General features: G+C 41.4%; 2 protein-coding genes across 6 annotated transcripts; one reads left to right on the top strand and one right to left on the bottom strand.

Moving 5' to 3' along the window:
• Window positions 1-22,016: 22,016 nt before the first annotated feature.
• On the bottom strand, window positions 22,017-36,853 carry GPR37 (G protein-coupled receptor 37). Its single transcript, XM_056341751.1, has 2 exons — window positions 36,164-36,853; window positions 22,017-25,107 (listed from the first exon to the last, which is right to left on the bottom strand). Exons 1-2 carry the CDS (start codon window positions 36,851-36,853, stop codon window positions 24,289-24,291), a joined length of 1,509 nt encoding a protein of 502 aa, XP_056197726.1. The 3' UTR covers window positions 22,017-24,288.
• Window positions 36,852-71,583, top strand: LOC130150621 (uncharacterized). Of its 5 annotated transcripts, none has more exons than XR_008822301.1 (3): window positions 36,852-38,331; window positions 38,483-38,544; window positions 61,240-62,227. XR_008822301.1 is itself a non-coding variant. In XM_056341752.1 (3 exons), the coding sequence occupies exons 1-3, from the start codon at window positions 38,279-38,281 to the stop codon at window positions 61,458-61,460; spliced, it is 336 nt and encodes a 111-aa protein (XP_056197727.1). In that variant the 5' UTR covers window positions 37,953-38,278; the 3' UTR covers window positions 61,461-62,290. The 5 variants fall into 5 exon arrangements, 1 of the variants encoding a protein (XP_056197727.1); XR_008822300.1 differs by lacking the exon at window positions 61,240-62,227 and adding an exon at window positions 41,480-45,903; XM_056341752.1 differs by having other exon boundaries at window positions 37,953-38,331; window positions 61,240-62,290.
• Window positions 71,584-72,089: the final 506 nt, after the last annotated feature.

Below are 72,089 nucleotides of genomic sequence, written 5' to 3'. Positions count from 1 at the left end.
TCATAATTTAAAACAATTCTGGCCTGGAATGCATAAACTGTGTTTATCCCTGAATCTAACTAGCATCATCACTGCAATGAAAAAAGAAAAGGAGAAAAAAGTCAGAAGCCTGAGCTGTTTCTGGAGACAAAACTTCTTTTATTATTAGTGTTGAACAATTACATAAAAAACACTGTAATATTAAAGTGCTACATAAAGTTTTTGCATCATCGGTGTGAGGTAATCAATATAACTCATAAAATAAGCCTAAATATGGGGCTATTCAATATGCTGGCATTAAATCTTAGCAGTATTAGCTAATTTCTTTGTATAGCTCTATTTACATTCATATGTAATAACATTAATTTGTTAACAAGCAGCACAATTTCTGTGACTCAGATGCTTTTGTGGTTTCTGGCTTTTAGCATCTCACATTGTGGGAGGTCAGCATTTACAGTTTTTCCCCAAACATATGTTACTTTCGATAGATTCTACCTCTGTGCAACATGGGCTTCAAACCATATAATAAAAATAGGGCTCAAGGCCATCTGGGGCTTCCACCTCATTTCTCTTACACTCACCTCAGTGAGTCATGCAACTCTCTTATGCTTGATTGAGTACTTCACTGAAATCCAGGGGGACGACTTGCTTCTCGTGAGGCACACCAAGCTCTCTTTACACCAGCTCACTCAGTTAAGGACTATCATACAGCTTCAGACTGCAAAGAGATATATTATGGGCCTGGGACATACGCCAGAGTGGACATATCCAGGCTGGCTGGTTTGAAGCTAACTCAGGTTTGCGCTCATGAGAAATACAGTTTGAATTGAAGAAGTCCCTGGCTTGTCATGACATAAAGGGTCTCAAACCTGGAGTAACAAGGATGCTACCTGTGAATTGGATCCTGAGGATAGAATTCTCTTTCCACAGGCTCTTAGGGGCTTTCCTGGCTCCCTGGGCTCTGCTGGAGTCCTTCAGTGTTAACGTCTGTACTTTGTGGAGGCTTCCAGATGACGTTTGTTAGCCTATGGTCATACGTGTGTTAGAACTGGATCGACCACACATGGCAACTCACCTTTGGTTTGGATTACGCATGGGAAATGTCATCTCCATGTAGGATTTGTGATGGCTATGCATTTTTATGCTGGTTTTATGCCAACTAGAAAAGAAGAGAAAAAGCCTGCTCTGGCATAAAGTTAGAGAGATGCAGACAGATAATACTTGATCTGGCAGGCAGCCTGGCAATATGAAGTTAGCTTATTAAAATTTTAAAATAAACTTGAGTCAGCAGAGTAAGTATATACCACATCAGTGTCTTTCATCCTATGCTTGCCATGTTTTTGACTCCGCAGCAGGGTAGGTATGTCATTATGGTGGATTTAAAGGACAGTAAGCACCATATGCATAGAGTTCAGAAGTAAGCCAGAGGCTGTAAGTTTTCCAAAACTGATTTCCCCAAGTCTTTCATTAATATATGTCTTTCTAGGAAGCAGAATCCTAAGGTGTCTTCCCAGAGATTTTCATGGACACACACTGGAATTGCTGAACTCAGTATGATTGCTTTGTCCTTCTAGTTACATCAAATCAGTTTCCATTGTTTTCTTTTTCATTACTCTAGTACAATGAGTGAACATTATTTTAAAACTCCTAATCTCCTCTAAAATCAATTTTCTTCCTGCAAGGACAAAACTTGTTACTGATACTAATGTTTCACACCAAATGAGACACATATAATTTTTTATTTACTGTCTTTATCCTCAAACATTTTTAATCACTCTCTTGAATTCTAATGCTGATAATTCTTAATGCAGAATATTTGCACACTCAGATAAGGAGACAAAGATGTGCACACTTTCACATGATTTAATCATAATGTGACTGTCGACTTTGTTGCCTGTTTACTTGGCTTTTAAAGATTTAAAGTCTATTCCAAGGTGCAGAGCTTTGCCAAAAGCAATTGTAACTTTCACAACAGGGAGAATCTGTAATTGTGTTCAGAAACTTTTCTAGCTCCTTAATATTACAGTCTCTTTCTGTATGCAATCTCTCTGTGGCAAAAACCACAATGCAATCTCTGTCCCACGTCCTTTAGCTGACAATACTGGATGAAGATGTTTTCAATTCAATGTGTCTCATAAGGTAGGTGCTAGGCACCTGACCTGAATTTTTCAGGTAATTAGTGTCTAAAGTCACTTGCTAGGAGAGAGTAATCTAATAGAAGCAAGGTGGGTCCATTTATAAAACAGGCAAGAAAAGGGAGTGTACAAATTAATTACTAGTCTTTTGAACTCTTGTGAATAGCTATTTTCACTGTGCTGCTAAAACTTTTGTGGTTATCTTCCTTTTCCACATGTAAGCTCTTTATGAGAGAGTGGAGGGGGGAAGGAAAAAAAAAAACAAAACCAAACCAAAACCTACCGAACCCTGAAGTGTTTGTTTTCCAGTAAATCAAATCTCTCTGACTTTGCTGATACCACAAAATGTCAACATGTTCTAAAAATGGTTTGCTATCAATATATTGTATGGCGTATATACAAACCCATTAGAGTCTGGTTGGATTCTGGAATGAATAAGAAAGGAGTTTCTCTTCAGACTTTAGCCAGGGCCTCATTATTTCCCTGTTCTTACACAGCTACATTATATTCATAGTAACTTAGAAAAACAGGGCTGAAAGAGATCTCAAATTATCAGCTGTCCAGTGGCTGGCCCAAGGCAGACTTTGTTACACCTAGGTCAGCCCTGGACGGGTGTTTTGTATAAGCTGTGGTGAAGACCTCCAGTGACGAAGACTCGTAAGCCTCCCCAAGCTATCTGTTAAGGTTGCTAGAATGAATCCATGTGAATTACAAACTAACCCAGATGTTGTGAAATTGGCTCTGGACTGGAATCTCCAGAGTGTCTCACTGTGGAAGAACAACCAGCTGTGTCAAGGCTCTGAGGAACCTTCTTTCCTATGCTCCTGGATTACAGATGTGCAAGGCTGAGAGACATTCACATCCCCAGTAGTGAAAGCAGTCTCAGTCTCCCCATCTTTTACAAATACAGCCTCTCTTGTTTTTACCATAACCAGCATAATGCCTCTCCTCCTCTGCCTAATGATCTTCCCTTTAGATTCATCACAAATAGCTGGGGTGAGAAAATACAATTACATCCCATAATCCTGTGTCAGGCTGCCAGGCATTGCTTTGGACATGGAAAACAGAATGAGTCATAAGAAAAGGAAATGCCACAGAGGATCCAACAGATATTTATTCATTTTTATCTGCATTTTTCTAAAAAACTTGGAAAGCTGGAGACAAAGATGCTCCTTATTCAGCTACAGCCCTGTATGTCATGAGCTGTGACCACAAAGCTGCACATGTATCACCAACCTAGAGCTCTGGTTCCTTCCAAACCTCTATTGACATGGCTGCCTCCAGATCAGCTCAACTAGCAAGCCTCTTTCAACAAAATATGAATAAAATAAAGACACCTAAGGTAAGCACACCTTGTCAATGAGGGTAACTGGCATGGAACAGCCTGTGTCCATACTATTAACTATCTTCATTTTCAGAGCAGAAATGTGTGCAAGGCATCTGGGAATGATCAGTGAACAGTATTGCCTAATCATCCCAGGGAGATGTTTGGAGGGTAATTGTGACCAGGACTGTTCTGAAAATGTAGCAGTGTAGCATATGGGTACTAACGCCTAAAGCGCTCCTGAAGAAGGCACACCTTACTCCCATAAGTATGGAGATGTTTACTTTGCTTCATCTGAGCCCACATTTCAGCTGGTATAGGCACAGAAAAAAATTGGTAGGTAGGTAGGTAGGTAGATAGATCGATCCATCATAAGAGCATATTTTCTTTCCCAGAACTGGAGCTGAGTCGTAACAAACCTAATTTAGAAATTCTTGTTGTTTTCCTGAGTTAGAGCTGACTCTCCAGGCTGACATACGGGTGAAAGGCAGTATTTCTGATTCACATCACATCGACCTGCAGGCCCAAGTCTTGCAATGTAGGGATAAATTTCCCCCAGATTGTTGGACAGTTAAGATTTGGAGTTGTGGCTTGGGATCCTCTATTGGCCCAATTTATTAGGGAAGTGAGGTAATTCAGCTTTAACATTTTCCTCTCAGGAGTCCTCTGCAGTTCATCAGAACACCACACAGCCCCAGTAATGAAGTTTACATCTCAGCTTTTCCCCCTCTCTGAAGTGCAGCACTCTTCCAGCTGGACAGCCGGTGCCTACCGATATATGTCCACGTTGCTTATTCCCAGTGCTCCCGTGGGAGCTAACTGTAAAGTTGATTCTTTTTAAGTTGAGCTCTGGTTGAGGTGAGGTAGAGAACAGCTAATGACTGGAGTCAGGTACACCATCCCTTTCCCCTGCCTTTCTTCATTCAGCCATTTTAATCACCTATAACAGGGAAAAGGAATCCTCCTCATATATTGTACACATATGAAATGTTAAATAGTGAAGCTTACTGTCAGGCAGGCCTGTGTGTGCACAGTCCCATCAGCCCTTTTTTACTGATTGTAATATTTGAGATCTGCTACTCACAGGGTTAATTAAAAAAAAAAAAAAAGGAAGATAGTATTGAAATTATTAAAGCCTTTGGCTGAGCTTTTCAAAGGAACGTACTCTGAAGCAGGAGAAACCCAGGAGCTGTATTGACTTTAAATAATTCTAGTAGTCCAATTAGGAAAGCTGTAAGCTTTTTGTTTCTTAGCTGCCTAAAGACATGGCAGAGTCTGGGAGGCTTTTTAAAAATCCCTAGAATTCTGATTAAAGGCTTTTATATTTACTCCTAAGGCAAGACCTATGTAATTTAGTTGTTTCCAGTTATCTTTGGTAGCCAGAGATGGTACGAAAGCAATTGGGATTGTTCAGTCAGTCCAACAGGCTCCCTGGTATAGAAAGACCATATGAAACTATCAGCAACAGCTGGACAGGAGAAACAAGTGCTCCGGAAAGGCCCTGAGGAACCATCCCCCTCTGGAGTGCTCTCTTATCCTCAGGGCAGGATTAATGCCATTTCTCAGGAAAACGAAACTGTATAAGGATGACAATGTTACAGCACGCATCACACCAGAGATATTTTTCCCTAAACAGTCATGCAATTAAAAAAAATTTACAGCTTGCACTGATTAGGAATTCTGTAGATTGCCATGGTTTTCCCTGTCTAAAAAGAATTTACATATATGTTTTCTGGGAGAAAGGCTGTGGCTAAATGCTTCAAGAACATGATAAATCTTCGTGTCTTATTGGAGGCATGAGTATTATAAAAATGCTATTATGTATCAGTTATCTTGATTACTATTGCTACTGTTTTATTGTGTGACTGCATATCACCACACATAATTGGATATTGTGGTTATAACGTATCAATAAGTAGCAATGATATGGAAAATAATAACATTAACATTGATATTAATAATATACCCTAAGTGTGAAATAACAACTAGATTATCATCAATAAGATAATACTTTATGTGCTAGAATTTCATCCTCATGAGTGGTGAATCAGAGTCACATCAGAGCGGTGAATCAGTCACAAGATTTCTAATGCTCACAAACTTCAAGCCACTTTTCGAGAAATACCATTTTAAGTGAACAAAGCTCAAATCAAAATAATCTGACATGGCACATTATAAGAGATAATATGCAGATGTCAGCCTACAAGTTACTGTTAGGATAGAAAACAGTCTGTGTGATCAGTGATAGGACTGATTTTTTTCTTCAGATCTCTTTTCAGAGTCAGAATTTTTTCAACAAAGATCTGTTCTTCAAGATTTCTCTTGGAGTTTATGTGTAAAGTTTGTTTCCATTTATGATGAAATCACCTATGCAAAGAAATTTTATATTTTCCGTTATTTCCCAGTTCAAAGGTTTTCTTAGGGAAATGACATAGATTTGTAGTCCATTAATATTTTTTTAAAAAAAATTAATTCAAAACATTGCGTACTGATATATTTTTGGTTTCTGCATCTAGCAAAGTTTTTGTTTGAAAATAACAGGCAATTTAGTTAAGTGAATCAAACCAGCAGTCTTCAGTATTCAGAATTTTGAGAGTACAGGATAATCTAGGTACATAAAATTTCTGATATGCAAAAATGTGTTCCTACACCATTTTTTCGTGCCACAGCTGAGTGCTAGCATTTGTGACCTATGGGCCTGGGCGGGCTGCGTTCCAATCTGGAATTCTGTGGCTTTGCTGTAAAAACTGTGTCCAGTAGAGCACATGCATTTCTGGCAGCTCTCATGGGACAGATGAACTCTTCCACCAGCATATTCATTCTTAACACAATAACTGCTAAATATCAATGGATTTAACTATCCAAACTGCTACAGTTTTGCTTCTGGTGTACACTCTTAAGGACTGTGTTCATTCTGGTAAAAATTATGGCCTTGATCTTGCCTTATGAAAGTGAGTGGCAGTTTTGCTGCTGATTTTGCATGGAACAGATTCAGGCAACCAACAATCAGAGAAACAAACATACATGCCACTGAGATGTTTTGATTTTCTACCACAGGTATATTTTTTAGCTAGCTTTACCTAGGAAAAACCACTTAAACATATTTAACTTTAGCTATGTATTTGAGTCTCATTGATTTTTAATGATATTCAATCACGTGCTTAAACAATTCAGGAACGATAGTCTGTAATAGGAATTATAATTGCAAAAATGAGCCGAACAAGTAAAAATGAATAAACAGCTACGCTTGTATGAGGTAAAAGTAAATAGTTCTCTAATTCACATTTATGTCCTTCCAGCATTATGAACACATTGGTTATCTGAGTGTGGTTTGGTTTCTACCTTATTAAAAAAAGAAAACCACAACAAAATGAAACAAAAAAACCCCCTTTGCTGAGGCAAGAAATTTAAGAAAGTGATTTTCATTAGCTATAGCTCTCCTACACAACTGGATCAGCATCTGATATATTTAGACACTACATGTTTTTCCTCATATAAAGGGTCTAATACAAGAAAACAGCCTGTTATTTTGTTGCATGATGAAGCTTTAGGTTCATTAAAATATGAGTTCTTTAGGATGTTGAATTTAATATATGCTTTAGTAAATAATGGCAATGGAGGAAGTAAAGTGGTTACAGTTCTGAAAATGTGCATGTGCTACTAAGTCATATCTGCTATCCAAACTACCGGCTCTTAATATATATTAAAAAAAATATATCAGCATAATTATTGTTGTTCATTTCAGTTTTAATGAGGAAACAAACATAATAAATTAGAAGAAAGAAGGCTGACAGGTGTATTAATAAAAAGGCTTGTAGAGAAACAGATGCAATTTTTTTTTTCCAGCAGGGGATTAGAATAACAAAAATAACTTTAAATTAAGAAATACATGGTCAAAATCAAATTCTTAGCCAATATTCAAGTATCTTAAAACATGTCCTTCATCTGTCTGAGATCATTAATAACTACAGTACAAAATATTTATGAGTTTTTATCATTCTTGGTAACTTTTAAATATACTATTTCAAAGGAAAACAACCTCTGTAGCACAGTAGCCAGCCAGTGTTGAAAAGCAAGTGAGAGCAGTTCTTCTGTCATGTAACCTGTGATTTTTCCTGTGCAACAACCAATTTATGATAGACCAAAGGGTCAGCATATAGCCAGGGCATAGGATATCCCAGCTCTTCAACGTAGTGGTACAGGTACTGCAGAAGACAACTATGTGACTACATTTCAAGACCACAGGTAAGATTTGGATTGAACGTGCAGGCTCTGCCATGTTGGAGGCAGGCTGTAAATAGAAAGGCAAAGTGCCACAGCTTTAGATCACAGGACAGGAGGCTGTTATCGCTCAGGTATGACCCTGGGTTATCCTGCAAATAAGGATTGAGCACTGACATCTATCAGTTCTCCCAAATTTTTACCTGCTCCTGTAATTAGACAAGCAGTTAAGAGGCATTTGATCTCTGCTTATTTCACAAAATAGTTCAGCATCGATATTCTAAGATAGATGAGTGCAGAAGATGTTCATCACCAAAGAATGTAAATACCTTAAATTATTGGAAGCACTATCAGAAAAGTTGTAGACATGCATTTAAATAGTTTCCTTCGGTCCTTCTTCTCATTAACAAGAATTTGATCCATTGGATCTCTGTAGCTTCCTTTGTTATGTTCAGTAAAAGAAAAAAAAAAAGACAAAGAAACTCTCTTTTTATGTAAAAAGTCAAAGTTTTCAGCAAGAGATTTCCACTTTATGTCTACATTTCCCTAATCTGCATGCATAGAAAAGATATGAGTACGTAGATATAACTTTTTGTAAGAGTCAGAATGATATGTATAATTTGAAGCGTCAACCAAAGTCTTTCTTTGCTGTTCAATGTATTCTGCTTCTCTTTATGGTGGCTAGTTTGGGAGTCTAGAATCTTTAAAAATCATCTAGAAAGATTTAATAAACTGTACAGAAAATCTAAAGAGCCATATTATAGAAAGAGTATAGTGAGTAAATGGTATATTTGGCTAAAAAGAACCCAAACATTCACAGTGTTTGCAGCTTCAAGAGACCCTTGGTGACCTCAGCAATTTCTATGGCAGACGTTAGCTATGACCTTTTAAAAAGGCGGCTTTCACTGGAAAGCTATCTTGGGAGATAACAGAATACTTCAGACTTCAAGGAAATCCTTTGTTTACCTTTTTTTAAGTAGCCTTTTAAATCTAAGCAACAAAACATGTGACCATGCTTGGATATATGTAGTTGTCCACATATTCGCTCCTCCCAGCAGCCAATGTTCCAACCTTTAACCCATCTAATAATTTCAATCAAATTTGACAGAGCAACAAAGCCATGAAAATAAGTTGTAAATGGGAGTGATCTTATTGATTGTGGCTGATAAAGGGGCTGTTGTGTAAGTTCATTTCATTAGACACTAGAAACACTAGTTAGGTGACTTAATAAATGCTCTGCCCACAGGAGAAGCTTCAGCTGGAGTTTGCAATCAGCCAGGGACAGTTGTGGTGTCCACTGCTGGTTTCTTTTTACCTCTGCAGTGGCTTGTCTCTCCCAGGGTCCTTGACTGTTCCTGGTAATCCTCTTTATCCGTTACCCAGTATCAACAGCTCTAGTCTTCCTCTCCCACCATTCAAGAAGTCCAGCAGTTTCAGTCATGCAGTTTGTCTGTTATCCTTAGAGAAACAAGGTGGTGAGTAGCAAGAACAGCAATTAAGTGCCATGTACACTGTGATGAAGCCATTCCATAGCCAAATAATGCATTCATGACTCTTATACACTTGTCAGTTGTTCAGACACCACACTAGGTGTTTTTTTGTATCAGGTCCTCTTGAACTAACCTGATGCTTTTGCAGGTTCATTCACTCAGGTGTTAGTCACTGCCAGCATTATGTCTTTGGTTCATGCATTAGGACACATAGCTCATATGTTTGGAGATTTCCGAATCTGTTTTCTGCACCTTCCCTTCTATGGCTACTTTAAATCAGGGGCCACATGGGCAAACCACAGCGATCCTGTTTAGACACAAGGATTGTTCCGTTACCTAATTCAGTCACCTTCTTTACATGCCACCACTTCAGATGCATCACAGAAACTTAGGATTCCTGTTTTCATCTTCACATAATCAACTTCAAGCATGTCTCGACCAGATTTTTGAATATTTTGCTCTAGCCTAACTAGATGTATAAAAATCAGGTAGTGTAAGAATTTTCCACGTCTGTGATGAGATATAATACCTGATCGTAGCGCTGTGTATGGTTTTAATACACACTAGCCTGGCACATGTGATGATAAATTTAGAGAGACATGTCATGACTAAATTTGTGTCCAGGCATGAAAACTTCATGAAAAGGTAACATCAAGAGAAAAAGCCAAAAGTTAGAAGGTTTATGTTGAAAACTAGGTGAAACTGTTAGATGAATTCTTACCTTCTGCCATGCCTTTAGTATGGCTTTCAAAAGGTTTCAGAGTATTTTCTGATGAGTATCAAGCACACATGATACACATCAAGCAACTATGAGTTGTTACCAACAGGGATTCTCCATTTCTCTTTCACTCTTACGAAATCAACATGAAGATGACTGAAGACTGATTACATGAAATCAGAGAATTGTGGAAACTGGCAACTTTGTTTCCACACTGCTATCTACAATTCTGTTGTGATCTTTGAGGTCATTAATCAATATGGATCTACTTTTCAGGGTCAGACAACTCAGATTTTTCTAATATTTTTAAGTGGCAGCCTCCTTTCTTGCAGTTCAATAGAGGGAAATGGTAAGACAAATACAGGTGACTGATACAGTGCAGAGCTACAGTAGAGAACTCTTGTATGGGAAGTGAAGCAGAAGAAATTAAACACAGAACTGAAGATTGCATTTGCTTGTGCCACTTTAGCAGTACATGCATAATAAATACAAAATAAATATAAAATATGCTATTATTATATAAATGTATTGTAACTCTATGTATAAACAATTCTTTTACAAGCACTTGAAGGCATTTGCAACCACTGACAATCAAAGACTTTCCAAGGAATTAAAATGAAACACATGGGAATGTATGCCATCCTGTGTCACACAATACAACACCTTGTGACACATTCCTGTTGAAAGTGATGCTTAAAAATGTTTATTAATATTTTTAAGAGCTGCAGTTCCTTTATTTTCATTGTCAAGACTAAGTCACTGTAGTGACCTGCAGAATCTTACTACTGCATATTTCACTAGGCAGCAACACATCATTCAAGCGTAAGAAAATTATAGTCTCTCCCCACCTTTCAGCAAAGAGGGAACAAACCAACACTGTGGTAATGCTTCATACCATAAAAACATCACTACAGCGGTAAAAAATACTAGACTGTACTTTTACGGTCATTTTTGTCTGCTTTTCCCTGTTCTAGTCATGTTATCAATCCAAAATAAAGAGTTAATTGTGCTGTGAATTACTGCTAAAGCCATGCAACCGAGAGAAGTTTCATATCCGTAATAAGATACAAGGGCATGGATGTATTCCTCCACCTTTGGAGGATGCGAAAGAACAGAAAGAATTCCTCATTGTGGCATTAATTTTTCAGCATACTTGTATGTGCCAATCATCTCTTGCAACAGAGGAATCCATCACATGGATGCAGATTTCTTCTCCATTTAAATGAAATGCCCAAACCACACCTACCGAGTGCTTTTTGTAAGGGAAGAGGGAACAGGACAGACAGTGGACAGTCTTTCTTGCTGCAGCTCTCTTGCTTGATTAATGCCATCTGATTAAAAAAATGAACCTCAAGTTTTTTATTTTCCAGATTAATATCCTTGCCATCAGGCTCCAAAATCATCCACTTTACGTTCGTCGAGTGTGCCTACAGGGTGTTTGTAAACTGAAGGAGCCACCTGTGTGGATGTGCCCACATTCTTATGTTCAAAGCTAGCACCTCAGGCAGAAGGGTGACTTCAGCCATGCTTTCTGTGGACCCAGAAGAAAACTAACCTGTATTAGGAGGGAACTAATACACTCCAGATCAGAGACCATGAATAGTGTGGTATAACCACAGCATGAATGACCAGGAAATTAGCAGTCATTCAGCAAAGCAGATATAGAAGTGAAATGATGGAATAGAGGCATTTAGTGGATTTTTATACCAAGTAACAGCTTCAACAAGTGTTGCTTCTCACTTGTTGAAGCTGTTACTTGGTATAAAAAGTTCTTTGTTTAAATCAGTCACCTAATGTTTAGGAGCAAGTCTCTTCCTCAAAACAGGACAAGCAGCAGATGCAAGCCCACATCTCAAAGATCAGTCATTAGATTAATTGATACTGTGGGGTAACATTTTGGTTTTCTCTGTGATGCATAGCCCAGGATTTGCACACTTACCTCTTGAGATGCCTTTAAATTATATGCCCCTTGCATGAAAAGGCACCTGCCTGATCAGGTATAAGCATTTTAAACAGAAAGACAGGAGCTGTAATATTCAGTGATGCAAAAGAACCTGTGTGGACTTTGCCCAAGGCAATATCTTTGACCTAGATTTGTTGCCTTTGGTTTTCAGAAAAATTATAAATTAGTATTCATCAGCTCTTGCGTGCTGAGTTGGTAGCTGAGGACAGTATCACCTATAAATAACTTCAAATAAATAAGCACAACCACATAGGAACAACTGTGGTCAAAATGGAAATGGGGTATGTTTGAACTGAAGAAGTAAACAAAATGAGGTATCTACCTAGTAGCTCTGCTGCAGAAATTTAATAGCTTGCAGTGACTGATGCCATGATAGACCTGAGCTGACAGTTTTCTGTCAGGGAGATATTAGTCTGTCTTAAATTATTCCAGACTAATCAGCACATTAATATTGTCTCGCTCATTTATCTACGTCTACAGGTTAACAGAAAAAAGAAAGAAAGGAGAAAATCGTTAAAAAGTAAAGACAAAATGTGCACCCAAGTAGTTCCATTTGACGGGGAGAATACCATCTCCGGTTCAGTTTTTTTCTTTAGAAAATAATTCTTATAATCAGTAATTTAAAAGGCAGCCTCCTTTGTATTTCATTGGCACCATACCTCTGTAGCTTTGAGGTCAAAGAGGTAAACAGCTGCGGCAAATGGATCCAAGCAGCCAGCCTGGTAGCTCGTCATGGGGAAGAAATGGATTGTGGCAAGGCATCTGTAGAATTTCCCTGAGGCCATCATGATACAGGAGCTTAAAAACGGCATATAGCTTTGCAGCCTCCAAGTGATCATTTAGATTAGGTTAACAGAAAGATCATTCTTTGTAACGAGAATGACAAACAGCAACCAAAAAATATTGGTGCTTCAGCAGAAACACACTTAAATTGCATTTGGTCACCCCCTACAGAGAGGAGAGAAAACCTTTTAGCACTCTTAAAAGTGAGAGACGAACACTGCTGTCTACAGCCAAGTGTTTCAGAGTTGGAGGCAAAGCGTGAAACATCCCTCACCCGCTCAGCCACTGCTCCCAGTTCCCAACCTGTACCATGCCTTTTGCTGTGGGGCTGAGCAGGCTGCCAGCCGTGCTGTTCCTTTGTGCTCAGGAAAGTGATGAGTCTATGATGCAAATGAAGGTTGACTGAAAACCACTGCACCGATCTTGCTCCTGACCACCTGCACCACTTTCTCCTCCTCTGAGACCTAGGATCTCCTTGATGGAAAATGTATTTGTTTTTACTATGGCTGCTCTTGGTGACTATGACGAGGCACCTGCTTCTTTGCAGAGATCTCCCATATAAATCAGCATAGCCTAAGGAGATTAGAGGAGTAAAAACCAAAGAGGATTGAGCACCTGTTTCCACCACCATCTAAAATATAGCAACTGCAGAATTACTCAGCCTGTTGAGTAAGAAGTGTTCTGATTCTTTCCCTGAAAATAAATATCCATAGGTTAGGGGGCTGGACTTGGTCTAAGCAGAGAACCCCAACGGTGATGCAGACTGAGTGGCACAATTTAATATTTTGCCCCTGCTGCGGTTTAGCATATTCACAATGAAGAAACACAGTATTTCTGATTTTGACGGAAGTGCTTTACAGCATGTGCGTGCAGCATTGCCATCGGCAGGAACCGCAAGCCTGTGCTGCCCAGAAAGGCTGTGCAGGGCAACACCCAGTACTGCCAGGGGCTGCAGCACGGGCTGTGTCAGGTACCGCAAGAAGGACTGGTCTCGATGTAGGGATGTAGTTGCAGTCACCTAAACGCTCTGCAAAGGGCTTTTGATGCTGTTACTTCAGTTACATGAAGGTTCTTTTGCATCAGAACAATCTTGGAGTAATACCCCTACAGACTACACCCATACAACTGAGATCAGCCTCTGATTCTAAGACCTATTATTAGCATAAATGATAGCTGAAATGTAGTAAATTTTATCTTAAAGAGAGCAGGCAATAGATTATGTAGTGTCCTAAAAAGAGTAAATGCCCGCGATCAATTTATACTAACTTGCTTATTGACAGCTGGAGCTTTTTTGCTACTTACCAGATGTTGCCTTTCAGCAAACAATCTCCTATAGCAGACTGAAGAAAAGTTACTTTTGATCTTCATCTCAAAAATAAACATTGGAAGTAGGAAAAAAAAATTATACACAGAAAATGGGTGAAGAAAAAAATCAGGACAAGTATTTCATTACTTGGTAGCTTTCAAGTTAGAAGGAATGCTTTGCCAAAATGGCAATGATGTGCTGTTCTGAGATCACACAAGAGGCACATGCTAAATGGAGCAATGTGCACAAGACTTTTTTAATGCATTTGTAAGAGGATCCACTATGTGGGAGGAGGCGGAAACACCAACAGGGTTTCAGCTGAGGAAGGAACCACTGGTAATTATCTTTCATTGTCACCAAACCCCATATGTAAATATCCAGTAATGAGCTTATGGATCCTCAGGTTAGAAAACTGTTCAGCTTCAGAAATCGTATGTGAAAGAGGTCCAATCTTGTATTCAGTTATTCCCCTGTAACCTGAGCCAACTCCATTTAAATAACTAGATTTATTTGAATATGTACTGTCAAAATTATGAAAGGTTTGTTGGGGTTATAGGGTTGCTGTTTTCTTAATGAGCATAATTAGCACTAGAAGCAAATGGAAGTGCCAAAGTCTCCATCTTGACTGAACAATTAATTTCTGGTATCCAAAACTAAACCAGGACTTCTGCGCTGGAGAAACTGGATTAAACTGTGAGGGCTTGATATGCAAGAGTTGGCCTAGTTAATTGCCTTTCTGTCCTTATATTTTTATGTCACTGAATATTTATCTCTTAAAGCAAGAGACATTCCTGTTTTCTGTATAATATACATCAAATTAGTTAGCATATATATTATAGCATATAAGTTCAAACCTTGTCTCAAATTCATCTTTCTTCATAATTTGAATAAAGTGGCTTTCTCTAGAGGCAAACATAAATCTTACCTCACACTATCTTTCCTGAGCTAGTGATTGTTAGGAATGTGTCAAGATGGAATTAGTTTTACCCATAAGGAATCTCATCTTTTAATACTTTTAGGTTGACACTAATATGTGGCTTAGGTGCCAGAATCAACAGAACAGTTTTTCTCCTCCAGCAGGGCCAAAGGCTTGACAGCCTGCCAGTGGCTTGGGGGTAGAGCAGGTCAGGTATGCTTTGATGGAACAGACCTTGATTTTTCAAATGCTACTCTGTTGAACACAGCCTATTTCATTTAAAATATCTCATATTTTAATTTTCACTGTGTTCAATATTAGTTTCAAGGGATGCCCATCTGTGTTTATGGCAGGTCCATCCCAAGGCAGACTTTTGCAGCTGGCTGCTGAACACGAGCAAAGGCGGCCACAGAAATGCTCATTTTATCAGCCCCCAGGTTCTGATAGCTTTTGGTTTACTGGCAGGCTGCTTTATTGTTTGGCTTTTATATTGAGTCATTTTCAGTTAAGAACCAAATCATACATGTACATGGTAACGTAGTGAGCTGGAAGGGCTTATTTGCTTCTTTAACTCACCTTTTACTCACTGAACTCAGGCTCTGATTAAACAGGGGTCACTGTGAAGTGTAAAGAGGGCAGCATAAACAATTAAAATTTTCCAGATGACAAGAAAAATAGAGATGGAGAAAAGAATGGAAGAAGATGAAAGAGGAAAATAAAACAAACAAAAAGGAAGAATAAGAAATTTTAAGACTCCTTAAGCAGTAACATTGTGATTGAGAGTGAAACAAATATTATTCTATAATTGTGGAGTGGTGCATTGAAAGCAGAAAGAGGTAGATTTTGTGTGTATTACCACCTGGCTGACTACCTTCTGGCAGATTCAGTGTAAAGCCACAATTTTGCCTTCCTTTATATGATCTGCAGTGTTCAAATCTCTATAGTTGCTTCTGACTGTAGTTGCTAGGTGTGGACATCTTTGCAAATCCTGATTTATGCTGCAGCGGTACTCCAGGAGGCGGAAGGTATCCAAAGCTAAGTCCTCAAGACTCAAAGAGTTTATTTCTTTCCTTTTATTTACCAAAAAAAGTTTAAAAACCCTCGAGCCCTGCAGGCAATGCATCCTTCAGGATCTGAACACGTACAAGTGCTGCCTTGTACAGGATGAAGACAGCCTGAAACAGGCACTGAGAAGGCACAAACTGCCCCTATTCATCTGAAACCAGGCTCTGCTGGAGTAAATGCTAACATTGTTAACCATTTCAACACCAAGTGGAGATATTATGAAAAGCAGGCTAACCTGCATGCTCTCTGTGCTCCATTTATCAGAATGCACTTACCACCTAGAACAGGCCTGCACGTTTGGGGAAAAAAAGTCAAGGATTCTGTCTGGGGTTTGGGGCTCCCTTACCAGAGGCACTGGCTCCATCCTCAGCAGCAGTGTGGAGGCCTATGCTAGAGCCAAGGATTCAGTGCCCTATCTGCTTTAACCCTGGGAAGCTAAGAAACAGGTATGTACAGAATGCTATCCCAAAAGACAGAAGTCAAGCTAATCTGCATCTGAATCTCTTCCTTTCTTCTATCTCCTTTCTTCCTCTTCTATTATCAAAAGCCAAAGGCAAGTCTTCCTCTGTATGAAACAATGATGTCTTAAGAAGGAATTAATAGTTTAAGAGATTGGCTACCCCTTTAAAGCTTTTTAAAAACAGTGCTATGCAGACCTCTCAAAACTAACCCCAGCATTTGACAGACTTGTCACCCAATTGTCATCAACAACCAGGCTGGACGCAGATGTACTGCATTGCCTATGTCCTTTGGACTTCCAGATCCAGCTCCAAGCAGTGCCATCTATCCATAGGCATACCTTATATCATAGGTAGGTCAATGACTAATGTTAACCCCCAGCTTAATCATACAAGCCTTAACCTAAGCTCATGACTGGCGTCCATTAAATGAAGCCTTACATGAGAGAGCGTTTACTCAAGGTCACAAAGGCATCTAACAGTCTGCAAGAGGACCCTTTATAGATGAAAACAGAGAATCAGCATATGAAATAAAGATACCTGAGCCAGCATTATCTCATGTAGGAACCTCCCGTGCTTTGGCAAGGGGGCAGTGCTGCTGTCTGTTGGCAGCACCTCATGGTTCGCATGTAGGTAAGCCAGTTTTAAGTCAGAAACTCACACTGTGGTGGTGCTGATACTCTGGCCACAGGTCTCATACAGATTGAGGAGATTTCTTTTTAGTTCTGCTAGCTCAGAGAAAAGACAGCCTGCAGCTTCCTTATTTGTAAATACTTTCCAGAGGGAGAAGGACTGTTCACCTGCAAGTTTTCCAGAGGATAGATTGTGCAAAATGAATGAGACTTTATTACAAGCTCAGTTTAAAAGAACTGATCATCAGAAAAAACAAAAGATTTTCTTTTGCTCAGTGGAGAGTTAGTAAATGGAATAAGACATTGAAAGGACCGGTAAGAACAGCCAGCAGAAATTGTTTCAAAATAGAGGAAGGAAAGAATTTAGAAGAAAAAAATGTGTAGTATAACTGCTGGCTACAGTTACAGATGCAGACACCTTCTTTCTTAAGCTTTTGTGTTCTCTGTAGAACACTTAAAACACTAAACAGGTTTTTCTTCTAGCACACATATATACATATTAAACCAAATTGGAAACACATCTTAGGGAAGAATTTAGTTCTCAGGTATAATAGCTAACAGGCTAAAATATATTTCTTCATTTAAATAGTTTTATTATTTTCAATAAGGATTATCACATGCATATCCAGCTGCTATTAGATTATTTTATTCCAGATTATATGTATTCTGGAGTCCCTTGTGACAGTTATGAAATGCAACTGCAAGCTATTGTTGAACTGTATCTCCTATCTCTTAAAAAAGACTAAGATGACAAGACCATAATTATTTAAAAAATCTAGTTCTCGCTTTACCATCCCAGCCTTTAAAATTTATTCAAATTTAATCTCTTCAAGATCAAGTTAGTCATGACCATGTTTCTAATGTGAGTATTCTGGCTTTCTCAAAGAACAAAGGGCTGAATTCACTGTGGATATAAATGAAGATGCTTGATGTAAGCTAAGGATGGAATTTCTCTAACTAGACAAAAGAATGAGTGTTTGTGGGTTTTTTGCATTTTTTTTCAGAAAAAGCAACAATTTTGTAATCACCAAAAATAAAGGACAAAAAAAACCCTGAAAAGCCAGGAACCAAAGTAAAAGGTTTCCCTTTAGCTATAAATGATCTATTATTTTAATTAATAATGCTGCCACTAGAACTTTTATTGGATATTCCAACCTGAGTTTTTTAACTCTGACAGGACAGGTTTCTAGTTGAAGAATAACCCCACCAACATTTCAGTCATAATAATAATGTCTTCTACTTTTCAGTAATAAGAAGCTGTGACGTAAAAGTAAAGCTACAGTGTGTAAGGTCAGAAATCTTCAACCTCATCCTTGAAAGAGGCTGGGACAGCTCCAGGCATACGGATTCTGGCACTCCAGGTGACATGCCATAGGGAATGGGTCACAAATAGGAGACACAGTATGGGCTCTCAGTGCTGCCACGGACATGTTGAAAATTCCAGGGAGGCTTTGTCCTAACTTTTATTGCCTGAAACCCAAACGCTGACCCTACTGAACTGTACCACGGGGAAAGCAAGTACCCTGGACTTCAGGGGTTAAATGCGTGCACGGTTAAATGCAGCTCTCCTCCCAGCTGTTTGACAAAATTTTAGCCTTCAACATGCCTCAGTGTTTCTATAGCAGAGATGCCTAGGTGTCCCGGAGCATCTCAGTCCCTGTCTTTTTCATTTTTTCTTACTCACTACAGAGCATACCCAGCTTCTAAAAAATTGCCATCAGCTAAGCATACATGTTAAATGACTCCACCAAATACAAAACATTAGTGAAAAAATACAGTTCCTGAAGCATGAGATGGTGCATGTATGATACCGTTAAATTTTAATGATTCACATCATCTGCCCACATTGACTTTGGCTGAGCTTTTCAGGGAAAAAGAAAGGTTTGAAAGAAGAAAAGGTGAAAAAAAGAAAAAAGAGGCATTATCACAGAAAATGCCTGGTATGACTCCTCCTTACCGCATTTCTCAGTGCTATTAGGAAAACGGACCTTACTTGCCACTTTTTGTATTTCCAGCCTGCAAAAGAAGAAGGATTATTCTTAGGATGAAGACATAAGAAGTTAGGACATGGAAGATCTACCTTCAAGGCTCCCATTTGCCTTTGTAATCTCCACAAATCATTAGGTCTAGGTTCTTAAGGAGCTGAGGTGAGCCAGCTTCCTGCAGGCGGTTCACTTCACATAGGTTCTCCCCTCCAGAATAAAGGTAATACACAACCTCATCCATATGTGATCTAATCTTCCCAAGGCAGAGGGATTGCAGCCTAGAGACTCAAATATGTGTATGTGGGCATCTGGCCCACATTCCCTGGTTAACTTTCATGAGTGCTGCCACACTGCCTGCAAAATATCCTTATCTGAAGAAAGACCCTCAGAAACCAACAGCTGGAGAAGAAAGAGCTGGGCAAGAGAGAAGTGCAGATGAGCAAGGCATCAGATTTCCTTCTACTTAAGCTCACCCACTGTGACTACTCTCCCCTTAGTCAACCGAAACAGACAATTTACTCAGGAAAGTGGGGAGTTTCCCATCCACAAGACACAAAACCCCACACCTTTCTACCACAGAAGAACCAATAAAGCCACGGGTAGCGCATGTATTCCAAAACAAGCTTGGGTTCAAATATCTAGGATAGTGCAGGCACTTGAAAACTGCTCATTTCTCACTGGAGCACTTTACCAACCAACTTGCCGGCTAACCTTGAGTCACGTTTTCTCCACTTCTCCGGCAGTAGCTGTTCCCCTTAGAAACATTCCCTGGACCAGAGAATTAACAGCAGAGATGTTTCTACAGCACAGTGGCTTAGGTCAGTGGTGTTGGTACTGAGGCTGAAGTCTCTCTACTTCAATATTTAATTACCAAAAAAAGTTGGAACAGTTCCAGCTGGAGAGGTAAAAACCTTTTCACCAGCACGTCTATTACCACAGCAGTTATGCCTTTCTGATGGGATGTTGAACCACCAAATTCAAGTCTCGGATATAAATTAAGCAGAGCAGGACTTTGAATCTAGCTCTTCCATCCTAGAAATAACAGAACCTAAACTTCTGATTCATCAGGATGTGCACAAGCATGTATACACTGATGCTACCCGGCCAAGCCTGTATCTACTGGCAGTCTGCAGCCACCTTAGATATGCTCTCCACACTCACACAAGACGGGGCCCAGCTAACCAGACAGACTAATTTGAGCAGGTATTGCCATCAGTCTTAATTCTGACACAGTAAGCAGGGGATGATTTAAGAGTTTGGGGAGTTTTGTTAATGTCACCTGGCCAAAAAAGCCCAGAAGCAACTCAGTGATGTATCTGAGAACATCAACAGCAGTTAGGCACTCACAGGGCAGCTTGCATGTATCTGTACTGTGCCTAAGCAATGGCTCACAGATCCTAGGAGAGGTTTTGATTACTCTTGTTTCATGATTTTTAGAGAGGCTGTTCAAAGTTTCAATAGCAACTCAACATTTCATGGAATCTAGTTTGCCTCCGAGTGCCATGAGCGCAATACGACAGCCTCACCACGCAGCCTAACATCACACAATATCTTATGAAGAGATGTAGTACAGTCCGTTTGGAAACCGCTACATTTTTAGGAGCCATTGCCAGAGCTGCTGCAGCAGCAGCTGTGGAAGTTTACATTTGGGTCCCAATGACAAAACAGGAGCAAAAAATGAGCAAATCTCTGAGGTCATTTAAAACCAGGAGTTATTTAAGTTGGATGCAGGAATTTATCTTGGATGGGGTAAAATAAAAGATTTCTTCTAATTCAGCAATATTTTTCAGTAATTTACCATTTGTACTTCGGTCTACACAAGGATCATATTTTTGATACAGGTCATGAAACATGATCTCATTGGAGATATTTGAACTCATACTAGAGTTTTGTGGGTTTTAATTTCTTAACAGGATCGGGGATGGGATGATAACTGTTAATGCATTAAAGGTGTACATACGTGAGAGGTATAAGGCTTTCCTACCTCACAATCTGATTCTCCGTTCCATTACTCTTCTTTTATGTTGATCACCATGCTCTGCATGTTTCTCTGTTTTATGTGAAAGAAATACATTTTTGCCATCATAATTTCCAAATCTTCGGTCATCAGTCCATTAAATGCCCCCTTGTTAACAAACAGATGACTTACAGAACCGGATCCGTAAGAGTCAGAAATCACTTCTAAAAATATTAAGAAAGTAAGGAAAGCAAACACCAGGAAAATTTCAAGAGTTCAGAGCATCAGTCCCAGAAGCAGGAAGAAAAGCAGTGCAGTACCCCATCTTTAACAAAAGGAATCGTTTATCATGAGACTTCCATGCATTAACAAGCCACGCCTGCATCAGAATGGCTGCGACCATGCAAACCTGCTAACATGGGATTAGTTTAACCAATTTAGAGAACAAATTAGAATAAAAGGGTGTCTTGCATGTCCAATTGCTATGGAAGTCCAAGGCAGGGGGGTGAAATAGCTGTGAAAAATGCTCTTTCAGCAGCAGAAAAGGCAAGGTTACATTGGGTACACAGAAGCCCCACTGAATACGAGGCTGGAGAACACTCCACCACACAAGCAGGAGAACGTATTTCCAAACACAGCATTATTGATCTTCAAATTCTACCTTCTCCAATGACTTCTTAAATCTCCTTCTTGCTGATTCACACCCCCACCCATCCCCTCCATAGGATTACAATATATACATTGTGGAAATGTTTCAATGGAGAAGTAAACTGCACCACTCTGGGACGCAGAGTGTATAACCTGGGAGCGAGCAGCAGTCCTTAGCAGAGCTTACACATGCCCACTGCAGCCTGGAGAGCTGGAAGCACCTAACACCAAAGGCAAGGGGGACTTTTCCTGCTCCGGTGCAGTCTTGCACCTAAATTAGCAAAATGCAATCATTTAATGTCCCCAAGTAATTTCTCTGTTTCCTTTTTTTTTTTTTTTAAAAAAAAAAAAGGTGCTTCCTCCCATTCTGCTGTTATTTCTCAGATCCTTGAGCCATTGTTCATGCTGTGACTGAAAGGGCAGCTGAGAGAAACAATTCAGCAAGGAACAAAAAAAGGAGTTTTTATTCCCATTCTTTATAAATATTGGCACCTAAAAGACATAGCACAAATCAAAATGCAGAGATGGGAATACGTATTTGAGGAGACACAGGCATCACAGTAAGGAGATTTTGTTTTCATCTTTTCTTTTCAATCCCTTTCGTAGTTTATTGAATGTAATCAAGCAACATGAAGTCAGTGAAGGGTTTATAAGGAAAGGACAGCTCCCCCGCCTTCAGAAGTGACAGACTATGCTACAAAAAGATTTTTAAAGCTTAGGTAATTTAGCAAGTTCTAAACAGAAACAAATATTTAAATTTAGGCCTGTGCTTAAAGCAGATTGCTTTGCTAGGGCTCAATGCCTAAATCAAAAGTCAGAAAAAGAACTCAAGTGCATATAGATTCAAATTCAGATTCTTTAATTTCAACTACCTCTCAGTTGAAATTGTTATAGGTTAAAATGGTGAAGAAAAAGAAATACTGCTTGCCCAACCAGATACAAAGATTAAACATATCAAGTCCAGAATCCACAAATAAAAAATTGACTCCTTTCCAGAAGTTACAGAAAGTTCTTTAACATATTTAGAGGCAGGTATTGGGAAGTAAGACTACATCAGTTACAATCACTGTTAATTTCCAAGGACAAATGCATGTGATTCTACTACTGCACATACTATCGCAATTGTATTATTTATTTAATTGGTATTAAAATATAAGCTAATTATAACAAATTCAGTTCCTTAGCATGTTTCTACACTTCAGCTTGCTGCCCAGTGTAAATACGAGCCAGCTTGCCTGCCAAGAACAGCCTGTCTGCTTCAGCCAAGAAGTAGGGCAAATAAGCTCTGCTGGTACAGATAGGCACTTTCCAGTCTCCAGCCTGGCTTGCTTACAACAACTTTAGGTTTCACTATATTGCACTTTGCTGGCAGTGTTGACGTACCCTCATTTTAATAACTCTGTGGACAGCAAGAAGCCATCAGTAAAACACACCATGGTTCTCAAAAACAGCTTCAGAGCTGTGAGCTGCTACTGAATAGCAGTCTCTGTGAGAGCAACATGATTTATTATCGGTACACAGAGCCCCCCTGATTAATATTCATGCTACATATCCCAGAATAAATAGGAGATGCCAGTCTGATCCAAAGCCCTCTGAAATTAATGGAAAGCTTTCCATTGACTGCAACAGGCTCTGGGTCAAGCCCCAAGCGTCCAAGTGTGTTTATACCCTTTATAAAAAGAAGGAATCCACTCTCCACATGTTTCAGTCCCTCACATTTATTGTCAGCAAACCTCTGGCAAAAGAATGCCTTCCTCTGCAATGGGACTCTCACTGAAGCCAGTTGGAGCTATATACACAGACACTGAGGACATAATCTTAATGTAAAACCAATAACAAGTTGGAAATAAACCTGATGTTGAAACCACAGAAGACAGAATCTAGTGAGAAAGCAAATCTTTCTTCATAAGTAGTACAAAATCACTCAGGTTTTGTGCACCTGCAGGTTAAGAAGGAAATTTTCAATGAGGCACATTGAACCTTTGTAATACACATTAAAAAACCCCACTTGTGTAAATCTAATACCATTATAACCATCTTCCCTAAACATTGTAATTATAGCTTCCAAGGGTAAGTACACAAATGGTAAATTAAATATGGCCATTTAAATTATTTTATGCCAAGATTTTTTTACTTATTGAAGGAATTTAGTATTATCTATAGGCATCCTTGTTAAATGCAGATTGACAATGAAGTTAAAGAATAAAACCTCATTTATTTTTATGCTACTTTATAAATTTTCTGAAGTCCAAGCCCTCTCGCAATAGTGTACAGAAATTGGATTAAAGCTACCTTCAAATACTTTCCACCACATCTTTTACATGAAACACCTTGCAAAATCGACAATGTCTATATAATCATTTTACAGCGATTATAAAAAAAATTCCTATGGAATTAAATAAAGTGGATTGATATGGATTTTCCTCCCCAAACAATAAAGTCCTAGCACCATGCAAAATATCATGATTTAAAACCTAGTGCTGGCTCTCCTTCTCTCTCGACCTTTCATTTTAATAAACAAACTATTTTCCAAAGCATGACTGTTAATAGACAGATTGGTTTCCAGAGTAGTTTTCAATAATAACTTTCAATAATTTTTTTTTTGCATTTTGCTTCAAGAAAAATATGAATTAAAAAAAAAAAACCAAAAAAAAACCAACAGAAGAAGAAAAAGGAAAAAGATACAGGAAATAAAGTCCTAAGGTCAACTAACAGTGAGTCCCAACGGAGGCAAAAGTGGACATTTCACGACGGATGGTACTGAAAGGGGAGAGCTCCAGTTCTGTGGTGTACTCATTGTCATTGTCATCACTTGTCACTGTTGAAGACTTCTGGATGCATTCATCACAGCAGCAACAGCAACACTCCATAAAGGCCCGGCTGAAAGGTTTACAGAGACAGAAAAGGAGAACTGGGGTAACACAGGACTTAAAAAACAAAAGGAATTGACTAATGAGATGGAGGAGGTCCATAGTCTGCCGAGAGACCCCTGTGGACATGTAGGCAGTCACAATGTTGCAAATGTTTTCAGGAATGATGCAAAACCCATATAAAATGGTCAAAGCCACCACTGTGCAGTTCATCTGACTTTCCAGCTGAATTTGTCGCTTGTTCCCCCTTGTGCAAGCCTTTTCCGCCCTCCTGATTTTCCTCGCGGTTACCAGGGAGCAGGTAATAGTGAAAAGAGTAGGCAAACAAAAATAGCAGCCAAAGTACCACCAGAGTCTTGCCCCGTCGTAAGTGAGAGCTAACACGTAGATGGTGTCAGGCAGCGCGGTGGAGATCTTCACCACGCAGCGCTCTCCCGGCGGGCTGCCACTGTACTCGGGGTCCTCCCGTGCCAGCTGGCGCAGCACCACCTCCGGCAGGGCCAGCAGCAGCGCGCCCACCCAGATGACAGCCAGCTTGGCAGTCGTCGAGGTGCAGTTTTCGATCATCTCATAATACATCTGCACGTTGGTGGCGGCACGAAATCGGTCGATGCAGAGGGCACAAAGTGTGAACGTGGTGACTCCCAGAGAGGCTACCTGGGAAGGAGAAAAGGGAATGTAAATGAACACAGGTGCCAGCATAGGGTTGGGGTAGGAAAAAGGAGGGGGGAGGGGAAAGGACAGCTACAAGGGTACGGTCCATTATTCAGCGGAGAGTGGGAAAACTTAATCTCCTTCAAAAGTCCCCTAGTCCCCTGTTGATGGCAGTTTTCTCAGAGAAGGAAGATGAAGGCCTGGACTCACTCAAGCTGAAGAGAGAATTAAGGGAATTAATTTATTGTATATTGGATGAAGGCTCTTACCATTGAGCTGTTCTTTGGAAGAGGCTTATACTCTTTCATAGTTAAGGACAGCTCAAGTTGTACTCTAAAACACCAGTCAAGTCTAGCCCCTTGACTGACAAAAGCAAAGCACAACCCAGTTTAGGGGCATTAGTCTAGAAGACAGTAAAGCACCCTCAAAAGAAACATCACCGACAGAACTTAGCTTCCAGTGTTTGCAGAGCTGTTATCCAGCATGTATCCCAAAAGAGTAGATCTTTCCCTGCCTACAAATACTTATTTCAGCTTGGCGCCATCCTCTCCTGGATGCCCATGCAAACCTCTGTGCAACACTGAGTGGAAAAAAATTTGAGGAACTGACCAACATGTAAAACTAACCCACTTCCTCCCCACCATTTTTCTAAGGGGTGTTTTTCAGAAAAATCAGTTCCACCACAAGGGTTGGAATTTAAGTCAAGAGAGGAGAGAGGGGAGAGTCTTCCTCCAGCAGAAGTATGAATTTATGCCCACATGACATGTTCATCAAACATGCAGGCAATCATAACATCAAAACCTTCCATATCTACAAAACCCAGGAACCCTGCAGGTTAGACATCTACTGAATGGAGTAGGGTCCAACAACTTTTTTTGTGGACTGAGGTTTTTAAGTGAAATTTTGATGGTGTGTACACACATAAAGTCATCCTGTACTGTGAGTTTAAAGAGACTGTATCTGAAATCTTCAGGCTTCCAGAGCCTGTGCAAAACCCATCTTCACTGTAACAGTTAGGCTTTAATAATCTATCTTCTACATTTCATTCAGAAAAAAAATCACTGGAAAATCTAGGCTTAATTTCATAAGAAACATCCTGTGGGAGAGTGTACTGAAGGCCAGGAGAAATGACAGAAGTTTCATTGTTTAAATGATTTAAAGATGGATTGGACAGAGTTCTCAATTATATACTGTAAGGAGCAAGTACAGAGCAATGCATGTTTTCTAGCTTTAATAACCATCATTCTATGCATGAACAGAAACCTCATACTGCCATGAAATATAATTTCCTATAATTTTATCCTGTTTATAACTAAATTTCCTAAAAATAAATTTGCAGAACACTATATACATTTTGGCCTAATCTTATTTCCATCAAATTCAACTTCGGTTCAAATACAAACCAGAACTCCCATTAACTTCAGCTGAAGAAAGATTAGGTGCCCTGTTTCATTCTAATGCATTTATTTTCAGGGGTTTGCATGCTTGTGTTATGCTGAAAATGTGTTGATGCAAAAGAAAAGAAACTGTTAAATAATATTCCTGATAAATGTAAAGGATGGTTACTTTTATCATGACTAAACCACATGTCCGTGCAATTAACGGGGAAATCAAGGGTAATATTAGGCAGTTCACTATAATTTTGCTTAGCCAAATTTGATGTGCAGTAATATATTTCAATGTCATATAGGTAGATTTAAAAAATAATTCTGATTTCCACCATAATTTTGAAATATTCCTGTTTACGCATCCCCTGTAAAAAGTTCTGCAAAGATAGACAATACAGTTATACACAACTATATCAACATATAATTCATTTTGGCCTCCAATATTTAATGGCCATATCAGATTACTAAAATTGAGTATCACTGAAAAATATTAGGCACTTGGGATTAGAACTGCCAGACATTGGCTTAGTTGGAGAATTCTTTGAAGCAGCTTCCTAAAAGATGGCATGAGTAAGATGCAATCTCTTACTAATCAACTTGCAGGAATATTTATTGATGACAATGGAGTACCATAAACATTTTTAATAGACAAACCTATTGATTTAGGAAGTTAAAAACTGTCTGAAAAGAATCAGAGAAAGCTTGGTAAATACAGCAAAAAATAAAAATTAAAGAAAAATTACAGTTAAATTTTAATGAATAGTTTTAAACTTAGCTAATGAAAGATAATTTTCATATACCACTGCTTAAAAGTCCGATTTTTAAACTCAAGACCAGTGACTTTGTTTCCAAAACATTTAAATGTGTGTGTGCAGTCTTCAAATTCCTTAGAGTGACAGCAAAACCTTTAGCCAGAACATGCAACATGAATAACAAAAGGGTGAGGACACAGGGAAATAATTGAGATTCAGGAATGAATAGAGATTAGAACATAAAATCAGCAGAACAGAAGAAAATCTGAGGGTTTGTATATTAACATTTTCCCTCAGCTCTTATTTGAGCCTCTCCCCCCGCCCCCAATGCACACGCTTTCATTGCTTTAGCATTTCGTTGCAAACGGGCTGTTATACAGTGGCTAAGGCATTAAAACTCTGCAGCTGTTAAGGCTGGACTAATGAAAGAAGACATCCCCACCGTGAACAAACATAACCTGCGGGGTCCCTGTCACATTAATTGACCAACAGCTTGGAGGTTTAAGACAGTGAAATAGAGCAAGAGGAAACAACTAAGAACAGTGGAAGTCGGCTTTGAAAACTCTCCCATGGATTTACTGCTGAAACAAGCTGAACAAAGCCAGTGTTCCCCTGGAACAGGCAACGGTTTCCTATTTTCTGTAGATTAACGGAGTTAGTGATGCCATGGAAAAGCTTGCAAAAAACAAACACACACTCCTAAGCAGCTGAACAGGGATTCACTCCAGCTGACTTGCTAAAAGGCAGTATAGCAATTTAAGGGTTACTTACCCCACACTGCAGACTATGAGTAATTGCCAGCAAAAATCAATGGGTGCTGCTCGCAACCTATGTGGGCAAGAACAGCGGCATGCATTCTGCATGTTCACACAATTTCAGTTTAGGGGTGTTTCTTCATACCACTCATACTAATAATTAGGGCTAAGCTGAAAATGTGAAAGAAGCCAGAAAAGTTTCCTTTTTAATCTGTTACACTGCCCTGAAATAACAACAGAATGTAGGCAATTAATTTGATGGGGAGTAGGTAAAGGACAAATTAACAAATCCTAAAGCGGTGTGAAGCTGCATGGAGTTTAACGGTGCTCTTCTTTAACAGCTGAGTTTCTGATACGCTGATATGCTGTTGCAGTCTTAATGCCAACAACCTGGCAGGAAATGAAGCAAGACAAGGGCAAGTCAGCCTGAGTAGTTTTTGATCATGGCTTAGTTGTCCAATTTATTTCCATATGGTCCCTATGAAGATTCTCCTTCAGTCTCTAGACATTCAGGATGACACCAGTTTACATCTTTCTCTTACTAGATGATACCAGAAAAGTCCCCAAGTGTCTAACCAAATGACCACCAATTTGCTTTGAGGAGGTGGTGCAGTAACCCCTGCTTTGGGGAGGTGCTCACACGCTTTGGGCACGGAGCCACTGCTGAAGGCAACACCAGCTACAGCACACAGGCAGAAAAGAAGACATTATTGTTACAAGGGAGTCTCTTAATACATTTGCTCCTTTAAAAGCATTGACAGGGATGTTAGTGGGCACTGTGATGCTCCTTCGAGACACTGCATAAACCTTTGGTCATGAGCTCACCAGCTGTTAGTCAACTGTGTCGAAATTCATTTGGGGAACTGAGGGCAGAGAGAACAACAGTAAACTCATGAAATGCTCAGCTTAATTGCATCAGTTCTCCTCACTGTCCCTCCAACATACCAATTCCCCTTTCATGAGCTTTAACAATTACCGAGATGTTCCCAGGCCTTCCCTGGCCTGTCCTACTTCTCCTCCTGGCTGCGGTCCCACAGCTCTTGGCCCTGGCCTCTAGGAGCAGAGCCGCTGGCTGACCAGGGAAGCAGTGTAGATGTAGTACAGTAAGCAATGCCAGTGGAAATAAGACTGTGAATTCTCTCTTACCAATATCTGTTTGACTAGACAAAGGTAATGAAAACAAAACCAGAAACGAGATCAGAAAAGGTGACTTGGGTGAAAAAGTCAACAAGGACCAAATTCTGTGAGCAAATATAAAAGAGAGATTGGGTCACTCGGTCCCATCAGGTGAAGACCAAGAAGTGATATTGCTGCTATCTACAAATAAATCTATCTTGAGATACAAAAGTTACGTAAGCTGAAGGACAGTGAATATAACAGAATGGGAATCAACCAGCCATGAGCAACTCAAGGCTGGAAATGAGAGTGACCATTCACCATCTCAGGCATCATGTTCTCGAGCACGCCTTCTGATGGAGAAAGGAGAGCAAACGATGTAGACTGATTCTACATGGAACCAGATAAAATAAAGGAGTTGTAAGAAGTGGCTGCTTCTACCAGCTGAAGCTGGATTTTCTAAGACAATATAAGAAACACTGTGTTACAAACATAAAATAAACTACATGGCACTCTTTGGTTACAAGGCAGGATGGGGATTTGAAGCATTTTCCTGTTGTAACAAGAAAGCTGAACTGCAGAAAAGGTTCACTACTACTAGCCAAGCCGTAACTGCCAGTGACACCTTGTAGACTCTTTATATCCATTTCTGGTATATCTTATAAACAACTAATTTTTTTCCCCACAAGCCATTTGAGTCTACCATCTCATTATGGCTAGTCTATATTCACATCAAACTTGATAGCTTTAGAGCACATTAATGCAACATATCATGGGTGGCTTTTGCAGCCTTGTCAATTTTAGCTAAGATAAACAAAGTTAGTACAGACTGCAATACTTTTTTTGTGCTACTCTACACTTGCATTACAGAGTCCAGTAATAAGACTGGACTACCATAAAATAAAAGGTCATCCCATTGCAAACAAGTATTTAATTCTTTATCTAGATTTCTGGTTTCTGTTCTTTCAATTAAAAAAAAAACCACAACCAAACAAAAAACCCAAACTAAAACCCAAGAATGACAGTAATTACTATAAATAAATAAACACAACACCTCTATATTTCTTATATTAAGTGCTATTACACATCAATGACTTTATGCTTTAAAATAGGTAAGGGTTAAAGTTAAAACTCCATTAAAACCCTACTGTGGTGCGGCAGATGTAATTCTGTAGCTAAGGAGTACTGGGGCCAGGGTACCCCTCTGACATCAGTAATTAGTTTAAGCATTCTGGACAAGAATCTACGTCACCTTAATTATCTAAAGGACAAGATGGTAGTTCTGGAAATGACTATGATGGAGATGTCCTACATACATGGAACAATGAGTACAATATGGTTGTTTCCTTTGTGGTACTATCAACACTCATAGCAGGAAGACATAGAGCACGTGCTTTGTACATTTCTTATCCATCTGCATATCCTAAGAGTAATAGTGTTCGGAATCAGAATCCACTTCCAAGAGCTGGTCTTGAATTCTGTTGGAAGAGAAAGCCAACCAGAACATCACGGCACTGGAAATACTCATTAGTACACCACATGCTTATCCAGAGGGCTGGAAAAATTGCAAAGCACAAAGGGAGTTAATTTTTGTTCATCTTCCTGTTTACAACCTGACAAGCTACCATATAAGTAAATTTAATTTACTTTTTTTTTTTTTTAATAAAGAAATGAGTGCCATTCTCTACCGAGGATTAAATTCTCATCATACTGCACAAGGGAATCCTGCACTAATTCTTAATATTAACAACATGCACCGGCTGCTAAAAAACTGCCTCTTCCTCCTCTACAGGAAAACTCCTGTCATACGGAGAAATGACATCCCAGTGCTCAGAGTACAGTCTACGGTGCTGGGACAGCAGATGCTGCCTTTTTCTCTCCACACATATGTAACTCAAATATTACTGACCCGATTTTAAACCTTGTCTGACAAAAATTCATTTCCATGATGAAACGCCACACGCAAAGTTTAAGCCAAAAGCAAATTTTTATGGACAACTTATAAGCCCCTAAGGGCAAGGTTTGCTGAGGAAAGAAAGATTGACAGAACAGCCAACACGGCAGCTACTATCATCACGCTGTTAATACCTAAAGGGCAGAGCTATATTAACACTTCTTTCTTTAAGTAATTATTTATTGTGTGATAAGCGCTGAAGATATTCTGCTCAGTAAAAGACACATGTAGCCACTGCCCCAGAAAACTCTCAGTGTGAAGCTTTGAAACTGCGAGCCTCTCTGAGGATCTCTGCCTATGACCCAGAGGTCTTACTGGAGATTCAGGAGTGCAGCTCTGAGTCGAGTCAAAGAAGAGACATGAAGAAGATGCCACACAACAAAAGACACAGAAAAGGCAGATAATACACAGCTTTTATAAACTCCCATAAAAAATGTATTTGCCTCCTTAAAGTGAAACCTAAAATAAGGCTCTCTTCTGACAGCTTTGCAACAGGCAGGGAATGGCCACTTTCTCTGCTTTGTGCCTCTCACTTGCCTCTACCAACTAAAAGACAGAAAGGGGGAAAAAAGCCTCACCTCGAATTGCCCTGGAGCACCAGCTCCTGTGAAAGATAGTAATTTGTATTCCAGGACAAATCAATCCTTATGTTTTCCACTAAGAATACTGATTGTGATCGCTATCCAAGCTGGAAGTTACCCACCAGAAACAGGAGTGATGCCACAAATTGATTGCCAAAAGCACAAGCAGGGACTGGGCATCAGATGTTGGAGGCTTTCACTGTCAGCCTGCTCCAGAGCCAAGCCAGCGTATGCACAACATGGTCCAGGTGAGGACACCGCAAATCTGGTCTTTCTCTTTGTTGTGGGGGTATGAGAAAGGCAGAGGGAGGGCTCATGTTTATTAGCACTAAGTGCACGGCCGAGTATCATCACTGACCTTGGCAACCTCTTGACCTGTGCCGGACTGCACAGGACAGTACAGCAGCCTCTGCAAACCCTCATTCTAGACTGTTTCCCGATTCTAAATCCTTACTTCACTATAAGTAGCTCGTCTCAATCTGCTGGCATAGAAAGTGATGTCTGCTTCCAACAAACCCCCTCAAACTCACCAAGCTTCTATCCTCCAAGAACAGAATGCGCACAACTCAAGAAAGCTTCCTTTTAAAGCCCAAAAGATAGCTTCTAGTCCTAGTTGGCACAATCCATTTGTCATCTGCAGCAAGCTGCTCTGGGCCTTTAACAACTTACTAACCTCTTCACTACTGCCTTCAAGCATTAAAATAAAAATAAAGATGCTACTTCACAGGACTGTTACATTTCACAGCTGTACAGCTGTGAAATATTTAGAAGCACAGTAAAACCACTGATTTTGTCTACATCCACACTTCTTTCTATTAAGACCTAGCATAAATCTGTAAGTCAGGGAACCTGAATGATATCGTTTTGTACTCCTTTTTTTGTTTTCCCCTCACCCTGCAGTCCTGTTGCTGAAAAGACTGTGTGTACTTACACAGAAAAAGGGTTCCACGATCAGCAGGGCTTGTGGAACAGGAATTGGCCAAAGCCATTATCTTTGTACTGCCATTTACCCTGTATCTCCTGATGATGAGCAATACTGAGAAAAGTATATTGAAGACAACATAAACAAAGTGTGCAGGTAAACACTTCAGACATGCATGCCTAAAGAAAAATTTTAGGCAAAATCAGGCAAAATTTTAGGAACTGTTGAGCAGTTGATTAAAAGTGCATCTCCACACATACTTATGGGCAGAGTATCTGTCCCGGTTGTTCCAATTCCCTTCTTGATTCCCTCTCAGTGCATTCAAAACCACTCCTCCAGGATAGCGCCATCATTAGGGTCAAGTAAAGTTCTTGGTGGAGATAATCTGCTTCTACTAACCATTCGTCTTTCTAGCTTTTTTCTCTAGCAGTTTTCCTCTCATCACCTAGAGACCTCGTGAGAAGCACCGAAGAATTAATTTACTCACTTTCTGCCTCAGTCATGTGCACAGCATTCCTTATGCAAGCATCGCCATGACATAGTTTTAAAAGGTAAGTAAGAACTGACCAAGTTGTGAGACAATATATGGCTGAAATGACTGCTTAATGTACTTGGTCACAGCAGATCTTTACTAGGTATGAGAAAACTGCCCTTTAAATTAAATGCTGACCTTCCACAGCTGGAAGCTCAACATTTACCTATACAAATGTGCTTCAAGATACCACAAAACATTTTCCCCTGACTGCGTGCATATGTGTTATCACTGGCAATAGATGCTATGTTGAAATTCTGCACAACATCCACTAAACAGCACAAATAAAGACCAATTGGCCAACAGAGGCTAAACTGAGAAAACTCAAGGTTCCTCACTGGGATCACTTGAAACCTTCAAACACAATACAGAGCACGCTTAGGCTATGTTAAAATGCTGTGATCACTGTATCACTTGCTCTGGATAATCAGACATCCCCTGTTCTCTAGTTCTGAAAGTACAAGCTGGTGTGACAGAGGGCTCAGCCCAATAAGGGTCTTTGATACTTGAAAGTGAGGTATTTCCCACCTCTGGGTGAGTCACCTAGCTCCCTAAACACTGATTAAGGAGAACTGGCGCACAAAAGAAATGTAAAGTATGGAACAGATAGGCACTTAACAAAATGCTGGGCTAACTTACAGAAAACACAGATAATACCTTAAAGTTTGTCCATTTTTGGGAAGATGCTTCATCCATAAACCTCTCCTGAAGATAGCTGTTTACAGAGTTCCTCTCAAGGAGCTTCATCCTTCTCCCACTGTGTGAGAAGGGAATGAGTCTGCCCAGGTGTAACCACAAGGGAGAAGATGGTGTTGTTCACCTGTCAGGTGAGTACACTGCTGTGAACAATCCTTGACGGAGCATGAAGCAGCAGCTGCTCACAGGGCAGATTTCATGACATGCTCCACATCTGCATTGCTCCTGGTAGTGTCCGCATCACTGTTAATGCCTGAGAGGTTAGAACACCACTTGGGAAGCAGTGAACCTTTGCTCTAACTGCCTTCTCCATCTCAGCAGGGTCAAATCCTGATTTGCAGGACAATGTCCTTCTTGCCGAGCTCAAGGCGAGCTGTGGAGAGCCACAATCCGCTAGTGGTGTTCAGTATCTGCCACTCATGGCTACAGTTTACTGAGGGAGAAATCCAGCCTTTTACTTACTGCTCCCAGGGTGATGAATATACTTGACATACGTAAGTATTATATTTAACAACTAGTGAATGAAAGATACACAATTCTGGGAGCAACACAGAACCCCAAGGTTGTATCTTTTTTGATCTGTACCTTAGAAAAAAGTTCATTAAATTTCCTCAGGGACACGGAGGATGTTTAACTTTCAGACCTCAGTAATAATTAAGCCTAAGATGGGCACCATACCACCGGTCCATCACAACTGGATCGGTACCAGTTCTTGAATAAGACTTCAACTCTAGACACCCACAGAACTTCAAAGAAAAAAAAAAAAGAGAAAAAAGAAAGGTGTTATTAAAGTATAAAGGGGGGACAGCAGCAGCTGAATGGTTTTTTGGGATTACATTTTTTAATTTCAGCTCAAGTACTTTCAGTTTGACAAACTCTTTAGTGCCCAAACCTGTGCAGCATAACCAACAAATTTTGAAGAACAGTGTGGCCATGCAAATCATTTCAATTACTGATCTTTAACATCAGTATTACGAAGAGGTATTTCTACTCTGTATGTGGATACACCAAAAAAAGGCTAGGAAGCGTAAAATGTCACTACAGGGAAGTCCTGAAAACACTTCAACTACACTACGTACTTTAATTGAAATGGTTACACTCTAACTGAAACAGAACTACTTATTTTATTGGTTAAAACAGTAGCCTCAGAACCTAATTCTGAAATTTTAAAAGCTCCTAGTACTATCAGTTTCTCATCAAATACATACTTACTCCTTCATGTCTTCCTAAATGCAAATCGATTAAGCGTGCTTTGAGTTTTTCAAATGCAGTGGTATACTACTGGCCTTGAATTCATCTAAGCGTAGCACAGCTCCACCCTTTGTCCGATACGACTGGTAATAAAGTGTATCACATATAAACGAAGTAACGACAATTTAGTGCCTACACATGTCACACACCTTTCTAAACATTTTCTTAACAGTATCAGTTGACAGTTAACTACATATGACTGTGTACCAATGTGCTGTTGAAGCTGATAGTCTACGTATTAATAACAAGCTGGGTTTTGTTTTGGGGGTGGTGTTGGTTTTTGTTGGGGTTTTTTTCCCCCCCAGTATCTCCTTCTTAGGATGCGAGAATCAACAGTTATTTCCGGAGCTTTCAGTTACAGAATGATGTTGAACATAAGGTTTTGGGAATACAGCAGAGCCAGCCAGAATTACAGGCTACCACCCTACCAACAAGCCTGAGCGTTCGGTTCCAGTAAATAAATAAAGCGGACAACCTGAACGCTGCCGGCAGGACTCTGGCCAGCTGGCTGACAGCTTCCTTGACAGAGCCTCTGAACCATTGCCAAGAAGCCGAGATTTAAATGGAGCTGGGGTCATTTTATTAATTATTATTTTTTTAACGATAAGCTAAATAAATGTGAGATTTGAACGCCCAGGTATAAATTATGAGCACCTACATCCCATTGATGGTTCTTTTCACAATCGCCTTCCTGCAACCTGTCCCCACTCACCCCCCTCCATCCGCTTTCCCGCCTCGCTTCACTTTAGGAAAACGACAAACAAAGCAAAAAACCCCGAAATCTAACTCTGAGGGGATCCTTCGCCCTTCAGGATCACAGGGAGGAAGGAAAGTTCGGCAGAACTCGCGCGAGCGTAAGGAAGAGCTAGAGGCGCCCTGCCCGAGGCTACAGCAATCCCGATGCCGCTGGACCCGGCGCGGCCACAACCTGTCCCTGTCCCTGCCGCTGCGGGGCCGCGCCGGGGCGCCTCGGCCTCGGGAGCGCCCGGGAACCCGCCGCACCGGGGCGGCCCCGCGCGTGGCTCCGGCCGGCGGCGGAGCAGCGGCGGGGAGAGGCGCCCGGCGCCGGGCGGGCGCGGCGGGGCCCGCGCATCCCTACACACCGCCATTACCTCGATGTACGGGACGATCTTGCAGGAGAAGTCTTCTAGGAGCCACTTCTTGGTGAGCTCCTGGAAGATGACCAGCGGCAGGCAGAAGAAGACGATGAGGAAGTCCCAGAAGGCCAGGTTGGCCAGCAGAGAGTTGGAGATGCTCCGCATGTAGTAGTTGTGGCAGACGATGCACATCACTGCCATGTTGCCCATGATGCCGATGCCGAAGATCACCACGGAGAGGCACATGACGGCGTAGGCGCCGTACGACTCCTCGGTCAGCGGGTAGAAGGGGTTGCGGAGGCGGGCGCGGCGCCCCGTGGCGTTGCCGCGGCCCCCGGCGCTGCCCTCGCCGCCGGCCGAGCCGTTCAGGGGCAGCCAGCGGGGGCCGCCCGCCGCGCCCCTCCCCGCCGCCGCGCCGGCCCCGCGCTCGCTGCTCCGCGCCCGCCGCCGGCCGGCCCCCGCCGCCCCGCGGGGGGCGCAGCCGCCGCCCGGCCCCGCCGCTCCGGCCCCGCGGGGGAGGGCTCCGCGCCCGGGGAGAGCCGCGGCCGCCCGCCCGCCCGCGTCGAGGGGCGTCGGGGCTGGCGGCGAGCTGGCGCGCTGCGGGGGCGCCGGCAGCCCGGCGGCGGCGGCGGGGGCCAGGGCGCAAGCGGCCCAGGCGCCCAGCACCTGGCAGAGCAGGGCGAGGGGAGCGCGGAGGGGCTGCATGGCCGGGTGGCGGCGGGGGTCGCCCGCTCCCTTTCAGAGGCGGCAGCCGCCCCGCTCGGCGGGGCTGGGAGCGGGAGACATGCCCGCCCGGCCGCCGGGGGCCGCCCGCTTCGCCGGGGCGGGGGCAGCTGCCACGCCGCTGCCCCCCGAGCGCGGCTCCCGCTGCCGCCGGGGCTCGCCGCGGGAAGCGGCCGGCGCGGGGGCGCGGCGAGCGGAGCAGCGGGGAGGCTCTTCTCGCCGCCTCCCGGGGCAGACTCGGAAAGTTGTGTCTCCGTCTCCGACGCGCCGAGTTAATGTAGCAAGTGCAGCGCCGGGAGGATCCCCCCTCCGGCGCTCCGCCCTTTCCCGGGACCGCTGCCTCCGCGCCAGCAGCCGCTCCGGCCCCGCGCTGCCTATTTACGTCCTCCCGCCGCTGCGGGCAGTTGGTGGCTTTATTGGTGAGGAAAGGTCCCCTGTGGAAAACGCCTCCCCTCTCCGGGTAATTGCGAACACTAATGCCTCCTCGCCGGCAACCTCGCAGAAAACAGGTTGCTGCGCACAGCTTGGGATGTTTAAGAGCTTTGCAAAACTCTTGCCGGGATTAGTCGCCGCGCCGCCTAAGCGCTCGCCCGGCGGCGGAGAGCGGCGAGAACGGCCGGGCCAGCAAAGTTTCTGCCGGGGCCGGCCGGGCGCAGCCGCGGGACCGACCCCTCGGGGCTGCCCCCGCCTCCCGAGCTGTGCGGGCACCGGGGGCAGCGGGGCGGTTGCCGCCCGGGCAGGCAGGGGCGGGGGCTGCTCTGCGGCGGGCTCCGCTCCCGCTCCCCACTCCCTGCGGCTCCGGCCCCGCTCAGCCCGGTGCGGCCCGGCCCGGCTCGGCTCCGCCGCGGCTCCCGGGGGCGCGCCGGGGAGGCGGGCGAGCAGCGCCGCGGCCCGCAGTGCGCAAGCGCCGCCCGGTGGCGCTGCGGGGCCGCTCCGCTGTCCGCCCGCCGGGGGAGCCGGGCGGCGGGGCGAGGGGAGGGTGCGGGGCAGGCGAGCCCGGCCCCACGCTGCCCTGCCCTCCCGCAGCCCCGCCGTGCGGGCAGGCGCCGGCAAAAGCCGCTTCCCCGCTGGCGGCGCCCCCGCCGCCCGGGGCCCGCCGCCGCCCGCCGGCTCGCAGCCTGCCGGCTCTCCCCGCGCTGCTGCCGGCGGCGCGGTCCGGCTGCCTGCCTCGGCTCGCCGGTGGCCGCGGGGCCCGGGGGGCGAGCGAAGCGCCTTGCCCGGGTGCGGCGAGTCTCGCACCCCGGCGCGATTCCCGGGCGATGGGAAGGGAGGGTGAGGGCTGACGAGGGGCGCTGGCGGCGGCAGAGTGGGAGACGAGCCCGTGGGGGCAGAGGGCACAGCTGGGGGGAGCGGGGTGTTCCCATGTGGAGTGCCAAATGAAGCGGCAGAAGGGTGCCGTTGGAGGAGATGGTGTTGGAAGCGTCACCCCCGCAGGCGAACGGCGTTAGAAGCGTCTCCAGGTATTTTCCATGCCTGGAGAGGCAGGTCTGCATTTCTTTCCTGTTTTGAACGTGTGTACGATTTGCCTTTGTACAGTCAGATAAGGTCAGGTTTGTTTCTTGCCTTTGTACAGTCACATAAATTCTGCAATTCTTTCTCCTTGTTTCTTAGATTTTTACTTAATTTAGGTGACTTCTTGGCTTGCCAATGTCGGATACAAGAAGTATTTCACCGTAAGTAGCCTTAATGTTTCTCTGTTGCAATTGTTTCCATTTTTAAGAGTTTTAGCGTAGCTTATTCCCAACAGGTTTAAAAGTTTTAAACTTTCCCCATAAAGCAATTTGAGAAGCTACCCTGCTTCCCCCAACTTAACCCATTTGATGGAAAGATCACAAATTTAGTCAAAGCTACCAGAGCTTCCCATTTTAGGCACTAAAATCAGGACTGTGGATCAGTTGCTCTGTAAGTTCTTACCTTGTGGGCCAGTTTTTAAAGTCATGGGAACCCAAGTACGTGGGATGTGCTTGCAGACTGGGGCCCTGTCTTTTTTGTATTAATCATCAACAAAGAAAAACATGTAAAGTAGTAGGAAATACACATCACATACATGCATAAAACCTATCAGCTGCAATAACGGAGACAAGTACCACTTTTTCTGGGTGGGGTTGAATCAAACTGGAGTGTCAAAAGCATCCTTTCATATGAATTGTTAATTATTGTTTATATGTAAAAACACAGCTGCACAAATCCACCTACCTAGCAAAAAGGTAGGCTTTACATGCAGGTACTAATTAGGCTGACCTTGCCATCAATAGAGAGAAAAAAGTGCCTTCCTGAGGTCAGTTACCTGATATTAGTGTCCAACATGTGTGGTATAAATTGCTCTGGAGGTGTGGCTCACACACATCTGCCTTAGAAGGAGCTTAGAGTATTATTTTGGATGAAAAATAAAACCTTTCAATGTCTAAAACTATTGAGTCCTCTCCCATTCAAATCTAGGTGTAGCACCACTCCCCTGGCCATCACAGTTTCACAGAAAACGCACAAACAGGATAAATGGAAAGCTTTTCCTTTCCTTGAAACCATTCTCTCACCCATGTGGGTGAGGTGTGATGTGGGACCCCTGAGGCATTTCTGAGTGTATGAGAACAAGTGTAGTAAGTTAGGCACTGCTGTGATGAATGTCCCTTAAAATACAAGTCAAGCCATTTTATTATTCTTCCTTAGGACTCTTAAGTGGCATCTCATGGAGTTAAATGATCAAGCTAATTTTAAGACTTCCTAATAAATAATAAGTTTTATCTAATAAAGGTATCAAGGAATGAAAAAAAAAACAACAAACCCAAACCAACAAAACCTACCAGTAAGGGAATGATGAATATATTTAATCTTTTTCTTTTCCTTATATTTTTCTGCCATTTGTTTCTTCTGAGCTCAGCTGGTGTATAAAAGGAGTTAATGATGATAATGAGCTTACATTTACTGTGCCTTTCTTCCTGAAGGGTCCCAAAGGGCATTACAAACAGATATGATAAATTCACTGCTTCTTCTTAAAGGATACTGAGGAATATTGCTTCTGGCTTTCATAAGGAAGGAGTAGACAGCAGTTAGCAGACATATTGCCCTTCTGCGTACTTCTGTAAGAAATGTGGATCACGAAGAAGAAGGTTAAGCAGTGTTTGGTTTACATCACTGGTCCTTTAATGGTGAGATAAGAACCAAGTCATGCATAGATTTTCCGGTGCCAGCACTTCACCTGCTTTATAATAGAGAAAATTGATTTCTAAACACAAAAATAGTCTTGTAAATTATTATTCTCTGCTTACATTTTGTTACATTTCGCGTACTTCATTAAGTATTTGGCTTGTTACAAAGAATAGCACATGCAAAAAAATTGGATTTTGTAGCTTGTAGCCATTTAACCACCCTGCCTGGAATGGAGGAGCTTGTTGTATTTATATGAGCATGATGGAAGTGTTCTGGGCTTTTGTCTTGCTAAAGCATTTACATCAAAGGGAATCAGAGGAATGATGCTTCCTAGAGGTTTCTTATGTCACTGAGTAGATTTGTGTAGAGTTAGGTGTATCTGCAACCTTACCATAACTGCCTAATTCTACCAGTCTAAAAAGGTCCTCTTTTGCTGCCTTTAAAAACAGTTAATTTGCCAGTATGATAGTCCCCTGTTTACTGTTGCTGCCTTGTTAGATGCTGAAAGTGTCTGAAGGTTGCGTTTTCCCAGTTTCTTTGGTCTCAAATATTTCAGTGAAATTTTGCTTCAGTCCACATAATTTCTGAGTTTGGTTTGGGTTTTTTTGGGGGGGAGGGCAGGGAGGGGGGTGGTTGTTTTTTGTGGAGGAAGGGAGGTGGTGCATATGTCCTGTGTCTTTCAAATAATTTTGTACTTCTTATGGTAAGATATTCTTTTAGGATAAAGCTCCTACTCGATCATGTTCTGATATAGCCTCCAGTTCATTCAGGCTGTCACAACTCACAGTGTACTTCTCTTCTAAAGGACTTGTACGTGTTTTGACAGTCTTTCTACCAATTCATGCATCAGCCTAGAAATAGACTCACAAACCACAAGCAGACATTTATAACACATTAAAAAAAACCCACAAAACACCAAAAAACAAAAGCATTTTTCTCTGTTAGATGAGGGAACTGAAATTCAAGAGATCTTTTTTGCAGCCAAAATCTATAAAAAGAAAACCAATAAATATGTTCCTACATGAAAAAGAAATATAAAATGATGACATTTGAAAGGTTTCCAAATACATCCATTCTTTTTTGTTGGTCTTCGGTGACATTTCAACTATCATAAAGAAATCAATAGTCTTTCAATGCCTGCAATGTTGTTTGACATCTCCAGTATTCATTATCTGAATGAGTCATGTTTTTAGCCTGAACATGTTACTGTATTACAGCAAGAAGGGATTATTGCTGTCCTTTTTACCTCTTGTGAGGGTTCATATTCAACAGTTTGTCAATGAAGAGGAAAAAGAGTGTATTTCCCAAAATAACTTCTGTTCTTTTTTGGTTTTCAACTATGGTGAGCTCAGCTACCTTATGCCCCACTTTCCTCCCTTGTTTAGGCAAATATAAAAAGACAACACTTTTCCTACAGAAAAAAAGACTGATTTGTTTATATTGTCTTCTTACATCTCACAGAATTACAGAATCATTTAGGTTGGAAAAGACCTTTAAGATCACTGAGTCCAAACGTTAACCCAGGACTGCCAAGTCCACACTAAACTGTGTCCCTAAGTGCCACATCTACACATCTTTTGAATACCTCCAGGGATGGTGACTCAACAACCAACTTGCCTGGGCAGCCTGTTCCAGTGCTTTACAACCATTTCAGTGAAGAATTTTTTTTCCTAATATCCAATCTGAACCTCCCCTGGTGCAACTTACTGGGTTTGGATGTGTATTACCTTGTCATAGAACTCTGAGTTTAGAGAGAGCTTAATCTCTGTCATGTGGCATCATTTTTATTTCAGACAGACCAAAACCTTGTAATCAATGGAAGGACTTCTGTTGTTGAATTCAGTTGCTTATATACCTGGGTCAGGCTCTGTAATAATAAATAAAAATTGAAAAGTTTGAAATTGAAATTAAGGAAGGAATTAAAAGTTTAACAATAAAATTGGGAATTTTTTGTCGTTGCTATTCTCATTCTGCATGTATTGATGTCCATTAGGAAAGTTTATGATGGCTCCTGAGTATAGATTGCTGTTTCTGTCTAGTTTCACATTTTAAATTATAGTACTTTTCCTTTTAACCTTTCTCTTTTGCTGAAGTTTTTCTGTTTTAAATGGTAAGCATCAGTGCTCATATCACATAGTGCAAATATATTTAAGTTATCCTTATTTTGAAAGACAAGTACCAGCAACCATTCTGTTACTATTAGTAATAAAAAGAGAAATTATCTATGTTGCACAGAAAACTAAAATGTGGTTGATACTTGCATTGCTGCTTTTCTGCCCTATTTTATCTAAAAGGCAGAGCAATATCTTCTCTAACAACATCAGTCATTGGAAAGAGAAGTCATCAATTATTTTTTTTTAAGGTGAGTTATTTGGGCAATAAGTTGTGTTTATATCAGGGGTCCTCAAACTTTTTAACCAGGGGGCCGGCGCACAGATGAAGCGGCAGGCAGCCATCTGCGGCTGCTTGGTTCCCCCCCCAACCCCCGGCGGGGGGGTCTGTAAATACCGGGGGCCGGATTGAGGACCCTGGGGGGCCGTATCCAGCCCGCGGGCCGTAGTTTGAGGACCCCTGGTTTATATGATGTGGAGCTGTGGGAAAGACTATTATTAGTGAGTATCCTTGACAGACCACAGGTTAAGACAATGACGGTGAAGCCTTGTGAGCCATGTCCCTCTGCATCAGATCATTTCAGTCTCTCATGTTAGCATCATCCCATTTTACATGTGATCATATTCACAACTTTCTGTGCAGAAAGTACTCAAACAGATGAAAAGTTGCAATAATCCACTAGAGATGAGATGCAAAGATGACTTCTTTTTCCTTTGCCTGGCTATGAAATTCAGATTGGGAAAAAACCCAAGCAACCAACCTTTCCTTTTTAAAAGTTTATCCAAACTTTTCACTCTGTAATCAGTAAGAAATGTAGAAGGGCAATAAGAGTTTTATGGACACAGGTTAAACCTTTGCAGACTTATAAAATGGTAGCTGGTGTCACCTTTCAACCTAACAGTGATTTTTTGAAAGTTTCCACCATGGTGAAATTCTTTTGATCATTACATTTCAGAGAATTCTTAGATTATTTGGTTGGTTGGTTGGTTGGTTTTAGGGGTGGTGGTTTTTTGCTAGCTGTTTTATGCAAAATATTTTTTTCCTATATTTACTAGAGTCCTTTTACCTCCCCCATGCAGGAAAATGGCCATGATCCTTCTCATTTTCTTGATCTCCAAGTCTGACTATTTCAATTCATTTGGATTGGAGCCATAAACCCTAAAAAGTACAAACTAGTACTCAGAGCTTCAAGTCAGACTCTCTGTGTGATACAGATAACCATCAGGAACGTTGCTCCAGTTAATCACTACTTGCTCCAGTTTGTTATTTAATGCAAAAGCAAAGTTCAAGGAAAATTAAGACCTGAACTGTGGTGACTTCTAAGTCGTGGTCCATGAATGAACTAAGGAAGATCTGTGAGGCCATAGCAAAGGTTTCACAACTAGCATGGACAACCTGATGGAAGAATAAAAGCTCCACCATTTCCAGTTGAAACTGCTGAGAAATTCCAGAGTTGGCAATAGTTTGTAGATCCAAAAAGTTTTTGAAGTACTGCTGTCCTTGGGATGGCCCTGGTTGTCCAGCATAGCACCACCTCCACCAACTCCACCTGCAGTCCAGCCCGGACTGGGCAATAAGATGTATCCCAGGGTGGCAGAGGCAGTCGAATGACATCTCAGTTGCTTTTAAGCAACAGTGCAGCTATAAGGAGAAATGAAAATGTGGGGAAGGGGAGCTGAGAAAGATTCTGTGAAGGACAAAGTGGGACAGGAGTCAAGAATGCTGACAGAAAAAAAGTCATGAGTAAGAAAGAAGGGATTCTCTTGAGAGAATATGAGGAAGAGAAGAACAGTTTAGGAGAGCCTATAGTGTAGAGGCTGCATCATGCCGTGAAAGCATGGAGCAGACAACTTGAGGTTATTTGTCCCTAGACCCTGTTGTTACCTGCCAGTGTTGTCGTTCCAATCTCTCTCTTCTGTGAGCATCTCACGATTTTTCTCTGGTTTGGAATGCTAAAACGTATTTAATTGTAAACACTTCAAACCTACATTTGCTCCATGCACAGAGGATTTTCTCCCTTCCTGTGCCACGTTAAACTACTGAACATGCAACCCAAACATACATTAGCTTTTGTGTCCAACAAAATGCACTCAAACCCTCATATGTATGCTGCCCTTCGTTCCTAAGGGTAAGCGTAAGCCATTGCTTTGGCTATACAAGATACTTGTTTTTCTGCTGTGATCTGTCCCTTCCCCAGTGCAGTAGCTTGCTGCTGTCTTTTTACTTTTTTTTTTTTTTTTCCTCCTAAAGTTAGGCGTTTTCTGCCACTTCAATGTTACTCCAACTGTAGTTTCATCTGCAGAGCTCATTTACGTGCCGTTTACCTTTTCTTCTGGCTTATTAATGAAGTTATTAAAACAAGAAACAACTTTACACCTTGCAGTAGATCCCATTGCTTGCTTGCCCCACAACTTAGTGCGACCCACTGCCATTTCTCATCAGCCAGTGTTTATGATCCTTCAACCGGTTTTCAATTTACATGACAGTGCTTCCGTCCAAAGTAATTTGAATTCATTTTGGGAGATTTAGTGAGACACTGTATTAAATCCTTTATTAAAATCATGCTGTGTATCTTTTCATCCAGGATTTCTGCAGTTCTATCAAAAAAGCAATCACGTTTCCTTGGCGCGACATGTTTCTTATGAACCCATGCTGCTTATTGCTTATTGTTCCATTATCCTTTGGATGTTTAGAGGACTGTTTTGGGGCTGGGTTTTTTTTCCGTTTATTTTCTTTTTCCCCTCAGCAATTGTTCTGTTCTGTTGCATTACAGAATATGTCTGAAAATAGACTCCTTGTTTAATAAACTACTCTTCTTCCCTTTATTGATGTTCGAAGCTATACCTGCTGTGCTATATGACTCTTCAGAAATAATTTTTGAGGGCTTAGTATTTTCAGTGTGTACTCAGGGATGCCTTTTACCTGGACTAATTGGCTGGATACAACTGTTTTTCTTACTTGTGTGCTGTCAATGTCAATTTTTTATTCCTTCTTTTCTGCCAAACCTTCTGCTTTCAATAAAAACAAATAATAAATACATGTATCTGGGAATCATGAGTTTTCTCCACCTCTCTGCTACCAATGTAGCCCTACTATTGGACCATGTTTGCATTTATTTTATATCTTTTATAAATCCCCTTTGGTATCATTAACTCGTTCTTGGCTTTATCCTGAAAGCCATTGAGCACTTTGACCATGGTATAACAAATTTGTAAGAATATATTTACTTTTCATCACTGAAGTCATCATGCAGCTCTTTTGGATAGTATTTATACATTCAGGTTAAGCATGAGATTTTATGCTTTGGTGTTGCTTATAGAAGTCATCTTCTACAGTTCATCTTTTCCCTGAATACTAGCCCACTCTGTATATTTTGTTTGCTTTCTTCTTCATGTGTAAATATATCACCCTGTGGGAGAAGAGTTATTTAAAGCTGTATGATATATTTTGTACACATTCTCCCTTTCATATCATGTTTGTTCTCAGTTAAGCACAGGTCCAGAGTATGGTAAAATAGATGAGAATATTCTATTTCACTGCAATGCATTTGGATCACACCCTTAGTTGTCAAATCTCCCATTTTGTTTTAGTTTGGGGTCCTCTTTTCTATTTTTTTATTTTGGTTTGGTTTTTTCTTCTCTTTTATTTTATCCTCTCTCCCACTTCTATATCCCATGATAAATTGATAGCTTCTGAAGGTTAACAATGAATAGGGAGATCTACTAACTGCATCTCAGCAGCTGGAGGGTTAATTTTTGTGCATTTTCATGTTATGCTGTTGTAAGGGACATATCCCCTGCCTCTTTTAACGTAGCTTTACTTTCCATATTGACATAATTTTCCATATTTTTTTTAAAGACTGAAATTCTTGCCTTCTATAGCATTGTTCCAGTTTGCCAGCATCTCTTAATAAGGGCATACTATAAAGTCACTGATAATGTCAGCATGTCATTGAAAAGAAGAGGCAGTCAGGGACACCAGCTCTTCTGTCACTGGTCTTATGAATCACAGATGTCCTGGACCACACAAGGCTTCTGAGGGCATGGGTAAGAGCTGCTTGTGGTCACGTTATATTAAGCTGTGCTTTTTCTTCCTAAATAGAATCAGCTCTCATGTCTGTTGAGGTGAAAACCTCAGCTTGCTGCGTGACCTACTATATTCTTCCCTTAAAATCATCGGTGAATATGCCCTCATTTAAGCAAGCACCTTTGTTACCAGAATGTCTCTGTCAAATGAAATACAAAAAGGAGGCACTTGTTAGCTGTGCCCATTAATGAATTCCAGGACACTTTTTACAAGACTGAAGATATCTTGGCATGGAGAGTGCGGTCATTTCCCTTACCAGAAATGTTATCACTTGAGTGGTGGGTGAATTACTTGTACAGTGGGACAAATTTTTGGCTGTGGCTGTTTTTTCCTAATCAGCCCAGCAAAGATACAGGCACAGAGCTAAAGTAAATTGCCTTTTAGCTACTTTGATTCTAAAGCTTCTAAAAACTGCTTTGGGGTTTAGGGATGCTCACAGAAATAGTGCTTGGGACTGCTATCTGCAGCCCTCTTTCCTCCTGAGGGATGTTACGGAGCCATCTTAGATGGCATTTGGCAATCAGCAAGTTCCTTAAATCAGAAAAATCTCACTTGCCTTGTTTTAGCTGCTTTTTAATAGGTGTACTTCGTACCATAAAAGGACCAGAAAAAAGGTCAAGGGTCCAGTTTAGTTGCTGTAAAGGGCTTTAGAGATGTGTTATTGACCTCCAGAATAAATTAATTCCTCGGGAGCTTGAACAACAGAGAAAGCTGTATGTTTTCCAGAAGGAAAATATATTATTGACTGTAGGAGGTGATTAAAATTGTTTTAAAAAATAATAATTCAAAATCCCCCAAATACTCTGGAATCGCTTTGAAAGAAAGGTAATGACATTTATTTTTCTCTCTAGTTTTACTTGCAGACTACAAGTTAAGAATTATCATAGTCTAATCACAAATTCAATGTTACCTGTTTTGATATCCTCAGTTTTTTGCTCTTAGCAGCCACTGTCAAACTGTAATTCATTCGGGTGCTGGCAAAATGTTAGCTTACTGTACAGGGAAACATGCATTTCATGTGAAACATGCATGTATCATATATCCTGAGCGTGGCTGAATTGTACCTCGCTGTGAGCTAAGGCTGCCATCACGTCCCCTCCAAGATTTCAAAGGTAAGGGACAGGAGGAGTGATTTATGTAAATAATTTTAAAAATATATTTAATTAATATTTTAAATAGGAAAGGGACGTGCTTTTATGTTCATGAAGATCCTTCCTTCTGCTTTGGAGACTAAGCCACTTTCAAAAGCATTTCTAATTCAGCTTGAGTCACCCACTTAAGCGCTGCTTAAAATGAAGGCCTGCTCATTCTAACCTGTTGCAGGGAAGGCTCTAGCTGGAGCCAGGACACAGAGCAGGACCCAGCCTGCTAGTGTGAGAATCCTGCCTTAAAATCGTAGAAACATTGAATTATTGAATCATTTAGGCTTGAAAAGACCCTTAAGATCATCAAGTACAACCATTAGCCCAGCACTGCCAAGTCGTCCACTAAACCATGTCCCTAAGCACCACATCTACACCTCTGTTTACTACCTCCAGGGATAGTGATTCCACCACCTCCCTGGTCAGCCTCTTCCAATGCTTGACCACCCTTTTCCATGAAGACATTTCTCCTAAGATCCAGTCTAAACCTCCCCTAACACAACTCGAGGCCATTTCCTCTTATCCTGTTGCGTCTTACTTGAGAGAGACTGATGGTCCACCTCACTATAAGCTCCTCTTTCAGGCAGTTGTAGAGCATGGTACAGTATCTTCTCAGCCTTCTGTTTTTTTTACTCCAGACTAAACAACCCCAGTTCCCTCAGCCGCTCCACATAAGACCCTTCCCCAGCTTCGTTGCCCTTCTCTGGACACGCTCCAGCTCCTCGGTGTCTTCATTGTAGTGAGGGGCCCAGAACTGAACACAGTATTTGAAGTGCAGCCTCACCAGTGACAAGTACAGGGGGACAATCACTTCCCCCGTCCTGCTGGCCACACTATCTCTGATACAAGCCCAGATACTATTTGCCTTCTTGGCCACCTGGGCACACTGCTGGCTCAATATTCAACCAGTTGTCAACTGACACCCCCAGGTCCTTTTCCGCCAGGCAGCTCTCCAGCCACTCTGCCCCAAGCCTGTATTGTTGCATGGCACTGTTGTGACCCATGTGCAGGACTCGGCACTTCTCCTTGTTGAACCTCGTACGCTGGGCCTTGGCCCATCGATGCAGCCTGCCCAGATCCCTCTGCAATACCTTCCTGCCCTCAAGCACATCAACACTCCCATCCAGTTTAGTGTCATCTGCAAACTTACTGAGTGTGCACTCAATCCCCTCGTCCAGACCATGGATAAAGAGTTCAGGCAGGACTGGCCCCAACACTGAGCCCTGGGGAACACCACTTATGACCATCTTCCAACTGGATTTAACTCCATTGACCACCACTCTTTCAGCTTGACCTTCCAGACAGTTTTTTACCCAGTGAAGCATATGCCCATCCAAGCCACGAGCAGCCAGTTTCTCCAGGAGAATGCTGTGGGAAATGGTGTCAAAGGCTAAGCTGTGCTAAAAGTAGATAGCGTCCACAGCCTTTCCCTCATCCGCTGAGTGGGTCACCTTGCCATAGAAGGAGATCAGGTTTGTCAGTCAGGACCTGCCTTTCACGACCCCATGCTGGCTGGGCCTGATCCCCTGGTTGCCCTGCACGTGCTACATGATGGCGCTCAGGATGACCTGCTCCATAACCTTCCTTTGCACTGAGGTCAGGCTGACAGGCCTGTAGTTCCCCAGATCCTCCTTCTGGTCCTTCTTGTAGATGGGCATCACATTGGCTAACCTCCAGCCAACTGGGATCTCCCTGGTTAGCCGGGGCTGCTGGCAGATGACTGGGATGTGGCTTGGTGAGCGCTCCTGCCAGCTCCATCAGTACTATTGGGTGGATCCTGTCTGGCTCCATAGACTTGTGTGTGTCTAGGTGGTGTGGCAGGTCACTGACCATTTCCCCTTGGACTATGGGGGTTTCGTTCTACTCCCCATCCCTGTCTTCCAGCTCAGGTGTCCGGGTACCCAGAGGAAACTGGTCTTACTATTAAAGACTGAGGCAAAGAAGGCATTAAGTACCTCAGCCTTTTCCTCATCCCTTGTCACTGGGTTTCCCTCCACGTCCAGTAAAGGATGGAGATTCTCCTTAGCCCTCCTTTTGTTGTTAATGTATTTGTAAAACATTTTTTATCATCTTGTACAGCAGTAGCCAGATTAAGTTCTAGTTGGTTCTAATTAATTTCTTATTACTAATTAATTACTAATAAATTAATATATTAAGTTCTAATTTTCTTCCTGCATAACCTCACAATATCCTTGTAGTTCTTCTGAGTTGCCTGCTGCTTCTCCAAAGGTCAGAAACTTTCATTTTCTCTGAGTTCCAGCCAAAGCTCTCTGTTCAGCCAGGTCAGCCATCTTCCGTGCCAGCTCGTCTTTTGGCACATGGGGACGGCCTGATCCTGTGCCTTAAAGATTTCCTTCTTGAACACTGTCCAGCCTCCCTGGACCACCTCCCAAGGGACTCTGTCAAGGATTCTCCTAAACAGGCGAAAATCTGCCCTGTGGAAGTCCAAGGCAGCAGTTCTGCTGACCCCCTTCCTTAGTTTTCCAAGAATTAAAAACTCTTATCATGTTGTGGTCACTATGCCCAACATGACCTCCAACCATCATATCACCCACTGGTCCTTCTCTGTTCACAAAGAGCAGGTCCAGCAGGGCAACACCCCTCGCTGGCCCACTGACCAGCTGTGTCAGGACATTATCTTCCACACACTCCGAGAACCTTCAAGACTGTTTCCTCTCTGCTGGAGCCAGGAAACCAAGCACAACCCAAGATGCCAGCTTGTTAGTGTAAGAATCTTGCCTTCAATGAAGTCTTCGGATTAATGACTTCAGACAGACAGATGTGAGACTTGGAGGCCATGTGTGGGGGAAGGCGTTTCTTGTTGGAGATTCCTAGTGTTCTTGGTGGGAAGAGTAGCTTTATACCCTGAAAAATACAGGGTGGTGACTGAGTAATTGTGAAGGAAGACTGGCAAAATGGAAGGAAAATATAATTATTGCATGTATCTTTGTGCTGGGAAGCAATGCACATCAGCTACTCTGAGTCGAATCAAGGAAACCCTGTGCTTTCTGTATAAATCTTAAGCTAAAATTAGTTTCCAACATCTGAATACAGTAATGTTACCAATGCATCATTGCTAATGGAAGTAATTTGAGTTTCTCGTGAGCCATCACTGCAGGAGAACTGATTTCTTTAGTGAAGAAGATTTTATAAAACACCAGATCTGTCATAGCAAATCCATCAATCCCCTGCACACTAACTTTCCTGCTATACTATCAAAAATAAATAATATCAAACAAAATCTAAACATCTTCATTTTTCATCAAGCAATTCTAAATTAGGGGATACCCTCTGGAGCACAAGTCACAGTATGTGCACTTTACAATAAAATGTTTACATGTTCTGTAACATCTGTATAGTACAAGAGAGTGTAATCTGGACTAGCATTTGGAATGCCAATTGTGCACATAGAAGAGCAAACAGAAATGTTACACAGTATTTCATAGACTGTCTATAAAATTATTATGGGAATATAAAAATGCATAACACTGATATCCTGAAATCTGTATGATATATTTTTGTACTGTTTGCATAGTCCAGTTTAATATTAATTGCATTTTTAAAATGCTCTATGTTGTGAATGCACATATGCACACATACAGCTCCACACAAACTCTGTCATACACTTATTAAAGTGTATATGTCACACTTTCTATTTTGTGTTGTATGTTAATGTTAAAACCAAGAAACTCGAGGCATATTTTCAGTCTGAAATCATAACACTGGGAATGGATAAATGGTAACAGATGTGATGTGGAAGGAATTTTATTCTGGAAGGCTGTCATAACAGAATTAAGCTATCCAGCTGACTTCATATTCAATGGTAGAAACTTTCAGCAGTGGGTGGTGTATGAGCACAGAGGCATGCCAGTTCAGAGCTCAGCAAGTAGTTCTTAAATATAGCCAAACTAAAGCCTGGTAAAAGATTTAGAAATAATAAGCAGCAGCTGATGAAAAAAATTGCTGGGTGGACATAATGTGTCGCAATAGCCCATCACCTTGAGATACTGTACAGCTGCAACGATGTCAGCTGCCCTGTCAAGAGTCCTGCGATAGGGTCTTGGAATAATGGAAATGAATAAAAATAATAAAAAAGGCTCTGTTAGCATATGCAGTGTGGTGATAGGCTGGGGACTTTTGAGTACCCTCTTGAGGTGTGTGATCTCTGCCAAGAATATGGATCTTCTCAGGTTTGGGGATGAATGACTCCTGATGCATTCAGTTAGCAGTATCTTTCAAAATTTCCCATGGAGCAGGTCCTGTAGCTACAAAGCCAGAAAATATATCTTGCATCGTCAGCATAATGGTGATACTCTGTCCTGTGTTCGGTAATGATCTTACCAAGAGACTTCATATTTACAGCATGGGGAATGGGAAAGGAAAAGAGCCTTGGAGGGTGCCACATTTCAAATTCCCTAACTCTGACACATGATTACCCAGTAGAGTCAGTTAGCTCCCATTCTTTAGACGGCTGGGAAAGGAAGGGCGTTCTTATGTGTAAGACCTTGGGAGATACAAACTCAGCAGCTGGCTCTGAGACAGCTCTCTTAGTGTGCCCTTGAGAAAGTGCTTCAAGTGGCTACTATTTGGTTCTCTTTATTTACAAGAAGATCACTACTTCTGGTCTTGTAATTGGCTTGATATTTCTAGGCCTTTGGGTATGTGACTGGGTTGCAGCAAAACACCTGGAAAGTTTCAGACACATGATGTTCTAACGCTGTTTGGACTTGTGTGCACTACCAAGCTGCAGATAAGTGAGCGGTGAATAAGACTACTGGGGAACAGCTCTAGAAACACCAACCGTTTCCTCTGTTTGCTAAAATGAAAAATTACAGATTAGAAATACTATTTATTTTTAAAATCCAGGAATATCTAAATACTATACTTTTTTAGGGACGGAACAGGTAACAACTCCTATAATTAATGCTGCTTTTAAATTTAGTTCCAGAGTTTTTCTGTTTTCCTAGAAACTGGAAAAACTGAGTAGGATTTTTTGCTTCAGGCTGAATATTTAGGTTGTTTTCCTGGAAAGTTCCTGGGTAGAGTATTAAGGAAATGATCTATTGTTTTGATCGCTATGAAATACTGCCACCTGTTCCCTTAAGCAGAAGTTAATGTATTGCAAAAGGTCAGAGAAAGAGGAGGTTCCCTTTTATTGTTTCCCTGAAATGTTGTTCCACTTGAGCTGTTTTTTCTCCCTGCAAGATGCCTGGTGCACATCCTGCTTCCACTGCAGATGCTCCACCACTATGACCAAGCCACACAGATGCTGGCACCAGTGTTTGTGCACTGAACATTCACCATCCCAAGAGAACAGCACCAAATTGGGACTTTCTTTGAAACTGCTCATCCCAGTTGCTGGTGCCATGAAGATATATCTGGCTTCAGAGACAGTGAGCAAAAGGAAGGAAATTCCTTCTTCTAGCATTCACATTCTTACTAACCTCCCTACTTTAACCAGAGATCAGAAAAGAATCTCAGCATCAGAAAAGAAAAGAAGACAGGAGTTTTGCAGGGGAGGCACCTAGGGGTTGAGGAACTGCGTGGAAGGGGACGGGGGTGAGGATGAGGTTGAGAGAATGACAGGTCCTGAGGCTGGAGAAGGGAAATGTAGGAAAGGAGACTGGGAGCTGACAGATGAAAGAGGAGCTGGAGAAGGCCTTCATGGGATGGGAAGAGGCTGGACAAAAACCTCTAGAATCTGAAGTTGAGCTCAAGAATCCCAAATCTCAGCAGCCATTTGCTTTCCAAAACGCCGCTTTTGAACCCCATTTTAATGGGAAAGCTTTACAAAGGATAATGGCCTTCTACTGCTGCCACCCACCACCAAAGGCCAGAAAACTGTGCCAGGAAAGTGGTTATCTCCCACCAAGGGTCTATCAGAGGGATCTCCTTACTCTGAGCATTTTAATAACTTAAAATTACTGTGGACAGTGTTCAGAGAATTTAAATCTTGCATGGTCAGAAAATACTTGAATGAAGGCTACTTCCCCACTCTTAACTACCTATTGCCCGTGCATTATTGGGTTGCTTAACATATTTACAAGAATGGGGAGCAAAACTAACCAGGTTTATTTTGCCAGCAGCCTTCCATTTTTCTCAAAATTTCTGATCTAGATATTTGAAAATACCCTTTTCAAACTGCATGCATGCTTAAATGTGCACTTCCAGAAAGAGCAAACTACCTAAATGATGACTGCCTATCCATGAGTTTATCTGACCATATATCCCAACAGTCCATTTCTTATGCTAGGTTGCTTCTAGAGTTCAGAAGAAGAATCCTGACCTTTCTAGAAGAGACCCACTTTGGATAAGAGGTTTTTTTATAACAGTCATGTAGTCTTGCTGAAACTTACCAAACTTTGCCTGGCAGCAGCCACACGTATTCATATATTTCAGACTTCTGAAGCAACATTTGAAGTGAACTGTTTCTTTTAAGCATGAGTAAGATGGAGCTCAGTTTAGCGTACCTAGCTTCAGCCACGTTTTGGTTGGGCAAGGGCAAAATTTCTGATCAGGAAATTACGAGACCGTCAATTTTCAGACTTGCTTAAATCAAAACCTGTTCAACTGATTTTGCTTCAGCTTTCTGTACTTTCTCATTCAGACAGACCATGCAGATCTGAAACAGCAAGGGAGCTTGAGATAAAGCTCTGAACAATGCTGGAGACAAGCTTACAGAAAAGCCACATATCATAGTTAACAAGAAGAACTGTTACAACATACACAGTATGGTGTAGCATAAATGCAAAGCGTACTGGAGGAGCAAACACACCTATGCCGAATGGGCATATGTCCAGAAGGAAGTTAGGGCAGTGTAATTTATCATTTGCCATGCACAGACAGTCACATCAGCAAAGGATGGTAAAGAAGTGGGGTCAAGGCATCACTTCCAGTCACCAACACAGGAAAAGGGAGCTGGGTCACCAGGTGTAGAGAAGAAAAGAAAAATCTGCTGCAGTCCTGTGCAAAACTTAACCAAATCACAGGGGACAAATCAGAGCTCCTAAGTGTTAACCCATCCTGTGCCTAGGTGGCAACTCTGCATCCTCACTCTCTATTTAGCTCTTGAATTGCTCAAGAAAGGCACAAGTATTTATGTTAAAAAGGTTCACACAGAAAATGCTCCACTCAGAAATTATTCCAGCCAAAAAATATTTGTTCACAGATACAGAAGTATTCCAGAGGCAAACCTCCTCTTGTTTCGGATTATTTGCTATCAGTGCGTCAGTGGCAAGAGCTTGGTCTGGACTTCGACTGCACAAGAGGGAAGAGAGGAGCAAGAAGGGTTCTTGCCCCAAGAGCTTCTAGACCATGAATATATGCTGCATGCAGGCAGAGACATAACCCTGAGGAGTGACTGGCAGCTGTCTCAGAGCACCAGCTCTCACTAGAGGATCTCAGCCATGTGAGATGAGGGTCCATCGTCATTAGAGCCATGCACACACTGCAGAGGCAGCCTGCACCCTTCTCTCTTCCTGGTATAAAGGCAGGACCTTGAGGCACTGTATGCTCATGGCAGGGCTGCATTTGGAGTCCTCCCTGCCCACACACACATAGGGACACATGCTGTCTTGGGTATCCTGCCCCGATGTACTCTGTCAGGAAATTACTCCGTGTGTTCACCGGTAACGATAACCAAAGTCTCAGTCAACAAAGACAGGGGAGGAGGGGGATGCAGGTGAAATCAGAAGAGGTGATGCCAGTGAGCACTGCAGCACAGGTAACTTGTGGGATGTTCTGTGTACCCTGCTGAAGCAGCAAAAGCTCAGTTAGCAGCTTTCCCCAAAGAACTGGCAGCTCCTTTAAGCCTGTACCTGCCACATACAGCGAATACACACTGAAATGAATTCTGAGTCATATGAAATATAAGACCTTACCCCTTCTGAGAAAAATGCCTCTCCATATTAGCCATATATGCTGCTAAAGATATTTTTCTTAAGTCACTATGATTGGCATTCACAGTGAAAGAAAGGGGAGTGGTCTTGGCTGTCAGCATGAAGGAGAAGCAGCAGGACCTTGGCTGCAGCAAGAGGTGTTTAAAAATGCTAACATCTCCTACATCACTTTCCTGAAAAGATGTGCTTGATAAAACAATGGGAGCCCTGCTAGTATTTTACAGACCAACCTGTTAAATGAGTGAACACCCTATCAATCTAATACATTATTGTGGCTGAGTACCACCTTTTTATATATTTCTATCCACATGCCTAGAGTGCCTTTTATATCAGACTGACATGGACTAACTGCTTGGTAGATAATCAGAGCAAGCAGACTACAATTAAGAAAATTATTGATGCCTATTAATACCAGAATGCTATTACACTAATTGTGTATTCACAAAATAGCCAGAGGGCAAATACGTGGTACCTTCACATAACAAAGTGTTTCATAGAATCATAGAATGGTTTGGGTTGGAAGGGACCTTAAAGATCACTCAGTTCCAACCCCTCTGCCAGGGGCGGGGACGCCTTCCACTAGACCAGGTTGCTCAAAGCCCCATCCAGCCTGGCCTTGAACACTCCCAGGGATGGGGCAGCCACAGCTTCTCTGGGCAACCTGTGCCAGTGTCTCACCAGCCTCACAGTAAAGAATTTCTTCCTTTCACCCAAACTAAATCTACCCTCTCTCAGTTTCAAGCCATTACCCCTTGTCCTCTCACTGCATGCCCTTGCCAAAAGTCCCTCTCCAGCTTTCTTGTAGGTTCCCTTTAGGTACTGGAAAGCTGCTAGGAGGTCTCCTTGGAGCCTTCTCCAGGCTGAACAACTGTCTCAGCCTGTCTTCACAAGAGAGGTGCTCCAGCCCTCTGATCATCTTCATGGCCCTCTTCTGGGCTCACTCCAGCAGGTCCCTGTCCTCCTTCTGTTGGGGGCCCCACAGCTGAAGGCAGTACTCCAGGTGGGGTCTCATGAGAGTGGAGTAGAGGGGGAGAATCGCCTCCCTCCATGTGCTGGTCATGTTTGTTTTGATGCAGCCCAGCATTCAGCTGGCTTTCTGGGCCGTGAGTGCACATCACCGGGCCATGTTGACCTTCATGTCAACCTACACCCCCAGGTCTTTCTCCCCAGGGCTGCTCTCAATCCATTCTCTGCCCAGCCTGTGTTTGTGCTTGGGGTTGCCCCGATCCAGGTGCAGGACCTTGCACTTGGCCTGGCTGAACTTCGTAACATTCACATGGGCACACCTTTTTAGCCTATCAAGGCCCGTCTGGATGGCATCCCTTCCCCCCAGCATGGCGACTCCACCACACAGCTTGGTGTCATCTGTAAACTTGCTAAGGGTGCTCTCAGTCCCACTGTCCATGTTGCCAACAAAGATGTTGAACAGCACTGGTCCCCAGTACAGACCCCTGAGGAATGCTACCTGTCACTAGCCTCCACTTGGACATTGAGCCATTGATCACAGCTCTTTGAGTGCAATCATCCAGCCAATTGCTTATCCACTGAGTGGTCCCTCTGTCAAATCCATGCTTCTCCAGTTTAGAGACAAGCATGTTGTGTGGGACCGTGCCAAAAGCTTTACACAAGTCCAGCTAGATGACGTCAACTGCTCTTCCTTTATCCACCAATGCTGTGGCCCCATCTTAGAAGGCCACCAAATTTGTCAGGAATGATTTGCCTCTAGTGAAGCCATGTTGGCTGTTTCAGCTTATGTTATTACTGGTTACATTTGAATTCATACTTCTCAGAACACTTGTGCTTTTTTACTTATGTGCTTGACAGCAAATTTCTAAAAATATATTTTGCATCCTCCTCGTACCAACCGTGCAGGGTCTGCAGTAATTTGTTACCCTAGAGAGTCATTGTCAAGTTGGACAACCCAGCTCAGTGTGGCAGGACTTTTAAGAATGGTACTGTCATTTTATTAACATGTGCCCTAGTGCTTTATTTTTTAAGGACACTGCTGACCACACACAAATACATACACAGTTATGAATGCTGCATTGTCCCTGTATAAATATATCTATCATATTTCTGTTAACTGTGACATTTTATGTCACTCATGGGTGCTGCTACATGGTTCTGTATAACTGAGACACCAAGTTCCTAGTTTTTCTTGCTGGTTTCCCCTGCTGCATATAATCACAAGAAGTGTAAGAGCAGTTGTTCCTTTCTTTCTCTCCTCAGAATATTGCTATTTCTCACATCTTAACATCTAGATGTTATAAGGGAAGACTAGACAAAGCAGCCTTGTCCTAAGATGCCGTGGTGGGATACCTGTATAGCATCCTTTTCTCTAGAGCTGGGGACTGGAGAAAAACCTTCAAAAAACCTCATTCTCCAGGAATGAGGTGAGTTAAATAGCAGCTGTCTCCAGCAGATATTTTTTCGACACGTTCCTAAATTTCTCCAGCAAAGATCTCCCAGCTTCTGTGGGAACAGCCTCAGAAAACACAGGATTTTTGCTCTACGTTGAGATGTCAAAGAAAGCTGTTCTGGATTGCTTCAAGGTAAAGGCTAAGTAGGGAGAGAAGTCCTGAGAGAACACAATACAGCAGAAAAGTCTTTCCACCCTACGTGCATTTTTTTCTGAGGCTACAATAAGTTGAAAAAAGATGACCTCTCAATAAGCATCAGGGATATTCAAGGGCTACTGGAAGATGCTCCTACTTGCTCATCATGCTGTTAAATGTTTTACCAGACATGATTTGGCATGATTGAGAAAAGAAGTAAAAAAAAAAAAAAAAAAAAAAAAAAGAAAGAAGTCTGACATAAAATTGCTGTTAAAATGCAAAAGAGGGGGTGGGGGGGGAAGGGGTGGGGTGGGATCATTCTTCTCTTTCCCTGGGATCACAGTGATTAATTCACAAGGGTTTTCTAAATCCCACAGCTGCTTAGTCAGTATGAGAGTGAAAGTTTTTAGCCATTTCTGCTGAGATGTGATTTAAAAAGAGAAATTATGTTTTGTGGGATACTTTGGCAGTTCTAAAAAATATGCTCACCTCATCGCAAGACTGATGAAGTTGGTGTACCATTAGCAATAGTCATCGATTAATATCCTCTAAGGATGCTACTGTTACTACCACTGAAAACTCAGCAATCCTGATGTAGCAGCCTAAAAATTAAACTGATGAGCTGCAACTAAAGTATTTAACAATATGATATCGAGCGAACTATTCAAATATGATGGAGCTTAGCAGTTTATAGCTGTAACTAACGGAGAATGCAACAACAAGTATTAGAGAGATTAGTGAAAGCATGCAGTGTGACTGATGGGGAGGGCATAATGGATGGCGGAAGAAATGAAGCAGCAAATATAGATAATTACTGAAGAGACAAGAGATTTTAGTAGCTCTGAAGCTGACAGGTAGTAAAGCATTAAATGTCTGATCCAAACCGATTCAGGTTGATGATACTGTAGTAGTAGCAGCCAATTTTTCTTTTATATTCTAATGGTTAAGGTGCTTGGCCAGGAAGACTGGTTTTCAGACCAGTGCAGCTTTTTTCTTCCTTTGTGTAGTCAGGTATGTAGGTGTTAAAGGAACAAAAAGCAAGGAAGAAAGACTGGCTCCAGAAATGAGAGCTTGGACACTCATCTTTTGCATAACAGCCTACTTTCAATTCCCTCGTTGGAGTCATTCAGACACCTGTCTCCTGCCTATCATTCATCCTAGAGCTGAGACTTTCCTGGAAAGCAGACAAACATGGTCCTACCTCTACTCTCCAGGGCATTTCTGCACATTCCATTATCTGCGCACTGACAAGTAATCCTGAGCAGCCAGATGAAAACTCAGGCTGTAGAAACCTGCTGGTGACCAAGCAGCACTGGAGCAGCTTGCTGCCTACCCATCCACTAGCAGGAGGAGGTGCTTCTTGAGCACTAATGGCAACAGAAATCTTAATGTGGATAGAAAAGGAAAATTATTTGGGATGGAGTGTATGAGATAACTTTGTCAGTTGCACTCCAAAATGGGGAGCTGCAATCCTGGCAGTCTGGAAACCCTAGGAACGATGGAGCTCTGCTGAGCTCCTGGTGTGCTGGATCTGAAGGCCCAGTTCAAAGATTCAGGTATTTGTTTCTGGCTTGAACTCAGGCCAGTACCTCTTCCCTCAAAATGGGCATTTCCTAGAGCCAGAAAAAAACCCACAAAAACAAGAAAAGGATTTGACTGAGCAGACACTTGATCCTGATACTTGTTTGTTGTTGATACTATTTTCCATTGCCTCCAGGCTATTTTTCCTGTTTACTCAGGCAAATAACCATGAGTGAATTCAGAGTCAAGCTGTTCAAATTTAGCCAAAAAAGATGGGGTTTTGCAATCATATTTAGTTATTTGCCCATCTTGTGGAACTCCAGAACTGATGCATGCATATAAGTATTTATCATATTGCTCTTATTGGTTTGACTGACATGAGGGAACAAAGACAGCTTCATACCAAGGTCAGACAAAAAGGGTCCAGACATATGTATTAGATGGCTTTGAAGTTCCTGAAGCTCCTTTTTCTGAGCCAATAAAAACTACAATATAAAATTGAAATGCAGAGGAGTTTGTTACAGTATGTTTGTCATAAAACAGAGTGAATTACAGCAATACTTGCAGAAAAATACTGTACCAAGAATGGCACGTAAATATCACCTTTAAAATGCAAATATTAATCATGAATCTGTCTTAGAATATAATGCGCTTTTTTTAAACTCAGTAAAGGCCTTAAAATGTAAAGCTATATCAAAATTATTTGTATATAGTTGATAAATAGTATTAGGTGGTGAACAACATAAGGTTCCAAGGCAGAAGCAAGGGACAGCTATTTCTGTAGCCTGAAGAACCTCTCTATGTAATAATGAGCACAATTCTCATGTTTTTCTTTAACATCAGTGTGTTCAATATAGACACAAATTGAGCTTTAAAGAGGATTTTGCAGGCAATTTGTATTGGTGTTTGTAGCTGGTTTTACAGGAGGAGAATTTGCACAGAAATAAAAAGTCTATTAACACCCATAAGTACAATTGCCCAAGAGAAAAAAAGGATAGAGGAGGGCACCATTCAAAATCACGACAATCACTGTAAAAATTGTTCTTTATGTTACATAAAAAACATCAGTCAGTATGAAAGTGAATCTGTTCTTTATTACAATTCTTTTCCTCCAATTTGTGTCCAAGATGGCTTGCTGAGATAAACTGGTGGGCTTCTGTCACTCACATTTTCTCTTTAAGCTTCCAAAGAGGAAAAAAAACCACAACCCTGAATAATTTTAAAAAAGGAATCTTAAAATTATTTCAACATTACAGAGCAAAAATGATAACAGAGGGAGTTACATTTCAGCCCTACCAGTTTCAACAGTGTCTCCTTAATCTGAAATTGAAGCGGTTCTATGAACTTGAGTCACATTTGATTTTTTGTTTGACCTTTTGTACGAAGATACAGGTATGAACGAGTACTCAGTCCCCTGTGAACATGTTATATTAATGAACACAGTCTTGGGAAGGGAGACAACAGTGGGGGATTCTATAAACCCTAAGAAAATATAAAACCTATTTTCCACTCCCTTGCCTGCCATCCACAGGTTGTTCAGTGCTTTTCAGAAAGTGTTTAGCCAATACAATCACAATAAAATTGTGATTTTCAATTTACAGTGCAAGTGATTGGCTGATGTTCCTAGTTAATGTACGGAATATGTTTATGTATATGTTTCATCTGTGTGGTTCAGGCTGTGTTGAAATCACATCAATTTGCAGTGTTAACTGTTATGCAGCACAAATAGGTCCTGCACAGAAATTTGAATTGGGAACTAAATGAAAAGAGGCAGAGATAATTCCAGCTGTCACAATCATTTCAAAATGTTATTTTTTTAATGCCTACATCTCCATTTTAAATACTAGGTTGGGGCTACATATGGATAAACAGGAAACCATATCTCTCTCAGATTTTTTCTCTCCTAGGTACAACACAGGCGGACAAACTGATGCACAGTCAGAGCGTAGCCAGTGTTGCCCACGTTGACTTGCACAGAAGGTACTTGCTGTCTGCCCTGCAAGAAACACCTGTAATTCTCCCAAAGACTTGTGCGCTACTGATACTATGGTTAAAGACATTATCAATTGTGTTGAGTCTGACTGACGCCCACAGCAGCCCTTATAGTGCCGTGCTTGTACTGGTATGATAACGCACCGGGGTTTGGCTACAGCTGAGCAGGGCTCGCACAGCACCCAGGCTGTCTCTGCAACATTCCTGCTCCCACCTCACCAGTAGGCTGGGGGTGGGCAAGATCTTGGGAGGGGACACAGCCAGGACAGCTGACCCAAGGTGACCAGTGGGATATTCCATACCATATGATGTCTGCTCAGGTATAAAAGCTAAGAGAAAGGAGGAGGAAGGGGGGGCATTTGTTATTTATGACATCTGTCTTCCAGAGCAACTGCTACATGTACCAAAGCCCTGCTTCCTGGGAAGTGGCCGAACATTGCCTGCTGATGGGAACTAGAGAAGAGCATCTTTTCTTTTCCTTTGCTTCTACCCACACGACTTCTGCTATTGTTTCATTAAACTGCCTTTATCTTGACCCACAAGTTTTTTTCCATCTTGTTTTCTCCCCTGCGATTCTGTTGAGGAGGGGAGTGATAGAGCAGCTTGATGGGCACCTGGTATCCAGCCAAGGTCAGCCCACCACACCGATATACAGACAGCTTCTCTTTCAGCACTTTGTGACTTTGCAGCTTGTAGTTTAAGGGCCCTTAGCGCAGCCTCCCTGTGGGGACAGACCAGATGAGAGAGCACAAAGCTGGGATGGAAATCCTTTGCTAGATGCCAACAAATAGCCAGGATTTGGTAGAAGATTTTTAAATTTTTTTACATTATATTTCGTCTGTATTGGCAGAAAAAGATTGTGGCTTTAACACCATCAAATGCGTGCAGGCACATTTACCTATAAACAGATCAGAAGGCTCAGCTAAATATTCCTTCCTTCCTTCCTAGATGAGGTTGGGATGCAGAGGCAAGACAAGCGGCTGGAACATGCTGTTAGGCTGAAGGTCTGCAGGAAAGAGCATTTTCTCTCTTTTTATCATCCCTATTTATCTGTTTTAATCTCGGAGACAGAACAAAACAATGTAAGTTTCACAGGCATCCCTAGCCTATCCTGCACTTGCTGCATGTTTCTCTTTAGCATACTGAATGATTTTACACATTCACATCCTAAAATATGTAGGGAACAGCTCCCTCCCCTGCAAAATAGAAGGCACTGCTGCAAGGCATAGCTTGTACCTATTCCTTACGTGTTAAAGGGAAAATAAGCCTGTTTAATTGGATTACAGTAAATTGCACTTGCTGATCCACTTGTACACTATTTCCTGTATTTAGAGCATGAAATTTTGAATTATAGTCAGACATCTAGGTTGTAAATTCGTTTACAAATATAGTAAGATTCTTCAAGAAACACAATAGAAACAGCTCGTTAAGGAAAATTTTTCCCTAAGAATAAACAAAATTTGCATTTCTCAGACTTCTCTTCTCTGATTGGAGGGCTTACACATTCTTCCAAATAAAAAGAAGGTAAAAGAAGCATCTGTTTCATAGTCAGCATGTAGACAGCATAATAGTGTAAGAATTCAAATACTGCGAGAACTGAAGATACTGGCTCTGTTCATCTATCATAATATCTTCTCTCAAAAACTATTTGGTATCCAAGGCTTTAAGAGCAATGTAAGGCTAGCATATACAGAGAGCAATTTTTTTCCTGAAAAAAACTCAAAAGCCAAACCCCCACACACACTTTCCTGCAAGATCAGGACTCGATGATTTAGAATTAATTTTCATGAATTCTAACACATCATGTGTTTGCAAGAAAATGCATGAAGTAGTTTAACAGATTATGCATCCTCTGTAAGAGTTATGGCCTAAGAAGTAAATTAATGGGTTTACCAGAGATGAGAAGTGTTTTAGGTAATATTTTCTCCTTGCATTTGCTTAACTGCTATTTGGAAATATCCGTACTAATTGGGACTCCTGGGTGCAACAGCAACACGAATAATAAACACAATGTAAGCATTGATCAAAGTCCCCCTCTTCCCCTAGTGCTAAGATTAAAAGTATAAAATTACAAGAAACACTAGAATGGAGGTAAAAAACCTGAAGTAATATCTACAATAATAAGTGTTGTTATCCAGCAAATTTGTAAAGGTATTTTAATGCTCAGCAAAAGATGCCAAGAAAGATTCAGATCAGCAGGTGAGAAGATGCTATTTCCAGAGATTTGCCAGTCAGAATACAGCAATTCTTTTTCTGTCTGTCCCTTTGGTCACAACATATTTCCCCATCTGTTTTTTTTAAGGTATATCTGATCTTGGACACTGGTTCTGATATTATTAAACATAGCATTAAGTGTCCCATTTCTCCTCCCACAGGCATTAGTTACACTATAACATCCCACAGCTAAATTCAGATCCCCAGTATGCAGTCTGGTATGGCCAAGAAAGTTTGTAAGGTTATTAGCAAAGCACTTACCTAAAACTACTCTAGTTCAGTTTTATTCTTGATCCAGGCTTAGTGCCTCATATTAGAGACCTTCCCGGAATGATGAAAACAAATGGGAAGACTATAATCTTGAGCATACTTCACTGATATCTAGGGAAGTTTTGCCATTAGCTTCAAATAACACCAGGAGTAAGTTCTTAAACAGTCGGAGCCCTGGTGTAAATGGGCAAGTTGAGCTGTGTGGCATGAAAGCCTGCTCACGCCAGAAGCAAAATGGTCCCTTTCTGGTGCAGAGTGGGTGGAATGAGTGAGACACTTGGATTTTAAAACTTAACAAAGTTTATGTGTTGACCTTAGTTAAAATTGACATTATCTTGTAAGTTTACAACATCCTATGTATTTTGCAGGCCAACAGTTGTAGAACAGACTATTAACCTTAATAAATAACACCTACTGATGAGTCCATTGTTTTTACTCCCACTAACATATTTCTTTTGATTCCAAAAGCATGATTGTAAAGAGGCATTTCTTTAGAAATTTATACCTTGGCTCTCAAAACATCATCCTCAAGTTACACAAGTGGGAATTGAGTCTGCTTTATTGAAAACAGTTAATAAATGCCAATTTCAGACCCTTTTGCTTGATTTTCTAAAGAGAATCTTCACAGTGATTATATGCATCATTCTCAACATATGCTTAATAACAACTAATGTGCAACCCACTAGTACTAAAAAAGTAGATCCAATCATAACGCTATTTTAATAGAAGCCATTAAAACTGTCCGTCAAATAGGAATGACAATCATTTTCCAGCACGTGATCTGCAAAATATCAAGGCATGTTTAGAGCAAAAGCAAACTACTAAGCTTCTTTGTTTTGACCATGATATATGGCACAAGATTCCTTGTGAAATCCTCACTCTGCAATTTTTGGAGAAGTTGGCAAAAGGAAACTGAATATTTTAAGAACAATAAAATGATGGCGATGAGCTAACTGGTTTCATCTGTATTCTCATTTCCATGAGAACTCGCTACTAGTCCGGGTGCAGGATACATCACTTTAGGTCTCCATCTGTCACTGCTGACATGTAACATTTTCTGACTTTTCTTTGCTTCCTGATGAATCGTCCCAGATGACAAAGATGCAATAGGAATTAAGATTGGATCACAGTAATTACCAAATTATTACTGGAATAAGAGAAGTAAACCTGGCAGAATTAGTGACGTGGAGCTCTTGATGCACTTTCCTTTGTTTCCTTTTTGTTTTTTCGTCCAGCAGGTGTTTTAAAACCTATAATTACTCTTTGGTGTTGTTGGTACTATTTTGGGCTGCACATCATATTTCTGGAGTCTAATTTGTTGGCCACAGTAAGGGGCATAATCCTACTGAGGTTGATTATGTTGTCCCAATTTCTTTCAAATGGCACTCTGGCCCACAGCTGAGGAAAGTATGTAAATATATAAACATATATATATAACTTGCAGTGCTGCATATCTGATCTTCCAAAGATATCCCTTTAGCAAAGACAAAATGGTGAGAATAGTTATTGACACAAGAAGCCAAACCCATTTTATAATACATAGGAAGGCCTTTTTTAAGAAGATTGAATGGGTGGATGCACATTTGGTTTAATTACTGTTGAATAAATACGTTATAGTCCTGTAATAATAATAATAATGACAGTAATATCTCGTTAAGAGTATTATCTTCTTTTATGTTAGAAACCCAATGGTAAATTATAATGGAGTACGCTGAGACTTATGAGAAGCAGCTGAGGTCACTCGATTTGCTCACCTTGGAGAATAGAGGGCTGAGGGGTGACCCCATGGCAGTCTACAGCTTCCTCAAGGGGGGCAGCAGAGCGGGAGCTGCCGATCTCCTCTCTCTGGTGACCAGTGATAGGACAGAGCAAATGGAATGAAGCTAAGTCAGAGGAAGTTCACATTGGACATTAGGAGAAGTTTTTTCACTGAGAGGGTGGTTGGTTGCTGGAAGAGGCTCCCCAGGGAAGCGGTCACAGCACCAAACCTGCCAGAGTTCAAGGAGTGTCTGAACAATGATCTTAGTCATATGGTTTAGTGTTAAATAGTCCTGCGAGGAGCAGGGAGTTGGACTCAATCCTTACGGGTCCCTTCTATCTTGAGATATTCTATGGTTCTATGATTGTAAGAAATTTGAGCTAAAGGAACAGTTGGTACACTCATCACAAAGTTAAAAGGGGAATTGTAAACTCTCAAACTTTTTCAGTTTTCCTCCAGATATAATTCCAAGACAATTTTAAGTCAATTAACTGTAAAAATCTGGTAAGATATAACCCTGTCTCTTCCATCTGACAAAAGCTGAGAAGGACTATAAGAAACAGTGCTGATCAATAATGTCCTTTGATGTTCTTTAGTGGTTTAGGGATGCGCTATGCCAGAGTTCATATTTCTAATTAGTCAAGAATAGCCTGGAAGTAGGAACTCTTAAGCCATTAACTGTGGGCACAAATCCCACCAGGAGTTAAGCACTGGCAAGCTTTTGGTGAAATCCAGCCCTTCTTGAAATTGAAAGCAAAACACATCTATTGATTTCAGCAGCATCAACAATGTATTGACTCATCATTTACCAGTTCATCAACCATTTTGTCCTCGACCTGTTTGCTTTTCTCATCCTTGATGCATCCAGTGTGAAATTCAGTTCCCATTTCATGCTAGAAAGGTGGCGTGACCAGCTGTTTTTTCAACATATAAGAGAAAAACATTGAGAGTTTCAACTGATGGCCTGAAACCATGGCTAAATTCATCTAGTATCTCCTGCAATGAGGTGGTGTGGCTGCGGTGGGTTAACACCAGCCCTGGCTGTGAAGAAGTCTACATTGTTTGTGGTCTTTGGAACTGAAAAAAAGTTAAAAGCAAAAGCAAATGGGTGACTTTAAGAATGGTGTCACCTCTGGTGCATTGACTGAGAAATCATTCCCTGTGACACTGCACAGACTAAGGACCTTGTTGTACTGGGAATAAAATGACTGGTGTGTCTGTGTCATGGCTGCATTCAACTAAAAGTTGTTGTCTTCTAGTTGCTGTTTATAGCAACATCCAGAAAGTCCCTACATTTTTCAAGGAAGAAGAGTGAAATGTGTTATAGATTTTTCACGGTCTTTACGCTAGGAAGAGTTATGTGCAACATTAAGCTTAAATTGATTTTCAGTGTTTAAGAACCAGCCTGAACAGTGGCTTTAATTAGTATTTGCAGTTATTTAAATAGCAATATTGAATGCCTGGGTTGCAACGGTTCCCATCTTGGTTAAGAATTATGTTTTCTTACGGAAACTCTTCCTGTGTTATATAAATTTGGGTTTATTATTTAAGCTGTGATAGTTTTGCCCAAGTACTCAGAAACAAACGATGAAAACAGAAGCTTAGCCACAGAAAAACCCATCTGCCATAAAACACATCTCATGGGAACCATAGATCTATATTTATAGAGGGTTTAAATGTGCCATGATCCTTTGTTAATAAACTTGGTCTTTGGGTGCCTTTTCTATCAGGTTTGTGTAAAGCAGGCAGAAAACTAGCCTCAGTGGTACCTGTGGATCATCAGAAAATTCAAACCCACTCTAGTTTAAAACACAACTTCTTTCTCCATTGTCTGTAAAGAAGGTATTTTGAGACAGAAAAACTGCTGAGATGGTGCCTGGGAGGGCTGCGGGTCTCTATATTCACTCAAGAAAACACTCCCAGAGGATCTGGCACATGTTAAATGAACCAGTTGAACCAGAGAAGACAGACACCTGTCTCACACTGCGTTTCACTCTTAGCCACTACTTTTACTTTTAGAAAATAATTGAACATGGCTATTACCTGCTTACTGCCTTTCAGAGTGGGGAAACAAGACAGATTTATAAATACTTATGCCAGACTTCTCACCTAACCCTTCAGCTTCTGAGTACTCAGTTTCCATTGAAGGCATGTGAAGTACAGGAGTGACAGCACCTTGCAAATGCACGTGAGAAAGAGTGTTCAGGGGCCGGGTACAGAGGAATAACACCAGGGATGTCACATGATTTCCTTATGTTGTGCTTACATTTATTTTCTGAATGAGTCATAGTTAGATTTTTTTTTTTTTTCCTCTCCACAAATCATTATGGAATTATAATGGTAGAAAAGTGTAATTTCAGCCTCTGTGCTTTGAGTGATGGTACTCTAATTTGCGATCACTTAATTAAGGTCTGACATGGCTCAGCTATTCTTTACACTTAGAGTGGCTGGCCATCTGGGCTTCACTAATAAATAAGCACTTTAATGGCTGAACTACTTAATAAACTTTCCGTGAGAGAAGAGGGAAATTAAGTCAGTTCTTTCATTATGAAAATATGCTGTGCCATCTAATTGTTCAAAAGCAGATGTCACTCAAATTCAGTTAAGCTGTTTAATGACCTGTGTGCTCTTTACTAACTTGACTGAAAGTTTGACACAGTTAAAGTAAATACAAATGGCTGATAAGATTTCAGCTTCTCACGTTTCTGCTTTTTGCCACTTCCCCAAAATATCCACTTCAATCTGTGGGGGTTTTCTTACGATACATGACAAATTTGCACTGTCTGGTTTGAAATCAGGGTTTATGCAAAATGTTAACAAACATATTTTTCTTATTTTCCCTTCCAAATATGTCATTTTGGTCTCATAAAGAATGTGCAATCATGAATGTTGTTGGTTAGATAGGCAGTAAAGCTCCTAAACAAGCCCTCTGTTTAGTGATTTAGCTTTTTTTTGTTTGTTGTTAGTGACAGATTGGGAGAGATATTAAGGCTACTTTTTCTCTGTAAACAATTTTTCTTAATATGCCAAGGTTTAGAACATGTTACTGAAATCTATATATAAGTTCCTCCTGGATTATTAATAAAAATACATGCAATATTCACTGATGATTAAAATGTTATTCATCACTTCAGTTTTTATAATGTGCTTTCTTCTTCTCTGTTTCCCTCATCCTCCTGACTTTTAATTAGCTAATTATTGCTTAGTACTTATTAGTTACAGAAAATTCAGAGTGGATTATCTCTGTTACAAACTTTAATCCACGCTGCAGGTTTCATGACCACATACGCATTGTGGGGCTCACCCAGTCTTTCGCAACAGAAACATGAGGTTGTGTTGATCAGACATAGGTCATCCTGGCTATGCAGTGGTGGAGACTTAATGACATTCTACACATGCTGTGCCTCCCACAGCAACATGTACATGCTAACTGATGCTGTGCTGCATAACTTAACCTGACAGTATTCACTGTCAAAATCCTTTTCTTGACCTTGCCATGGGCAGTAAGATACTTACAGTCAAAGCAAACACTGATGGGAAAGGTCTAGGCATAGCTAGTCCCCCCTGGAGATGGGAGAAGGACTAGATGGCCTTTTAAAATCTGATTTTCCACTGGAGCCTATACAAGCATCTATGTATTATAAGCAAATCAAGTTTTTCAGATGTGCTGATAATTCCAAAACAGTGACTTAAAAACAAATAGAAACACTAAAGTAAACCTTAAAGCAGATGCTGTGGATGGATAGCTTCCTGCCAAGGAGCAAGAAGCCTGTCCTGCAGACATTCATCTCAGCTCAAGGTTCTCCTGATTTCCAGACTCCATGATGGGAAGCAGATAACCTGAGAGCCCTGGAGGCCCAGAGCTATCCACATGGTGATGCAATAGACCCTGAAAAACAAGACTCTTCAGCATCTGGTGCTGGGAGGCAGCTGACAAGCCTCCAGCTGAGCATTGTCTACATTCCGGCAGAAGGGTTTGAAAAGGATGCATTTTTGCAAAACATTCGCATTTAGACTTAGTTGTCATTTTTCATTTTACAAAGCAATTTTTACCCTGCTTTTGCAACACCACAGCTCACTTTTTTGTTGGGTCAACAACCCACAGCAGCACCTTCTTTGTCCAGTTCTCTATCCTTGTGGGATTAAAGGGCTACCCGGAAAGCACTGCTTCACCCTCCAATTCTTAAATGCGTTTGTGTGTTTCAAAACATAGCCAAAGGTACTCTTTGAGTGAGGGCTTTGCCACATGGATTTTGAGGCCACTGTAACTGTATATTTTTTTTTAACTGGCTGTAAACAGTTTGGACTGGAACTCATTTAATTTGTGCTTTCCCATGTTCAGGAGTCATCCATTTGTGTTAGGAAGTAGGTACATTTATTTCTCTATCAATGTGTTAAAAGCAAACTTGTAATTGTGAGGGATTTACAGTTCAGACATGGCTAAAACCTGTGACGTGGAAAATGTTTTAAGTTACTCTGGAGGAAAATACAGAAATTTTTTTTAATTTGGCAACATGAAAGAGCATAGCCAAACACAACTCGCTTGACAATGAAGTACCAGAGATTTGCTAGAAACCCTTCTGTACTGCTAGAAAATGTAACAAAATCAAGAGCAAGAAATCCAGTGGCTCCATCACTGTATATTTTCCTTCACCTTCTCACCTCTGTGGCTATGGCCATCAGCTGCAATTCACACGGTTTTTTGGAGGTTGAATCACAAGCACATGAAATAGAGTGTTCTCTTTTCCTCCTTCACCAGTGCTTTCTTTATTTCATACAGTTAATAGTTCAGTGAGCTTCTCTGACATTTGGCTAATACAATCCTACTAGATTATTCTAGGGCAGAAATGCTTCTTAAGAAAGTTGCTTTTCTTTCCTTGGTTCTGTTCTTCTTACGTGGACTCGTCTGGGTGAAATCTCACTCTGCCTGCTTTGGAGTTCAGTGTAACAAGGGTCTTTTCCTAGGGCAAGGGTACCCACATCTTAAAAAAAGATTACGTTTTCTGCACTAAGTGCTGTAATTATTCAGCACAGGAATCAGTATTTTGCTTGGGGTATTTTATAGGAAAAGGTAAATGTGTCCTGCCAGTGCTCAGAGCTGAATTAAATCTATGTTGGCATGCTTTCTGAGCTTTGTCTGATAATTCGGTGTACTGACATATTCCTGTGGCTTTTGTCCAGCTCAGAGTAAGGGTGGTGTATAGCCTGTGAAGCACTGTAAAACACTGTGTTTTTTCAGTCTGAAGAGAAAGGCTGACATTACCAAAGAAAATTATTTTTGAAAACCACTCTGAATAGAGACAATTCTGAAACTTGAACAGCTCTCCAAACTTCCTCCAATGCAACAGATTTTATGAACTAACTACGAGTTAAAACAGAAAATAAGTACAAATACTTTGTGGTACACTACCCAAGGATTGCTCTGCCTCCTTGGTCTTTTTAGCTGCGGTTAAATGTCACTATATGCTCATCAGCATATCCAGTTTAAGAAGTTACCTCCGCCATTTCTATTACTTATTCCCACTCCTTCTAAATTCTGGTAACTCAACTTTTTGTGTGACTGGTTCCACAGCTGCACCTGTAGAATAACATAAACTAAAGTTATCACTTTCTAACATTTCTTTTTAAGGAAATATTGGTTTAGGCCAAGACATTTAAAAATTATTTGGAGAGCTGCCATGTTCAAATCCAGAGGAGATTATAAACTTTTGGAGAAGGGATGAACACAGCTGGGTACAAATATAAATCTGGAGTGGATTTGCTGCAAATAAAATCATAGCTTGTGTGAAGAAAAAGATGCTTTCCCCTAATTAGTAATACACTGTCATTTAAAAATCAAAATTTCTCAGTTAAGCTCTTTCTTTATCAGGTTTTGATAAGTAAGAGCTGCCAAGCTCTTAATGGCCTCTGGAAGCAAGAAATAATCCAGCAGGTTCTGCTGATGAATGAACCCAAGACCTATTAAAAGATGAAACCTCTTTCTCTGCATATTGTCAGGAGAGCCCTACCTAAATAAGAATAGGTAAGAAAAAAAAAAAAAAAAGTGTCACATTTTTTATTCAGCAGTGAAGGAAAGTGCACAGATTTTCTAAGTGTTATTTTGTCTTCACTGTGAAGCAAAGGAGAGGAGATGAAGAGGTAGAAAGAAAGAAGATTCAATATGAAGAAGCTGGAAGTCAGACAACAAGGACTAGACTCAAATAACTTCAGCCCCTCAAGATTAGCCCTGTATAAACACTTGCACTCCCACAATCTCAACTCAAAACGATTCATGGGGGGTGCAGCACTTGCATCCAGCCAACGAGAACCAGGTTACATGTGACCTCCTGCTCTCCTAGTGCAGAACCAAAAGCATCCTGATCTCTGCTCTCTGGACTGTTTCTGGTTTTTATGTAACACTTGTCAATATAGATGTGTGCTCAGTGCTAAACTCCTTAGTGAATTCAGCTGTAAAATATTTGTGTTCCTGTCTGCAGGTCAACTTTGAATACAAATGTTTTCTCTGAAATACAATATCAGGAT

The sequence above is a fragment of the Falco biarmicus genome, chromosome 5 (assembly GCF_023638135.1).
Source record: "Falco biarmicus isolate bFalBia1 chromosome 5, bFalBia1.pri, whole genome shotgun sequence".
Taxonomy (NCBI): domain Eukaryota; kingdom Metazoa; phylum Chordata; class Aves; order Falconiformes; family Falconidae; genus Falco; species Falco biarmicus.
The sequence above is the reverse complement of the archived record's forward strand: the minus strand, read 5'-3'. Positions and strand labels throughout refer to the sequence as shown.

Bases quoted from the DNA above. Each gene is read 5' to 3' on its own strand.
- GPR37 (XM_056341751.1), bottom strand. From the start codon at position 36,853: ATGCAGCCCCTCCGCGCTCCCCTCGCCCTGCTCTGCCAGGTGCTGGGC. The intron at 25,108-36,163 runs GTAATGGCGGTG...TCTCCTTCCCAG, and splicing joins AGATCGTCCCGTACATCGAG to GTAGCCTCTCTGGGAGTCAC.
- LOC130150621 (XM_056341752.1), top strand. From the start codon at position 38,279: ATGGTGTTGGAAGCGTCACCCCCGCAGGCGAACGGCGTTAGAAGCGTC. The intron at 38,332-38,482 runs GTATTTTCCATG...CTTGTTTCTTAG, and splicing joins GGCGTTAGAAGCGTCTCCAG to ATTTTTACTTAATTTAGGTG. The intron at 38,545-61,239 runs GTAAGTAGCCTT...TTTCTCTCCTAG, and splicing joins GATACAAGAAGTATTTCACC to GTACAACACAGGCGGACAAA.